Raw genomic sequence first — 72,089 nt, 5'->3', positions numbered from 1 at the left:
GATAGGCTCATGTTCTCTCCTTCTAATCTCAACAAATTTCCTATATAACTCAGCAGGCATGGTGGGAATGCCAAACTTTGCAATAAATGTATCTTTCATTGCATCCCATGTTCTGATTGACCATGTTGGTAGATGAATGAAACTTTGCAACAAGTATGCTTCTTCTCCTAATGAATAGGGAAAAAGTCTGCAAGCTACGTCTTTGTATTCAACTCGCCTGTTGCGAAAAAGGTCTTCAAACATTTTGATATGATCTTCTATTATACGATTGAAATCATTGGTGTTGAACTTAGGACAAAAATTCTTCGGATTCTTAGGCATATCATGATATACTGTAAATTCTAATGGTGATGGATTATCAATCATCCATGTAGCATTGTTGAGTGCATAAGCAGGAGAAGGAGGAGGAGGAGCATTGTGAGCCATCGTGCTTCCCAAAGGTTGGAAACTTGGTTGACAACTTGATGAACTGACCTGGCTTATTGGTTGAGAAATTGTCTAGATACTTGCTTGAATTGCTTCTTGTACTTGTTGTTGAAGAGATGAAACTTGTAATAAATCAGAAGTACCTTATAATCTTGATACGAGTTCTCTTGAAGTATCTTCTCTCTTAGCTCGCTTCGATCTTGAAGTGAACTGAAGTTCAGTCAGATTTTTTGTGCCTGGTGTAGACCTCAATATCGTTTCGTGCTTTTCGGGCGAGAAAGAACCAATACGATCCAGCGTGAAGATCATGCTTCTGAGGATTAATGCAGGTTCCTTTGGTTACAAAGTTCCCTGGCGACAGCTCTTTGACGTTCTTTAGCTCTGTCTGCTTCTTGTTCCAAAATAATTCTAACTCTAGTATACTCAGCTTCACTTCTCCTCAGGTTCCACGCCAGGTCATTCAATCCATAAATAATGTCTTCTTGAATGTTACCTATCTCCAAATTGGGTTGTACTACCTTGTTCGATCCTCTATGTGGCAACACCACAGTGATACATGTTCATCTCAAATTTTGCTGAATTTCTTTTGAGATAGGATTCTCTAGATAGTATTGTTCCTCTTAATGATCAAACTTTTGTATAGAAAAGTAGGTTGGCCCTCCTCCTAGCGCCAATTCTGTTGATGTGTCTTTTGTACACGACCAAACACGGAATAAAATACCCAAAGGTATCTTATCCTCTCTTGAATAAAGCCCCCCAAATGCTAAAGATATCGCAGAAGGATCAATTGGAGAAAATCCAAGGTTCTGTTATGTAGGTTCTCTACTCATGGATAAGCATCCGTGGTCATTGTGTTTGTTGTTTTACAAGGGGCCTTACGTACTTTCTGGGAAAGCTTGTTCTTGCAACTACTTTTCAATGAGGAAATTGAATTCTCCTAATACTAACAGATGTTTCAAAAAATGGCAAAAGATAAGGGCTTTAAGGAGGTGATACTAAACTAATCTTAGGAATGACTAAATGAGGACTGGTCTTGATAAAACTCTACCAATTTCAGTATTGCCAAAAGATTACAACTCTACTAGAATTGGTGCGATCTTCTAAGGGGATTCAATGATTTTTTAATCATCAATGGGATAGATACTATCACTAAGATACATATCAGTATCTCCAGTAATGATTGAACTCTTAAACAATCTTAATATCTCCAGTTGACCACACAAGGCGTGCTTACAATCAGTAAGAAGCTAGTGGTTTGGACTATGAGTTTTACCAAAGATCAAACACAACATTTTTCCTTTGATCTAATTATAAACTTAAGTACTATCTCTACTAAGAGTGATTCAAGAAGACAAACAACCATGAAGATAGCCACAAGGATTGCAATAAAACACCATAACTTCAATATTTCATTGATCTCATAGCAAAATAAAACAACAATTGTTCAACTTTCTTTCTTCACTGCTTCTTTCTCTGCTGCTAACAATCTTAATTTTTTATTTCTCTTTTCTCTGACACTCTCTAACTCTCTAAAATGAATTGAGTGAGGGCTTATATAGCACTCTAAAATACAATGAACAGCCTGGATCTAAAGAAGATCAAAGATTGAGATTTTGACACCTAAACCCTAATTAGGGTTTGTTACAAAAAAAACCCCATTAAGATAAATATTATCAATCCATAACCAATAAAAATTGGCACAAATAACGAGGAAACATAGCCCAATGGGAATAAAGTTGCCACATCATTTTACAACAACTTCTCATCTAGAATTTTGTTCCCTTTTCTATGTTCTTTTCTGGCATATTCAATGAATTTGAATGTAATCCCCTCGATCTCAGCAATGGGAATCTCATGCAGGTTCTTCATTCTTTCTTCCAAGTGAAGGACTTGATCAAAAGCTGCAAGAAGGGTCATTTCCCATCCAAGCTCTAGTTATTTTGTTTTCTCGATCAGGAACATAATAGCATACATCTGATCTTGCTGCTTTTTTGTGACCATGTTTTCCTCTTTTCAAAAAATAATCTTGATCCTGTCTTCCAATTCTTGGACATCCACATCTGTTTCGATCTCTATCCTTCTGTCAAGGATTGTACACAATACATCAAATACCTTATCCTGAATAGGGTGGATAGTGCCTTCAACTCGGTTGCATCTGTTATTAATGTCTTCGAAAAGAACTTCCTTCATTTGGAGCAAAGTTGACCATTGCAGAAGGTTATGGGTTCCTCCATCCATTATCCTGCTCTTGTGCTAAAACCTGTCTTGGCGTCTTTCTTATCACTTGCAAGACCGGGATGACAATGTCTCTAGTGTGAGTGAATGCATCCACAATTATCAATAGATTATGAATGGTCTCAAGGACTTGGATAGCCCTGTGGACTATCTTCATCATTCTCGTTACAAATTCAATGGCTACTTTGTAAGATTCATAAATCCATGAACTCGTGAGTTAGGCTAAGTTTTTCATCCTCTTTGCCTCATTTATTGATTCGGGAGGAAGTGCATGCAAAGGTGATATTGTTGGATCCTGTCACCTTAATGGTTGATTAAGGTGTCTAAAATAATTCCTCCAAGCACTAACCTCCCTTTCTAGCTTCTTATTTTTTTCTATTTCTTCCTTGAGCTTGTCATTAAGTGCTCTCACTAAATCAGTTGCTTCTTCCATGGCCTGCTCGGAGGTAAGTAGACCAAGATCAAATGTCTCTAGATCATATTCCTCTGTCATAATCTCATCCTCATATTTGTCCACTACTGATGTGGCTACTTGTATCTTTCTGGATCATGTATTCTAATTACCTTTGACATCTTTGCGGCCTTCTTATTTTCGATCTCTTCTTGGGAATTTCCTATGAGACTTTCCAAATCAAATACTTGTTCTTCCATGTCAACTACAACTACCCTCGTCAGTCTTTCTTTCAGCCAATCTGGAATGGAAGACTTTCTTTCCCTTACCTGTATTTCCTTAGGGAGAGGTCTATCATCTCTGAAAGGAGATGTTGCTTCATCATCATTCTTTTCTTCTTGTTTTTCATTAGCACCAACCTAGAGAGATTGACTTGATGAGTGCTGAGGTGTTCGTCCTTTACCTTGTTTATCATTCTGCACCATGGATTCCATAGACTCATCAATTTCATACACTATCTCTCTTTGATCTTCTCCTTGACTTATCTCTTTTTCATGTCTAGAAGACGTACTCGGTGGACGATCAGGATTTGCCTTTTGTTTCTTCTTGGAAGGTTCTCTCATCTTAGGTCCTCCTTTTCTCTTAGACCCTTTGGAATGAGAAGTGTTCTCACTCACACTTGCTTCCCCTTCTTTTATTCTTTTTTCTAAGGTGAATGTCATGGCTATATTCTGCTCCTTTAATTTTTTATGATGTACATCCACCCATCAGTGAGTTCAATTTAAAACAAGGTCCATCAATGCTCTTAGGTCAGCAACTTCTTGTTCATTCCAATCTATCTTCACTTCTTTATCTTCCTTCTCATAGGATGATTGGAGATATCTACCACTGTCCTAGGCTTGATCAGCTACTCTACAAACCTTACATTTCCGGATAAGATCCAAGGGTAATCTAGAATGCATCTTTCTTTTCACCTCTACATCATCTTGTACATTCATCCAGAAGTCCTCCACTTGAAACTCATGTTTGTACTTCTTCCCAACTATCTCTTCCATATGACCATGAGGATCGAAATTCTCTCTCGAGACAAAGGATGTGAATGAATACAGAGATAATTCCTTTTCTGCATCTTTTGTGGCTTGAGAATTAGGACACACTTCAATTAAATTTCCCAGTAAAATAGGTATGGGGATACCGTTTCCATGCTTATGTCTTGATGCTTTAGCATAAGCAGCCAACTGTCTAGTCACTTCTAGTAATATTATTTTGGTTGTAGGATACCTTGGCAACATATAGGGAGGTGAAGGACATCCATGGATCCTGATGTAGGTGAATTTTGGAAACTGAATGAACCATGCACCATGCTTCTTCATGATCTCTTGTGCCTCCGGAGACAGACGATGGTGAATCCCTCCTTGCAACGTCCTAGTGATATACATTGTGAAGGTGTCATTGACTAGCTTGTAGTCATTCCTTGGTGGATGATGCAGTTGAACATAAGAATCACATGCTCTTATTTCTCCGGGTCCTTTCCCAACAAATCATCTGTGTGGTAGCCCTGCATACTCAAAACTTCTTACTAAGGAATATATAACATATGAACTCACGTGGAATGACTTAGTAGGGACTAGCCTCCTCAACTACACGTCTAGGTTGTTGCCAATGATTTTAGCCCAATTAAGCATTCCTTTTCCTTGGATGATCACTTCAATAAAGAAGAACATCCACTTGTCGAAGAAGAAGGCCTGAGAGACACCTATAACCCGATTGAGCATGGTTATCAAGTCCCTAAATTCCTCTTGGAAATCAATTCTATGTGGCGTATTCGATATCTTGTTCAAGCGAGGCCTACTCTTGAGTAACCAATTCTTATTGATAAAGTTTAGACAGGTATCAAGATCTCTTCATAGATAGACCTATCTCCTTCCAAGCTCTTATAGATCATATCTCTTAGCTCCGGGGGATGAAAGGCTTCACTTATAGCTTCTTCTGAAAGATAGGCTAAGACAGTTCCATCCTCGACTATGATTGTTCTTGAATGTGAATCATAGTGTCGGGCACATTCAATCATCATCTCGTGACATTTGACTACGGGAGGGAAGCATGCGGCCTTGATGATGCCACTCTCAATTATCTTCTTGGCTATGGGTGATGGTTTGTCGATGTACGGTGCTTCTCGAAACTTCTTCACATTGAAGTTCCCTAAATTGGTGTCTCTGATATTGCTCCATTTGGACATGATCTTGGTCTCCAAATCATCGTTCTTTTGATCTTCTTTGATGAGAGCCTACCAAGTAGCAAATCCACTCGCCTTGGGGGTTGTCATTTGATACCTACAAAAAAGAGGCTTAAGTTAGGTTTAAGTATAGTACCCAAGATAGGAGATTTGGGACCTTTAAAGAAATGATTAGACTACAATTTGAAAATAAAATGATAAACCTTTAAAATTATGAATTTTCAGATTGATATCACCTATGAATCAAATCAGATTATTGAAGACTTAACCTCAAAAAGGATTTATGTAGAAATTTGAATAAGATCTTCAATACACTTTCAAAAATCTGATTGTACATACCTTATCCTTGATTTCTAGCTATCAATTTGAATATATGGATAAAAAAAGGAAGATTTGTGCTGGATGAAAGGTCTTTGATCTGCACTTCAGGTTCGTCCTTGATGATTTAGCCTTTAATCAGCCTTCCTCAATCAGAAATTCATCTATACCTGCTCCAATTCACTCCTCCAATTCTGCTCCTCAAATTCGCATAGGAAAAAAAATACAAATGAATGAATGATGCTTTCAAACCACCTTACCTTTATATGGCAATTTCATCACTTTACCAAAAGAGGCCAACCTCATTCTTTATAAAAAATAAATAAAGAAAATATCATCCTTCAGGTGGCCGACCTATCAAATAAGGTTTTAAAAAAAATAATTGGGTGGCCAAGGGTGAAATTTTAAAATTTAAGACTTAAAAGATCAATTTTAACACATTTTACAAGTGTCTAATTTAGGCGGATTTGCATTGTTTACCCAAATGATGCTTGATTAGCAACTCATAAATAGTGTATCTAGAATGTGGCTTTACTTGTGAATTTCTTGAGAGGGTATAGGCAAGCCTAGGAGATATTGATGCTTTTTAACGTTTGCCATTTTCTCCATTTTTCATTATTATTCCACCATCTTGATCCTTCTTATAATGTTTTTGCCATCATGAGTTTGCAACTTGCCTTTGCTTAGCTCAAACAAGGTGAAAAATAGGTATTTCAAAGGATTTCGCCTTGGACCCTTTGGAAGGGTCAGGAGCAAAATTCATCCCTTAGCTCAAAATCTTCACTTCTTGCACCCACAACCTACTCAAATGCATGTTTGCGGAAATCTTTAAGTCCAATCCACCTTGATCACTGTCTTGGCCTAGCACAAACTTGAAGGAAAAATGATATTTTGTGAATTTCGCTCTAGACCCTTTGGAAGGGTCAGGAGCGAAATTCAATTTTTAGACTTGATTCTTCATCTCCTTCACTTCAATTCATCTTGCAAGGTGAAAATACATTACTCCTTGTCTAATCATGTCATAGGGATCAAATATTTGGCTTCACTCAAGGAGAAAATAGTTGATTTGAAGAATTTCGCTCTGGACTCTTTGGAAGGGTCAGGAGCGAAATTCATTCCTTGCTCGTCTTCTCTTACTTAGCTCGATTCTTCTCACTTTGTTTCCCCTTGACTCCCTCATTTGGATCCATCTCTCACCCTGACAACATTTGCTTAATCCCCAAAAGGCCTGAAAGGGAAAATTCGCTCAAAATCATGGCCAGGGACATGACCTATCTAGGATTTCACCCTAGACTCAACCCTTTGATGCATTTCCTTCCATATCCTTGCCAATTCACTCAACAATTCCTAAAATCGCCTCATGGATCTTCCCTTTGTCACTGGCTCTGCCTAATTGACTCCGACTTGATGGAAGACAAGATTTTTACCTGAAAACCAACAACCCTGACCTACCCTAACTTGAGACTTTTATCTCTTTTGGACAATTTATCCATCATCAATCTCCTCAAAAGGTAAGATCCCTCTAAGATAACCCTAGGGTTCAAGGCAGACAATAAATGACTTCTCCAGGTCCAGGTTACATTTAGCTTTGAAAGAAACCCCGGATGAGCTCTTTGAGAGAAACCCTAATCTACCTAGCCTAGGCGACCACTAACTCACTCAAAACACCTAGCAAGCAGAGAAAAAACCTAGCTAAGGGAAAGCAAAACCCAAGAAAAAGAGGGGGTCCCCATCCTAATGGGGCGATGTGTGAAATGGTCACAACATGTTTCAATTGAGATAATAAAACCACTAACAAACCAAATTTACCTAATAGATCTAGCCACAATCCAAATAAGAAAAGGGCTTAAATTCTGATTATATTCATTGGTCGTTAATAGTTATCCTCTTTCTTAGTTTAATTTGGAAGGTAATTGTGAAATTAGGATAAAACCATGAATAATTGAAGCAGTATAAAACAAACTGCTATAGATATCCCATAGAGCCACAAACTGAGATATGGGAAAAAGAAGATGTTTAGAACTTGTTCCCAAAAGTTCAACTTGATTTTTCGGGAATAGGTAGCATAGATTCACCGTGGTCCTCCAAATTTTTCTTTGTCAAAAGTTGAACCCATTCATCATTGTCAACTTTGTAAGAATCCCTGAATACAACTCCTGAACTTGTTTCCTAGACATAGAAAGACAAGGAAAGATGTTGTGGACAAGGGTTTTCCTTAGGTCAAACCCCGATTTAGGAATTAAAGTTGAAATTGAAATAGGAATTAAAATGGAAATTACTACAAAATGCTTTCCTTTTGAGGGAAAGGCTAGATCTAAAGTAAAAATGCTTGTATTGAAATATACCTTGATGAAGTTTTATTTGATCCTCATGCAAGGGTTTTAGGGTTTCATATAGAATGTCTTCAAAGAGGGTTGATCATGGATGCCATCTTCAATGCATAAACTTGACTTCACTTCTGCTCCAATGCTTAATGAATGATTGATTGCTTGCTCACTTGAATTGAATTAGTATCTTTATTTCGCCTCTTGAAAAAGTTATCTTTTCAAATGAAAGGGTTAGACCTCCTTTTATACTTGACATCCCAAAAATTAATTGAATTTTCGGAGTAGGCCGACATGAGATCAAATTTCCCACTCATTTGAGATGACCATTGTGAGGACCAAAAATGGGTCCTAATTGAGAGGACTAGGGAGATGGGCACCCTGGTCCTAAGCTAGGACTAGGGTGACCAACACCCTAGTCCTATCAATCAGAACTCGGGCTTGGAGGAAAGGCAGAGAAGGAAGTGAAAATGCAGGATTGGGGATGGTGTGAGCAAAATTAGAATAGGCATCAAGCATTGAAAGTCGAAGCACCAAGGTGAGGTCTAGTTGAGGATGAAATTGTATGTAAATACAATTTACGATGCTACAGGAATATTTGAGGATGAGCCAATAGAGCTGAAATCGTCAAGTGATATTCAATCCTTGTAGCCTAAGATCATTCTCTTGTTCCAAAATATCCTTACAAGGGAGGTAAATTTTAGGAGAAATATCAATATCATTACTATGAGGGGGATTTTTGAAAGAAGTGTTGATAATCTCTTCTTGCACCAAAATGTCATCATAAGTAGGACAAATTTGGAAGAGAGACTAGCACTAGTCATTAATGCTTCATCCTTGAGGGATGGTTATTGAAATGGAAAGAAGGTAGTATCACTAGGAAAGATAGCCACCATATCATCCTCTAGCACCAAATGATCTGCATGTGGGACATACACTCTAGGAGAATGATCAATATATCTCTTCAAAGCTTCATCTCTGAGAGGGAGATCTTTGAAAGAAATGTTAATAATCTCTTCTTGAACTAGGATGTCCTCATAGGTAGGGCCAATTTTGGAAGAGGAACAAGCAATATTTATTAATACTTCATCTTTAGAAGGGAGAGCATTAATAAAGGTGTTGTTGAAATCATCCTCTTGCCTCATGGTAGGATCTTTAGGAGAGGGGTGAAGGGTCATAAGAAGCTCTAAGAAACTATCAAAATTTAAAGAGAAGTCAGCCAAAGGCTAACATTTTATCCTAGAATCAATGCCAAGAAATGGGGTTCGGGGCAACGCCCTGAATTATTTTTTTTGGCAACATGAAAAGATTTGAAAATGTCTTTTTTTTTACAATGTCTAATGCAATGAAAGAAAGAAAACTATGTTGCAAGGTGTGTGCCCTTGGTCTACTTGTGTTGTGCAGTGCAACACTTGGGTTTGCAACATGGGTTAATTGCCTCACATGGATTCATTAAGTCTCGGGGGTTGTATCAGGCATTAACAGGTTGATATTTTGGTGCAACAACAAATGGGTTTCCAACAAGTGGTATCAGAGCCTGGGTCATAGGTTCAAACTCCTCGCTTGCAAACAAGGGGAATTGTTGCAAAGTGTGCACCCTCGGTTTCCTTGTGTTGTGCAACACAACGCTTGGGTTTGCAACATGGCCTAACCACCTCTCGTGGATTCATTAAGTCTCGCAGTTGTATCAGGCATTAACAGGTGAATCTTTTGGTGCAACAACAACCGTATTTCCAACAAACTAAATGTCTAAGCAATGAAACAAGTACATGTGATTAACTAAGTGAAAGCATATGAACTAATCAATGCGATTAATAAGTTATATATTTTAGAAATGATTGCAAATATGAATGTTTAAGTGCATACAAATCATATCTGAAAATAAAAATCAAAAGTAAGCATAAGATATGTCGGGTTCACCAAAACATATATCTTATGAAAATGGAACAGAGTAACACTAGGACCAAGGTCCACTTTCATACTAATATTGTAATACGAAATCACCTAGAGGAGTGATCGTATTTAACTAGCTCTTGTGAAAGAGAGTGATACTTTTAGGGTTTCTATTTATTTGTTGCTATGGAAAGTGAATGAACTACGAAGACATGTTGAAGTGATGAAAAAATATGGATAAGGTATGAAGAAAGTAAACAACTAATTTGTTGTAAATGATTGGTAGACAATAAAAAATGTTGTAACAAACACAAAATCAAGCACACAATCTGATTATGCATTTGTGATTGAAATATGATGTTGATTAGGCAAGACCAAGGTGCCATCACACCTTAGTCTTCTGAGGTTGAGCTATTGTCGAAGAATCTGCAACCTGAAGCAATTTGGAAGTCACCTGTGAAATTTGATGAAAAACGTTGAGGACTAGGGTGCCCTAGCGCCTTGGTCCTAGGACAAAGGTACCCCAGCACCTTGGTCCCTGGAAACCAAGTCCAAATTCTGGGATTGGGTTTGTATTGGGATCCTGATGTTGTTTGAGGTCTTTTGGCTTCATCAGGTACCTATAGTTGCACACAAGAGGAAAGAAAGGGGGTTGTGGATATGGGTTTGCCTTAGGTCATACCCAGGTTTGGAATTAATCCTATAATTGAATTGAAATTGAACTTGAATCGAATTGGAAAGATTGCCTTTTGAGGGTAAGGCTAGATCTAAAATTGAAATTCTTGAATGTAGATGATTATACCTTCAGTAGGTGATGCAATGTTCCTATGATAAGTCCTCCATGTGTTGATGCAATAATATAATAAATCACATAAAATCCATCATGAAATCATAGATAAAACATAAATGGAAGATGGCTTGATGTAGCTTGTTGCTCCTTAAATCAGATTTGCTCTCGAGGAAGAAGAATTGCTCTTGAATTGGATGATAATGTTAGCATAAGATGTAATGTTCAAAATCAACTGAGAGAGATGCCTTATATAGGGATTTCATAATTAAAAACATCTTTAGGCCAACTTAGATTTGATATATTTTCAAACAGAGTGGTATTTGAATTAGATAAGACTGACAATTTATCCTCTCGAAATTTGGGGAAAAAAGTGCAGGACTAGAGTGGTAGGTTGCCTTGGTCCTGACAACATTTTTCCAACTTTTGAGGAATGCAAGATAAAAGGGTTCTAATGTCGATTCTAGCTCGATGGCTCAAACCATAATGTATAGATATGCAAAATTTATTTTGGAAGTTGAAATTGGGGTATGATTAAGGATAAATCAAGATAAAATGATAAGGGACACACCTAGAATTAAGGGCCCAAATAAGAGTGTGATAATGTAATAAAATGAAATAAGACCCGTAATATTGAAATAAATATTAATTCATTACAATAAAAGTCTCATAATGCATAGAGGAAAGGGAAATACTAAAATAGGTGCTAGGAGAGTGTGAAATTGGACACACTAATAAAGGTGTACAATATACGACACTACAATCCTCAACCAGAACAACGTCATCACCCATGCTACTATTATTCAAGAATAATCAATAAACCCAACAACAAAGGTAAACATAATACTCTACAATTTATTTTTACATTTTACATATTTCTTTCACTATCTTGTATAATACAATACTAGTTCGTTGACAACAATCATGATATATCATTTGTAGGTGCCATATCAAAGAGAAAGAAGTCATGAATATCTCTCATTTCATCCACTACTACTTATTATCTCAAACCAAGTTCATTGGGAACTTACTAATTCTATTGAAAATTGTTTATGGGACCAATTTCAAGCTTCATTTGTATATTTGCATCTTATTGTGTGCTCAAACTACCGTTTACAAAATTATATAGATAACCATACTCAAGTGACTCAATTACTAGATTAATTACTAGGTTTCAAATGCTATAAATGCTCAGACAATACTTCCATCTTTTACACAATCATATCACTGATTTTACTTTTATTATAAACTTACTTTATTCAAAACTACGCTATGATATTGTTATTATGCATCGATTATTTTTTAAGTATCCATATAAATTAGAATTCTCACAAATAACTTTTCCTTACAAACCACTTATATAAACAACTTTTTAATCCTAAAACTAGATTTATATACATTGAATGGTTCTTACTACTTCCATTAATTATAAGCATCAAGGCCTATTGATTTTCATATGCTTTATTCAGTGGACCAAAGATTCCTTTCTTTCTCATTTTATTGTGCTATTCAAGTCTTGACTTAGGTTTTACAATTTTAAGCTATAATTGTTTTGTTTCCATAAATAATTTTTTTGTGATTCATATGAAGCAAGATGATGTATTCATTTCTAGAATTGCAAATTTTAGAAATATGCTTTTGTGAATGTCAATACCTCTTGAAATAAGAAAATGCCTCCACTCCCGAATCATTAAATTTATTTCACAAATATATTCTTCAACTTGTAATGCACGTAGATAACAAGTGGCCCCGTGCCTTCAAAGTTCAAATGCTCTCTACAACCTATCATTGCATTCTTTTGTAAATTTGCAACCTGTCATTGCATTCTTTTGTAAATTTGCAACAAAGATAAATATAACCTAATCCTAAAAACCTTATGCATTGACATTTCAAAATGTGTTATGATTTGAAATTTTAATGTAGATTTTTGTTGCATAATTAATTCAACATTACTTTCGATAATAAATTTAAATGTATGTTCTTTGTTACACTCAATTTTCATACTTCTATCAACAATATTTAATTCAAATGTGATAACAATATTTAACTCAAATGTGAATCAATTAATAAGTTTATAAATTATATTGGAAGTATGACTTCTATCAATAATATTTAACTCAAATGTGATAACAATTTCTAATTCATGGTTAAAATCAAATATCGAATATGTACAAATGTAAACATGTAGACTAGGTACGTTCTTGTTGCACATTCTTTATCTAAGAGTTAAAAAGTTGTGATTAAACAATTCTAAATTCTATTGTGGTTAAACAACTTTTGTAATGATTTTTAAGTTGCTTGAGCTAATGCTAAACTTTTGAAAGCCAAACTACAAAATAATACTTAAAGCAAAATAAATTTTCTGCATAGACCAAAAGATATAGTAGTACTAATGCTTCTAATGTTGTTAATATAATTAATAACATGATATTATTAGGTTCAAGAGATATAGATTTACATCTAAATATGCTAGCATTGTAAGCATCGATTAACAGAGTTGTTTATCCAAACATGTCATGTGCACAACTAATGATGCCAATGATAACACAAGCTGCCACTCAATTTCTAGAAATTTACAATTTTCCTTCCAATTTTTTGTAACCATTCAAATTCAATATATTTGCTCCCTTCTTAATCCAACCACTTATTTATTTTAGTAACTTGATGCTATGCTCTAACTATATATTTCAAACTAGATAAAAGTAGAGATGAAGATAGAGGCAGAGAGGAAGAGGGAGAGAAATAGATATAGAGATATAGATAAAGAGATTGATAGATGGAGAGGAAGAGGTAGAGGGAGAGATAAAGGTAGGTGTTGGCATTGTGTTGTCATTGATGTCAATCGGTAATGGTGTCATTGATGTCAACTGGTATATCTGTCTTTGGAGTCAACCGGTATAGCTGTCATTGGAGTCAACCGACATGCAAGTTAGAGTCACCGGTATACAAGTTAGTGTTGAGGAGAAGGAACCAGTGCCCAGTGTACAAGTTGGTGTTGACCGGTGAATAGGCATTGGAGACAGTTGGCATTATGACAATGCCAACCGGTGAGTGTTGTGTTGGAAGTGTATGGTTACCAATCGGTAAGTCGATGACCAGTAAGACAACAGGTTGAACTAATGAAGAAGTGCAGACAACCAATATGCAATTGATGACATTCAGCAGGACTCCTATCAGATACAGATGTTGTCACAGGATGAAGAGAAGACTGACAGAGAGTATGCTCAACCAGAACATATGTCAGGTTGAAGTTGTGTCTGCTCAAATAGGGAAGTCATATTGGTGTAATATTAGAAGTAGACTGAACACAATGTAATGACAATTGGTTCCCACCAGTTATTGGCTAGCAGGAGACAAGGATCTACTCCCACCAGTAAGTTGTAATACTTAGCTTATCTCACATCATGCATGGAATGCATCGTAACCCTTATGGGATAAGACATAGAAGTTAAGGCAGACGGTTGAAGGTACACATCAGATGAACAAAGTGAAATATAATGATACCTCGAGTGTGTGAAACCAGAGATGTGATACCGGGATGCAGATGAAGATTGATGTTGCCATAGTTTGACACAATTGAAGTTTGTTGACATGGTGATTCTATGGGTATCATCGGTGTGCAGGCATGTGAGTAAGGTGTGGTATCAATATGCAAATAGAAATATTATCTACTGGTAAATAATCAAGGGACAACAGAAAGGAACATGATCACCGGTATGTAAGGAGGTAAGCAATCAACCGGTATGTATGACAACCAGGATGCATGAGGAGATTGATGTATAACAGTTGGAGATAGTTGAAGACTACAGACTATCGGTATGTACATAGAAGCAGTGTCAACCGGTAAACAGGGTACCGGTATGCAACTAAGTGCAGGTATGAAGGTTAACCGGGTAAAGCATCTATTATAAGGTAAGATAACTTGTAGTGTAAGGGATATACCGGTTGCATGCATGGTCGGTGACTGAGTCTAAACCGACACATTGTATTGAGTTGAGTTGGACATCGACTGAGATGCCACATGGTCTCCAAGTGGCAAATGAACAGTGCATCATCGAAGTTGTCGGTGAGGTAGTTGGTGATTGGTCGACATTAATGTCGATTGTGTAAATCACGGGTCAAGAGAAGAAGGATGTGGCTCGAGGCAGATTAGAAGGTTGATGTTTGTGTTGCAACGATCAATGTAGGATGTCCTGGGGTAGATCAGATTTGGAGTGGCAACCAAGAGATCATTTAATGTGACTAACAGAAGCAGGTCAATGATTAGTTTGTCGTGTTTGCTAAATATATCAAATGTGTATTGGAAGCAACGAGATTGGCGATGATGGGTGATCTGTTGCAGGTTGTCAATCTCAAAGAAGGGATTCGATCATATTTGATACAGATTAAGTCGACGAAGAAAATCCTACGGGCGTGAAGTTTGAGTTTCCCTTTTGGTGGGAAAGCCCGAGTATAAATCTGTAGGTTTAAGATCTAAGTGGTTGTTGCTATGAAGGTCGATGAAGGAGGTCAGATGCAAGTGAAGAGTGTAGACAAAATAGTCTGAGTGTTTAAGTGCTAAAACTTGAAGCAACTAAGAGTGTTGAAGGGAGAAACATGTAAGGGGGTTTAACAAAAGGTTAAACCAGTGTGGCCAAAGTAATTGGTAAGCTGCTAAAGATTGTAGCAATCAAGGGAACCGGCAGTGACAAGTTGCAGTGGGTTAGTGTGAGCAGAGAACCGGTAGAGACTAGAGAAAAGTGAATCGACAGAGAAAAGGCAGAGTTGACAGTCAAGTGAATTGGCAGTGGTTGAACCGGTAAGAAGGTAGCAACAATGAGCAAAGGTGAATAGAGTACCGGTGGTGAAAAGTAGCAGTGGGTTAGAGTGATCAGAGAATCGACAAAATAGAGTAGAGGAAGACCGGTTGAGAAGAGTTGAACCGATAGAGTGTTTTGATTGTGAGAGGTTACAAAAATCATTTGTAACCGAGCTATTACTATTGTGTTGATATATTTCATTGTAATCACTGAGTTGGAGCTCGGTGCAGGGGTTGGTGCTCCTTGGGTTGGTGCCCTAAAATTAGGGATTGGTGCCCTGAAATTAGGGGTTGGTGCTCCTTGGGTTGGTGCCCTAAATCAGCCTGGGTTGGTGCCCTAAACTTTGTAATACAATGTTTATTGTGAGGCTAGATTGGAGCAGTAGACTCTAGTCACATTTCTCACTGAGGTTTTTCCCATGTTGGGTTTTCCTCGTACATCCAGTGTTATGTTATGTGTATTTGTGTGTTCTTGCATTTTGGTCTTCTCCCTATCTCACCAATATAATCACTTTGTGTTAGATCTGCTAACCGGTTCACATAGTCAGGCTTAAAAGGGTTAAGTTTGGAAACCACTGATTCACCCCCCTCTCAGTGGCATCTTGTGTTCTACAATTGGTATCGGAGCCCTAGGTTTCTGGTTAGATAAGCTTTCTCCAGATTGGATAGATTCTAGTTTTGAGAACATAATGGTTAATTTTCAGTCAATCACCACTCCGGTGTTTAATGGGTCAAACTACTTTATATGGAGTTGTAGAATAAGTCTACCTGTCCTCTTTAGGCTTTGATGTCTGGATGTTAGTTGTTAATGGTCTCTCTAGTCCGATCAGTCCTCCCACCAGTCCTAAAGCAGAAAGAAGATACAAGTGTAATGATGAAGCAATGAAGGCTATACTCAGTGGGCTCTCAGATGATGTTTCTTCACAGGTAGACATGTGCAAAATGACAAAGAGCTTGTGGGATAGATTGGAGAAGCTCTATGGAAATGAACCTAACACTGCAGAACTGGTTTGTGAGAGAAAGAATAGAACAAACACATGTATAGATAATGAAGATAGATCAGCCAACCGTTGCAGCAATGATGAAGAAGATACCCATCTCTTCATGGCTCAAGAGATAGAAAGAGAGATGCACACATCTAAAAGGGATAACACAGATCAATCCCACTGGTAAGATGTGTTTGGCAGTGATGAAGTGGTGAAGAAGAAGTTGAGGCTCTTGTAAGTGCACTTGAGGAGCTTAGCATAGTAAGAAAAGAATACAAGTTGTTCAAGAATGTTGCTATTGTGGAACAAAACTGGTTGATCAAATGTCTTGAAGAATCTAAGGAATGTATCTTAGAGTTGAAAACTCAACTAGAAGATGCCAAGAAGATCAATGAAGAAACAAAATCAGAGGTAGAGGCCAAGGATAAAGAATATAAGAAGCTAGAAGGTGAAATGGAGAATCTTAAGAAATACCTTGAGAAGTACCAAGATGAGCTCAAGGTGAGGATCCGGTTTGATAGCAACTCTGATGCCTTGGACAAAATGTTGAAGAAACAAAAACACTTCAAGGATACCAGAGGATTAGGTCTTGATGCTAGTGAGTGTTCCATAAGCAAGGATGTCTCCAACAAAGACATTCAGTTTGTCTCCTCAAGTGGAAATGACAAAGGATAGACCTTCATAGTCAGAAATGCTCCAAGGAAGAAGGTTGACCTAACTACAATCGGTGAAGACATGAGAATGAAGACCGGTGCTGCAAGAAGGAATAATGATGATCCTAAAGAGAAAGGAAAGCTAAGAGAAGAAGGCTTCATCGGAAATGGGAACATAAGAAGACAACCTAGAAGACCTTCTATCAGTGGAAGACAAAGAGATGTTGTTGTTCCCAAGAACAATCCCTAGAGAAGTAGAAATGGAGAAATCAAGCCAGTAAGATCACCTCATGCTTGACAAAATAAATTTGTAAGTTGTAAGCCCTCCTTCTTCGGTTACTATTTTTCATGCAAGGATTATGGTCACGGGGAAAATTAATGCAAAATAAGGTCTAGGAATAGATAAAATGTTTTTCCTAGAAATGACAATTTAGTTTATCAAAGATGTAATGGTTTTGGTCATAGAAGTCATGAATGTAGAAAGAAGAACTTGCAGTCATATGGCAGTTGGTATAACAGTCATGCTCAATATGGAAATGGTTGTAGAGCATATGAGAATCAAAGACTGACATGGAACAAAAGGAGAGGTCTCCCTACAAGATCAAGAAATCCACTGGTTCTGGTAGCAGGCTACAACAACATGATCAAGAGAAGAAGATCAAACTGGTTTGATAGAAGGTCCTCCAATAATTTGGCTGGCATGAACATAGTCTGCTATTACAATAACGTTTGTGGAGCAAGAACCAATCAACAAAAGGACATCAATACTGCAAATGAGAAAAGGAGTGAGACCAAGCAGGTATGGAGGAAGAAGCAAGAGAGTAGAACCATGGACTGACACTATGCACCTAATGCACAGGTGATATCTCCTAAGGCTTAAAGGAGATGTAGGACTTAGGGGGAGATACATATTGATCATATCATTCACCCCCAAATTTTGGAAAAGACATAAGTAAGGACAGGCTCCTACCGGTACAAGGAAGAAGATGAGATGACAGTGTGTGTAGTTGTTGCCTTGGCTACACGTCTACACATGAGAGATGAATCACTGTTGCATGTGTCAGTGGATGGTTCAAACTACATTTGGGATCAAAGGCACTTGACACAAGAAGACATAGGCTGATGAACAAAGTGTTCCGATAGAGATGTTAGACCGGTATGGTAAACCGATATGTATAGTATGTTACCTATATGGATATTGACTGGTATTGCAGATTGTGTGAGTCAATGTGTTCTGGGATCAGTGCAGTGACTCCTGTGGCATGGATTGAGGTAATTATGTCTCAGGTGATATTGGAGAATACCTAAATGAAATTTTGTTAGTCCAATAGCCTATCTTATATACATGCATCATTTTGGGGCAACCGGTTTGATAGTTGACATGATGGTGATGCAGTTTGGAATTGTGGTCATACAAGATAATGTCATAAGTTGTGATGGATATCATAGAAGTGGAAGACCATCAACATACCACATATACTCAACTCAACCGGTACAAGGTGCAGGTTGGAGCACTAGTTTAGGACCTATCGGGCAATGAAGACCTGAGATTTGTGGTTCAGGGGGAGTTCACAACCATATCTTCTGATTGGTATCAGATATACTGAACACGGGGGGAGATCAAGTGTCTATGGTTGTGTCGGTATGTTTGAGACTTTTTGATGTGCTCATTGGTCCTTGTTTGTGAGGTCTTTCAATGTCTATTCAATCTACACTTAATTAAAATCACAATTGGACCACCGGGAGAGTTGCCTACAACAAGGGAGAGTTACTTGCAACAAGGGAGAGTTACCTGCACAGGGGGAGAATATTCATGTGATATCGGATTGGTATCAGTGTCAGCATCAATGACTGGTATATATAATTAGTATTAGACTGGTATAGACACTTGGTAGAAGAGCAGTTGGTGTCTAAGCCCTCTATCTCAAGTATTGTTTATTGAGAGGATGCAGAGTGAAATGACCAAAAGGGGAGAAGCAACCGGTAGAAATCTCTGTCAGTACCCTTTGCCATTGTTGTCAAAGGGGGAGAGAAAATTTGTAGTATACCAGATACTACATGTGTTGACATCAATGCCAAAGGGGGATATTGTTGGCATTGTGTTGTCATTGATGTCAATAGGTAATGGTGTCATTGATGTCAACTGGTATAGCTATCATTGGAGTCAATCAACATGCAAGTTAGAGTCACTAGTATACAAGTTAGTGTTGAGGAGAAGGAACAGTACCCAGTGTATAAGTTGGTGTTGACCGGTGAATAGGCATTAGAGACACTTGGCATTATGGCAATGCCAACCAGTGAGTGTTGTGTTGGCAGTGTATGGTTGGCAACCGGTAAGCTGGTGACCAATAAGACAACAAGGTTGAACTAATGAAGACGTGCAAACAACTGGTATGTAGTTGATGACATTCAGCATGACTCCTACCAGATACAGATGTTGTCACAGGATGAAGAGAAGACTGATAGAGAGTATGCTCAACTGGAACATATGCCAAGTTGAAGTTGTGTCTACTCAAATAGGGAAGTCATATTGGTGTAATACCAGAAGCAGACTGAGCACAATGTAATGACAAATGGTTCCCACCAGTTATTGGTCAATAGGAGACAAGGATCTACTCCCACCAGTAAGTTGTAATACTTAGCTTATCTCACATCATGCATGGAATGCATCATAACCCTTCTGGGATAAGACATGGAAGTTAAGGCAGGTGGCTGAAGGTACACACCGGATGAACAAAGTAAAATATAATGATGCCTCAGGTGTGTGAAACCAGAGATGTGATACCGGGATGCAGATGGAGATTGATGTTGCCATAGTTGGACGCAACTAAAGTTTGTTGACATGGTGATTCCATGGGTGTCACTGGTGTGTAGGCAGGTGAGTAAGGTATGGTACCTATATGCAAACATAAATATTATCTACTGGTAAACAAGCAAGGGACAATAGAAAGGAACGTGATCACCGGTATGCAAGGAGGTATGCAGTCAACTAGTATGTATGGCAGTCAGGATGCACGGGGAGATTGATGTATAATAGTTGGAGACAGTTGAAGACTACAGACTACCAGTATGCAGGTAGAAGCAGTGTCAACCGGTAAACAGGGCTACCTGTTGGTGTAAATAATTACTCATCATGGATATTATTACACTTACTTAAGTTTACTTAGGTACATGCATTTAATATTAGTTTGGGTATGAGACACTTGGGTGTTTGTGCCACATTGGGATAGTGTGTGTAGGAGAATTTCCATCTTTTATGGTGTTGATTTTATCTTGTTGTTACATTCCAACTCTTGTGGAATATTTTTTTGTTTCTCCTACCTACCCACACCTATTTCCTACCTGCCCTTGTTTCTTATTGAGCCACATGTCATGTTTATGTGCTCACATATCCATATAGCCTTGCCTATATAAGCAGGCTCATCTACATTGTTTGTACGGGAAATCATTGAACAATCTTGTAATGATCCAGTTGATCATATTTTGCATCTTGATAGAATACAATTTATTCCTATCATATATTTTGTCTCTCTATTTTGTGCTTTCCATTGCCTCTAGATCTTCTCAAAATCTCACACTATCGGTATGCAACTAAGTGCAGGTATGAAGGTTAATCAGGTAAAGCATCTCCGGTAGGGTAAGATAACCGGTAGTGTAAGGGATATACCAGTTGCATGCATGGTCGGTGACTGAGTCTAAACCGACACATTGGACTGAGCTGAGTTGGACGTCGATTGAGATGCCATGTGGTCTCCAAGTGGCAAAAGAGCAGTGCATCATCAAAGTTGTTGGTGAGGTAGTTGGTGATTGGTTGACATTAATGTCGATTGCGTAAATCACAGGTCGAGAGCAGAAGGATGGAGCTCGAGGTAGATCAGAAGGTTGACGTTTGTGTTGCAACGATCAATGCAGGATGTCCTGGTACAGATCGGATTTGGAGTGGCAACTGAGACATCATTTAATGTGACTAATAGAAGCAGGTTGATGATCAATTTGCTATGTTTGCTAAATATAATAAACGTGTTATTGGAAGCAACGAGATTGGCGGTGATGGGTGATCTATTGCAGGTTATCAATCTCGAAGAAGGGATCTGATCATATTTGATACAGATTGAGTCAACGAAGAAAATCCTAGGGGCATGAAGTTTGAGTTTTCGTTTTGGCGAGAAAACCCGAGTATAAAAATGCAGGTTTAAGATCTAAGTGGGTGTTGCTGTGAATGCCAATGAAGGAGGTCAGATGCTAGATGTCGGAGGCAAGTGAAGAGTGCAGACAAAACAATCTAAGTGTTTAAGTGCTAAACCTTGAAGTGACTGAGAGTGTTGATGGAAGAAACCAATAAGAGGGTTTAACAAAAGGTTAAAACGATGTGGCTAAAGTAACTGGTAAGCTGCTAAAGATTATAGTAGTCAAGTGAACCGGTAGTGACAAGTTGCAGTGGGTTAGTGTGAGCAGAGAACCGGTAGAGATAAGAGAAAAGTGAACCGACAGAGAAGAGGCAGAGTTAACAATCAAGTGAAGCAGCAGTGGTTGAACCGGTAAGAAGGCAACAATAGTGAGCAAAGGTGAACAAAGTATCGGTGGTGAAAAGTAGCAGTGGGTCAGAATGATCAGAGAATCGACAAAGAATAGAGTAGAGGAAGATCGGTTGAGAAGAGTTGAACCGGTAGAGTGATTTGATTGTGAGAGGTTACAAAAATCATTTGTAACCGAGCTATTACTATTGTGTTGATATATTTCATTGTAATCACTAAGTTGGAGCTTGGTGCAGGGGTTGGTGCTCCTTGGGTTGGTGCCCTAAAATCAGGGGTTGGTGCTCCTTGGGTTGGTGCCCTAAATCAGGGGTTGGTGCCCTAAACTTTGTAATACAGTGTTTATTGTGAGGCTAGATTAGGGCAGTAGACTCCAGCTGCATTTCTCATCGAGGTTTTTCCCATGTTGGGTTTTCCTCGTACATCCAGTGTTACGTGATGTGTATTTGTGTGTGCTTGCATTTTGTTCTTCTCCCTATCTCACTGGTATAATCACTTTGTGTTAGATCTGCTAACCGGTTCACATAGTCAAGTAAAAAAGGGTTAAGTTTGGAATCTCTATATATATGCCTCTATCTTCGTCTCTACTTTTATCTAGTTTGAAATATATAGTTAGAGCATAGCGTCGAGTTCCTATTGATGGTGAGATGTTTCAAACTAGTGTTAAGATTAAAATAAAGAAGCAGTTGGATTAAGAAGGGAGCAAATATATTGAATTTGAATGGTTACAATTTGTTTTAAGGAAAATTGTAAATTTCTAGAAATCGAGTGGCAACCCACGTAATCATTGGCATCATTAGTTGTGCACCTGACATGTTTGGATAAACAACTCTGCTCTAACTATATATTTCAAACTAGATAAAAGTAGAGATGAAGATAGAGGCGGAGAGGAAGAGGGAGAGAAAAAAATAGAGAGATAGGTGTGTGTGTGTGTGTGTGTGTGTGTGTGTGTGTGTGTGTGTGTGTGTGTGTGTGTGTGTGTGTGTGTGTGTGTGTGTGTGTGTGTGTGTGTGTGTGTGTGTGTGTGTGTGTGTGTGTGTGTGTGTGCTATCTATTTTTATAATAGCAATAGTGTCTGGAGGAAAGGTCATTTGGTAAACACATTTTTATACGAACTAGATTTTTTTAATAAGTAAAATTTATATTTTATATCATGTATATGAAAGGCACTGGTTAGATATGACGAGTTCTGTAATATGTGTGAGAAGTTTTTTTTTTGTAAGAAAAATTTAATTGTATATTTTATAAAAATATTTTATAGATATGGATAGGTGTACATAGTTATGAAATCAATGATAGATAAATGATGCAGGTGTTGATTGGAATATTTTGTCATTGTTGAAAGATTAGTTATTTTAGTTCGTTGAATGTTTCAAACTCTAAATTGATAAAGAGAATGATCTAGATGGATTCTAAGCTCCATGCGTTTGATCTTAATTATCATGAACTAAACATCTAATGCACAAAATTGAACTATGTTGTGTGGAAATGGTGTTAAGATTGTTGATTTATGTGTATTTGAACATACTTATTTTCTATTGACTTTTTGAAGTTGTGAAATGGATATGCGAACATTTGATCTTCTTTCAATCAGAGGATATTTGTTTGTTTGAATATTTACAAATTGAAACTAAGTTTGGAGCACTTTTGGTCAATATTAGTCCACCAACATTAAAAATATATCATAGTAAATATAAATATATAATTAAAGTGCAAGAGAAAGTCAACATTGCCCCACAAATTTAAAATTATATTAAAGTGCAAGAGAAAGCCAACATTGCTCCACAAATTTAAAAATATACATAAAAAATTGATATTTAAATGTGAAGTTATATTCTTTTATAAATTTGAGAAAAATCTTATATTATTATTAAATTTATTAATTTTTGAAGATTGATTTTTGAGATATTTTTTATATAAAATTATTTTTATTTAAAACTCCATCATTTTTTTAAATATCATATAATAATATTAGTATGTAAAAGGTTGACACATTATGATGTTAGTTTTCTAAAATAATTATTGTCTCGAACCTTTGACATAGAATTCTAAACTCGACATCTCACTAATTCATATGAATGCACAAAAAATAAAACATAAGAAATTTCTTTCCCTATATAAAATATGGAAAAGTATAATAACCCTAAAATTACTTCATGATTATTTATATTTAACTATACTAAATAAAAGGGGGTTAACCCCGCAGTGCAACGGTAGTTGCAATTTGCGTTGATGTGGCAGGTAATGTGTTCGATTCCTTGCAAGTCATCCTTCGTTCGGGTGTGTGCGTGATTGTTGGTGGTCGATGTTGGCGTTGGTTCCTGCGTCGGTGTTTATCGGTGTTTATACCAAATGCTTGGTGGTTCTTCGGCAGGCGTCGACTGTTTAGACATGGTGGCACTCTGTTTGGACATGGTGTTCATGCACAGGGGTGTTAATACCCTAACTTTCTTCGACTACCCTACTCGTTAGCGAAGACCATGGTGGAGCAAAGAAACACGTGGAGTGATAAGGAGTGTTGGTGTGGAGAGATGAGGAGTGGGAGTTATAAGGAGTTGGAATGAAGTGTTAAGGTGCGAGAGATATAAGGAGATGGAATGGAGTCATAAGGTGATGATAGGTCTAATGCATAGAGGTGTTTATACCTCATATATGAATTCGAGGATGAGGCCCCCTGGTTTGTGGCCTCACTTGGTGATTGGACCAGGCTAAAAATCCATGTCACCGATAAAAAAACTATACTAGATAAAATAAAAAACATTGAAATAATTACATAATGAAAAATGAGTAAATAATTTATTGAAATGTAAAATGTTTTATTGCTATTTGAAAAGTATATAGATATTAATTAAAATAATATCTAAAATTTTAGATATTTTATATACATTTGATATATTTCATTAATAAAATAATCAGTTATTTATTAATGTAATATTTATTGTACTTAAAAAATTAAATAATAAAAAAAAATAATAAAAAAAACAAAAACAAAACAAAAACATATAGAATAATATACAATTTATTATATTTAATTTGTGAAATTTCACTACATTATTATCATGGCCTTTAAAAACTTCATATTGCTAAATAAATAAAATATTATGTTATTTATTAATATAATATTTATCATATTGTTAGAAAAAGAAAAGAAAAAAAAAGAATAAAATAAATATAAAATAATATATAATTCTATACAAAATCCCAACAAAAAGCATATATAGGTTACCTATTTTTTGTGTATCTAAATATAAATATTAACCATAACAAGATAAAGCTAACTCATTATAATAGGCCACAAACCCGCCAAAACAAGACGCAAACCCGCTAGAACAAGATGCAAATCCGCTAGAACAAGATAGGCAAGACTGAAAAATGCTTGGACGACATAACGACACCAAAAACGCAAACTCGTTGTTACAGGGTGCAAACTTGTCGGAACAACACAACAGACAGTATAAAAAGCGAACCCATTAGAACAAGACTTAAAAATAGCCAGAGCAAACTGTAGGATTTGAGAAATACAAATCCACAGAACCCAAAAGAAACCTGCATGCAAGAAACCTGTCACAGAGAAAGAGAGAGAACGAATACAAGGGTTTTGGCTCTGACAAAGAGAAAAGATGTATTATCAGAGAAAAATAAATCAAGAATATGAATAATACAAGAGATCAATCCTTATAAAGGAGATCAACACCAAAAGGAAAACCTAACCCTAAGGTGTGAGCATTTAATAATTAAATATTAATTATTAAATGACTAATATGTGCATAAAGGGAAATCTTAAGAGGAGAGCAAAGTTAATTAATTACTTTACTCTAACACCCCCCCTTAAGATGAGCTACAATGCAGCTACAAACAATGCAGAAAAAAGCAAAGGAACTACAATGCAAAAGAGGGTCCCGGCAACAAGGCCTGATGAGGTACCCGAATACAAGAAAATCTCTATAAAGCGGAGTAAAGGAGAAAACCCAGTGGGAAAAAACTCCTCTCCAAAAAGAGATAAAGAATCATGCTGAAAAGAAAACATGAAGGAAGGAAGGCCTCACTGAGACCCCCCAAGGACAACTTCCTTCACCCCAAGCATTGAGCGCAACTGAAGATAGCGCGGAGATGCCAAGGGTTTAGTGAAGATGTCTGCAACCTGCTCCTCTGTAGGAATATACTCCAAGATGAGAGAACCATCCTGAATCAACTATCTGATGAAGTGCATGTGGATTTCAATATGCTTTGTCTGCTGATGCTCCACTGGGTTGCGAGAAATGTGAATGGCACTCTGGTTGTCACACCAAAGAATAGTGGGACAATCTGGAGGAAACCCAAACTCTGTCATCGATTGCCGAAGCCATAAAACCTCCTGACTAGCTAACACTGCTGCACGGTACTCAGCCTCTGTAGATGATAATGCAATAGCAGATTGCTTCTTGCAAGACCATGTGATAGGACCAGAACCAAGGCAAAAAACGAAGCCAGAAGTAGACTTCCGATCATTGACATCACTAGCCCAATCGGAGTCAGTGAAGCCAATGATATGAGGGGATCCTGAAGAGTAGTGAATGCCATAATGTGTGGTGCCCCGAATATATCTCAAAATACGTTTGGCTGCTTGCCAATGGCTCTCATGAGGATCATGGGAGAACTGAGAGACAAGGCCAACCGCAAAGGAAAGATCAGGACGAGAATGTGTCAGGTACAACAGACTGCCAACCAACTGCTTGTATAAAGTGGGGTCTACTGAAGGAGTAGAGCAAGTGGAAGACAAAACAACACCTGACTGAAATGGAGTGGGGGCAGACTTGCAATCAAGCATGCCAAATCGCTGAAGCATATCAAGAGCATACTTCTCCTGAAAAATGGAAATCCCATCCGAAGACTGAATAACCTGTAGACCCAGAAAGAAGTGCAAGAGACCAAGATCGGTCATCTCAAACTGCTCCATCAAAGCTTTCTGAACACTCTGAATCATGGAGGATGAGCTACCTGTAATGATGAGATCATCTACATATAGCACTAGAATCAAAAGATCACCCTCCTGACGCTGAATATAGACTGTGTGATCAGAATGACAGCGTGTGAAGTGCGAGGAAAGCAAGAAGGAGTCCATCTTCTCATACCAAGCCCTGGGGGCTTGTTTGAGACCATATAATGAACGTCGAAGTCTGCAAACCAAAGAAGTGTCCTGCACAAAACCCTGAGGCTGCTCCATATAGATCTCCTCATGTAGGTCTCCATGCAAGAAGGCACTCTTCACATCCATCTGAAACACTGTCCATCCCTGTGAAGCTGCAAGTGAAAGTACCAGGCGTATAGAATTCATCTTGGCGACAGGAGCAAAGGTCTCAGAGTAGTCAATACCCTCTACCTGAGAAAACCCCTTCGCAACAAGACGGGCCTTATACTTATCAATAGAACCATCTGCAGCATACTTGGTACGATACACCCACTTGCACCGAACCAACTTTCTTCCCTTAGGAAGAGGACAAAGATCCCAAGTATGATTCTTCATCAAAGAAGAATACTCCTCATCCATGGCCCTATCCCACTCTGGGTGTCCTGTCGCCTCTGAAAACTTTTGAGGATCATCTGAAAGGGTATGACTCAAAAGACTAGAACCAGATGTCTGAGCACGAGTGCGACGAGTATCTGAAGGATCACCTGCCAAAGAACCAGCTGCATCAACAGTATCACGGGCCCACTTCGGCAAAGACGGAGCAACTGGTGGTGGTGGAGATGGTGGATCATGATCTACATCATCCTCAAGAGATAAGTAATCCTCAAGAGATGAAGAGGAAGGAGTAGGCAATGAGGGAGAAGCTGGTGATGGAGAATCCATCTGAGGACAGCACTCATCAAACTGGACATCCCGCCGAAACAAGACCTCTCTAGAATCAGGATCAAACAACCTGTATGCCTTAACATCCTCACAGTAGCCAACAAATATGAGTGGTCGGCTCTTCCTCTCCATGGCTATCCGCTGAGCATCAGGAATAAATGCCCAAGCCTCACTACCAAAAACTCGGAATGTAGAAACATCAGGCTTGACATGGGTCCAAGCCTCCTCAGGAGTCATATGTCGTAATGCCTTATGGGGCATCCAGTTCTGAATATAATTGGCACAATTGACTGCCTCAACCCAAAATGAAGAACTCATAGCTCGAGACTGTATCATACAATTTGCCATCTCCCGTAAGGTTCTGTTCTTTCTCTCAGCAACACCATTCTGTTGAGGGGTATAAGGAACTGTAAACTGATGCTGTAAACCATGCTCAGTGCAAAAATCTCTGAAAGCCTGATTTACATACTCCCCCCCATTATCTGTGCGTATCCTCCTGATAGAAAGTCCAGATTGCTTCTCCACAAATGTCTTAAACTTCCTGAAAGAGTCAAAGACATCAGACTTGTACTTAAGAAAGTACACCCATGTACGTCTGGAGAAGTCATCAATAAAAGTGAGTACATAACGGGCCCCTGAAAAAGAAGGAGTCGGAAAGGACATAAGATCACTGTGTACCAACTCTAGGGCTGCCCTAGCACGAGAGGCTCGACCCTTAGGAAAAGGATCTCGATGATGTTTGCCAAGGACACAACCAGGACATACACCATCTGTACAAGAAATCTGTGGAAGCCCAATCACAAGTGCTTGTGTACTCATCTGCTGTAGATATCTGTAATTGACATGACCAAAACGCTCATGCCAAAGCCTGCTCACTGAATCTGCATGTGCTATAAGAGAGGAACCAACAGTGTCTGAACTCTCAAAGCCATCAAAACTATATAAGTGAGATGCAGAATCCACACTCCCAGTAGCCACAACCAAGTTAGGATCATGAAGATCTCGAATAACCACATCATGTGGAGAGAACTCAACTGTCTTACCAGAGCCAGAGTGGCAAATCTGATAAACAGATAGAAGGTTTGTCGAAATGTCAGGAACCAAAAGCACATCCTGAAGACAACCACCATCCAATGAAACAGTACCAGAACCCTGAACGGAAAGCTGTGCTGAGTCACCAACTGCAATATGTCGAGTGCCTGTAGGAGCAAGAGTGGTGACCAAATCCTGTGTGTGTGTCATATGGTGAGAGGCACCAGAATCTAGAATCCAAGTGGACGTTGAGGACAATGCTCGTGCAGAAAGAGCATGACCTTTCCCTGTGGGCTGTGAAGGAGGCTGTGGTGCACTGATATTATGCTGCTGCATGGCTTCCTCCAAAGCCTCTAAACGTTTCCAACACCTGGAAACGGGATGTCCTTCCTTGCCACAAAAACTGCAAGGATCACCTGATTTCTTCTTAGTCTTGGAGGAAGACTCACCAGACTTTGAAGATTTGCCCTGTTTAGAATTGAATTGTGGTTTTGAATCAAACTTAGGTGGTGGCTTGGAGGGATTCTCACTAGCCTCTGAATCTTTCTTAGGCTTCGGTTTCTGCTTCTGTTTTCCTTTGGAGGACTGGGCTACCAATGCTTGGTTCTGTGAACCTGAAAGTGAATCCAACTGCTTAAGCTTAGCTTGCTCACGAGTCAGACGATCACAAAAGACCTCAAAAGAAGGCATGACATGTCGAGCACCCAAGGCATCTATGGTGGAATAGAAGGTCGAAGAGAAGATCTGAAATGGACCCCGAAGCTTGGAGAGAATCAGGAAAATGCACTCCGTATCAGTCTTAGTCTTACCACAACCCTGCAAGATAGATCTTTGCTGTTTGAACTTCATCAGAAAGTCCTCAATAGAAGGAAATGAATCAGGTACCAAGGAAGTTAACTCTGCCTCAAGCTGCAAAGCTCTGAACTCGTTGACAGTACCAAAAAGTCCCTCAAACTTGGTCCAAATGGCTCGAGGAGTGATACAACCCTCAAGATGAAACTGGAGACTGTCGGAAATGTGTAAAGCCATCAATCCCATAGCCTGATCCATATTGTTCCTGTGCTGCATAATCTCAAAAGGACGTGTCAACTGAGGCTGAACCTCATCCAAACAGGACCATAACCCTTTTGACTGGAGAAGAGTCATCATGCGACCCTTCCAAGTGTGGTAATTATGCGGTGTGAGAGATTCAATAGGTCTGTCTGCCATCCTGTAAACTGTGCCTCAACTGCTCTGAATTTTTAATTATTATTAAGTGGTCTTTCAGAACTAGACAGAAGATGCAGAAGGGGGTTTGATTTTTTTTTTGTATTGGTGTTTGTAAATTCTAGTTTTCTGATGTAAATAACAGAAAGCAAGAGAAAACACCCCCCACAATGCAAAAAACTAATCCCCAGTACAAACTGAAAGCCAGAAAATGATAGAAAGTAATAACGGGTTGAGACAAAATTTGGAGCACCTGAAGATTTTTCTGATGAAATAGACTGTAGATTTGAAAAGAGCACAGAACCACCTTTCCGACGCCTATTCGCTTTCGAAAAACGGAGTCCGTATGCAAAAGATATGGCTCCTGGAGTGCAAAAAACTTGTTCTGACTTCGACTGGCAAAAAACACTACAAAATGAAAAAATCAGAAAAAAGATCTCCATCTTTTAGATCGGGCTCGGAACCAGCTTTCCAACGCCTATTTTCATTCGAAAATCCGAGCTAAAATGCCCGAGTTATACCCGATTTAGTAAAACTGCTCCAAAAAAGCTCAAATAGGCCCTTTAAGCCCTCAAGGGCTTAAAAAAATAAGCCCCTGGTCCTCTGGGCGACCAGGGGCTAGCGTTGGGGCTGGTGGCACAGGGGGCGGCGCAGGGGCGGCGGCGGCGCGCGGGGTGGTCGCAGGCGGCGAGCGGGTTGGGGCCGGGCGGCGCTCGGGCGGGGGCTGTGCCGGCGGCGCAGCGGTGGAGACCGGGCCGCGGCCGGTGGTGACCGCCTGCGGCGGTGGCCGCCGGGCTGCGCGTCCCTCCAAAAAAGGCTGCGCGCTTTTTAAACAAAAAAACTGCGTTTTTAAATTATTTTTTTTTGATTTTTTTTGAAAACCCGCCTCGGTTTTCGTGCCCTAGGGCCGTACGGCCTTGGGGCCAAAAAAAATTTGCCTCCTGGTGCAACTGTGTCCAAATCGGACGAATTTTATATGGAAATAGGGGTTTTTGGGCGCTACGAGCTCAACGGTGAGGTCCGTTTGGGCTCAAAGTGCACCGAAAAAAAATACCCCCTATTCCAAAATAAAAAATAGAAGACAAACACAGATCTGATGCAACCAAAACCTGGATCTCAAAATCTTTCAAAATTCTGAACAAGCTGCAGCAGATCCAGCTCTGATACCATGTAGGATTTGAGAAATACAAATCCACAGAACCCAAAAGAAACCTGCATGCAAGAAACCTGTCACAGAGAAAGAGAGAGAATGAATACAAGAGTTTTGGCTCTGACAAAGAGAAAAGATGTATTATCAGAGAAAAATAAATCAAGAATATGAATAATACAAGAGATCAATCCTTATAAAGGAGATCAACACCAAAAGGAAAACCTAACCCTAAGGTGTGAGCATTTAATAATTAAATATTAATTATTAAATGACTAATATGTGCATAAAGGGAAATCTTAAGAGGAGAGCAAAGTTAATTAATTACTTTACTCTAACACAAACTTGCTGGAATAAAGAGCAAATCCTCTGGTTGAGAAAATGACAGTGACTGCGCTAAGTATGTCAATTCTGGCTCAAAGTTGACAACATTCTCGTTAATACAAGATTGCAAACCCGCTGTAATAGACCACAAACCCACTAGAACTGACTTCAAACCCGCTAGACTGATCTTTCGATAAAAGACTTGACACCAAATATAGCAAGCATGAAGATTTGACCATAAAACAGATAAAATTAGTTAAGTACAACCCTATGGATAGTCAAATGACAGTATGTGTTAAATCTCCTTGCCCAAAATACCATATCCAACTAGATAGAAAGAAGCCTGACAACACTGGCTCCACCCTCGACACACACTTCTCGGGCATGCCAAGCTTCAAATTCCTGGGTAATCACTTCCGAGTGAATTTTCTATCTCGAATTGGGGGGTACACGAGGACTTTCTTCGATACGCGCGTATCACAACACCTGAGTTAACACGTAGAAGGACTTTTGGATGCTAAAGAATAATTGGCTCATAGTGGGGGAACTTTCGAGGTGAATCAGGTAGTAATACATGCAGTGGCTAGCTCATTTAAGAGATATCCCAGCCTGTAGAACACAAAAATTTACGCATCTACAACAGAAGCACCAGGGAATTTTGACTTGCGTCAAGACCACAAAGGTATTTGCATAATGATATTGAGGGAAACCATCGGTATAACACAATGTTACCAGTTGATTTATAGCTTTCGCTAAAATCAAATATTTATATAGAAGACCGAAAGAAAGTACCGCTTGGGTCGTTCTCCCCTCACCTGACCTTATAGGCTACTCGGGGGGATATGCCCTCCTACTTAGAAAGTAAAATCGAGCGTTGCTAACACTTTTCTCTTTCACCTATGACCACGAGAGCTAAAGGGAGAGGATAGTGTGTGTTAGTAGTAGGACCACTCTACAGATGCACAAGCGTGCAAGACACGAAAAACATGGGATTCATTCCTTTACTTGAATTGAAGTGTGCCTAATTACTCAAAAGACACAACATGTCCATTCCCTTAATTGAAATGAAGTGTGCCTAATTATGCAATAAGACACAAAATAAAGAAGGAAATAAAATAAATGAAATGAGCAAATTTGTTCCAACGAAACCCCACTTTCTTTAGCAGTCCTATAAGCAAAATGTTAGTGTTTAAATGCTTAGGGGTCTTCTTATAGTTCTAAATGTTGCACAAACGTTAGTAAAACTACCCAACAACACACAAATTAGTTGATTAGTACTAAAATAGCATTTTGGAAAATCATGTAAATGATAATTAGCGATCTCGCTACTGTATGGCACAAACTTGTTGTTTTAAGCGAACCCGCTGTTTCAAAGCGCAAACCCGTTGTTTCAAGGCGCAAACCTGCTGTTTCAAGGCGCAAACCCGCTGGTTGTCTAAAACATGTTCCTGCTGTCTGTCTAAAATGCTAACACACAAGTTATCTTATTAGTGCCAAAATAACATTAAGAAAAATCATGCAAATGATAATAAGCGATCCCGCTATTGTGTGGCGTAAACCCGCTGTTTTAAGCGAACCCGTTGTTTCATAAACAAAAGCCAATTATCATTTATAAAAAACCCAAAACTTAATGAAAATTTTACCTTCCATACAAAACTGATGATGGCGATCCCGCTGTCGTATGAAAATAATATTAGCGTACCCACAGTTTTGATGTAGGAGCATTGGTCTAGTTCTTACCAGTTGAACAATTTTCAGTGGAGTTGCTTGAGAGTGTGGAATTTCTTCTGGTTTCAGTGTTTAGTGTTGTGGTTTTGGGTTTAATCCCTTGTGTTCGTGATCTTTGTCCTGTTCGAGTTTCATAGCATTTGGCTTTGTTTTCGGTGAGATGTGGATTACGGTATTGGTCTGGTTGATAGGTTCTTACCGGTTAGTCTGGCAGTGTGTTGAGTGAAGATGATTTCGGGTTGCGGTTGATCTCCGTGACTTGCGGATCATTGGAGATGTTGTTTTGGGCCTTGGCCGATATTTTCGGAGGTTCGCACTTCGTTTTATGTTTTTGAGTTTGTTCTTGGTGATTTAAGCTGACAGGTTACTGTTGCAGGTTTCATGAACCGGTTGGTCTTTGGGTCGACTTGACTGAGTTGTAATTATTTATGGATGATATAAAAGGAAGCTTGTGAATCATTTGAGAAGACAAAAGTTAGAAGATAGAAGACAGAGTTATGAGATCGAACGAAGATGTAGATTCGACAAGATTATGTTCCGGTTGGATTGAAGCCGGAAGGCTGAAGTTCGGATTAGGGTAGAACCGATCGACTGTTCCCAGAAGCCTATATGATATGTGGATGATTTGCGGATCTTGTAATTGTGTTCTAAGCATTATTTGTATCCTGGACTGCGTTCCAACATGTGGCATGTGAAATCCTTCAAACTGTAATAAGATTTATTCGAGTTATTTACCGGTTATGTGTTTTGTGTTGTTACCAGTTGTTCTTGCTGTTGTTCTGGCATCTTGTTATCAGTTACCAGTATGTTGTGCATGATTTATGTGTTAAGCTGCAAGGTTGGGCTATCCTTCATTGGATCTCCCTGCCTTGATTGCATCAGGTTTTAGGGCGCAAACCCGCTGTTTCAAGGCACAAACTCGCTGTTTTAGGGTGCAAACCCGATGTTTCGTGAAATCACAGGATTGAGAAAATAGACTTTCGCCTAGGCGAAAATCAACTTGTAGATCTACTTTTTTGCTTGCAAGTACTCAAAATCTGCAATAAACACACTCAGACAAAAATAAATGTTAGAATGACCCGTGAAGTGGGTCCTACCGGGCGTGCCAGAAATGTGTGAGGGGAAAATGTGCGTGCTAAACTAAACGATTGAATAACAAAGAAAACAACCAAAAGAGCCATTAAACTCAACACTCTGAGATAAGAATGTTAAAATCAAAATGAAGAACACAAATGACAAGCAATGCAAACCAATATCCTCGCTTTGATTCAATTATTCTAGGATTTGATGTGTGCTCATGATGTCAACAAATGTTCAATTATGCTCCATGATTGTTGATGAAAATGATAATGGATGTGATAATGCAAATATGGGAGTGAGTAATGATTCCGACACAGTGACGGTATGCCTGTATAAAGGTGGATGTTTTGCATATGAAATGGAGGGTTTATATAGAAGATGAGATGAAGGAGAGGGGGTGTGAAGAGGAGACACTCGTCCTCAAAAGGGACAAGTGGCTCAACTAGAGGGAAAGAGGTGAAGGACACATGTCCATTTTGGGCAAAGCCACCCAAAATAGGATATTTTCCCCCAAATTAGGGAAGTTGGTTAGGATGTGCACGTATGGAGGTTTGGAGGAATATAATAGAGGAGGTTAGGATAAATAGGGTTGGTTGGGAGGTTTGGAGGATGACTAGGTTGGGGGAGGTTAGGAGCCATGTGCTCAAATGGGATTTGAGTCTAATTAATTAATTCATGGGGGTTTTGGATAAAGGACATTTAATTAATTAAAGATAATTAATCAAATGGTATGGCAAAAAGGGGATTATTTAACTAGGTTAATTAATTAGGAGGAAATGGATTGGGGGTTAATTAATTAATTAGAAGGATTGGATCGAGGATTAATTAACTAGAAGAAAAGGAAATGGGGATTAATTAATTGGAAGAATAAGGATTTAAATTTGATTAAATTAATTAACCAAATTTAGGTGTCTACAATGTGTGATGCAAAAAATTACACACAATCTAATCCAGAAACAATTGATTATTAAGATATAATAGTTATCTTTTTTTTGAAAATGATTATTCAATGAAATAATATTGTACATTGAATTCAATGTATAAAAAAGTTTTTTTTTTATTGTTTTTCATATGAACTAATATAAATTAAAAAAATGACATTTTTATAGTTATGTAAAATATAAATTAAATATAGATTATATAATTTAAAAAAAAATAAAATTAATACTTTAGAATAATTAGTTGAATTAATGGCAATAATCTTGCCTGGAGAGGAACTAATAAAATTAAATACACGCAATAGTATAAGAATTCATAAATATGGTAGTTTATATTATTTCCAAAAATATAAGTCAATATTTGAACTCTTAAATCTAATACTTCGATTTAATTACCTCCTTCAATTTAATAACCCTTGGAAGCTTGGAATTTGATGGCGACCTAGTGTTTATATTATACCATTTTTATGGAGGCTATAGCTCTGTCTCAAGAACCCTAAACCCTTGAAATACTTTAACGCTGCCCGGAAGTCAATAACGCAGCTCACAGATCCCTCCATACCACAAAAATGGTGAAACGCAGTAAAAGTACGCAAATCTATTTCTGATGCATTTGATTCAATGTAAAATCATATCGAGCTTTGAACTTCATTTTTCTTTTTGATTTTTGTTTGATTTTTGGGTTTCATGATATTCAGAGAGCAAGAGCAAACGTGTGCCATTACGGAAGAAATACAAAATACTGAAGAAAGTGAGAGAGCATCACAAGAAGAAGGCCAAGGAAGCCAAAAAGCTGGGGAAAACGAGAAGGACGAAAGTTGAAAAGGATCCAGGCATACCCAATGATTGGCCATTCAAGGAACAGGAGCTGCACGCTCTTGAAGCCAGACGAGCCCGCGCCCTTGAAGAAATGGAGCACAAAAAAGAGCTCAAGAAAGAGCGGGTATTAATATTGTTATTATTATTATTTTCTAATGATTTTTTAATTTCTTCCTTTCCGATATTTTGTTGGTTATGGTATCTTGTCCATTTTCATCGCTGTGAGATGTCTCCCTGCTTTCGAAACCATCCGAGACCATTTCATTTGTTCCAGTATGTTACAGATTTTAATGAGCTTTTGCGATTTAGAATTTTCGGTTAGGGGCAATTGGTGCAGTTTAGTCTCTGGAAAAACTAGGTGTCTAATTTAAATTCTACCTTGTTGCGAAACAAAGTGCTTTGCTTTGAAAAGGGTACTTAACTAATTAACTGATTTTCTCGATGGGGAAGGTGAGAAAATTAGGGTTTAAGGCACAGTTACAAGGTTGAAAAGGTTCCAATGATTGATGCGTCTTTCTTGACTGTGTTTGCCTCAGTGGACAATCTTCCTACATCCACGGCTTTTCACTGTAGACATAAGTTGAGAAGTGGCTTACACTCCCTTGCTCTCTACTTGATGAAAGTTGTTGGTTGCTCAATTATCTAGAACTTGAATTTGTTTACCTTGGATTTGTATGTTTTTCTTATACTGTAACTTCAGCATATGCAATAGGATGATGGATCCATATACTTCAAACAATCTTATGACAGCTTGCAAAAACCTCATTATTACAACTACAACAACAACAACAAAGGCCCACCATGGCCACAATTAAGGCAATTATTTTTGGATTTCTGCCTTGAATAGCTTCTTGATATCCTGAAAATGCAAATGCATCAACAATTTTTCATACTTGGATTCCACAACAATTGTCTCTTCCATTTATCATATGGCCTTGACTTTTCATGATTTAGGACTTGACTGCCGTCATACTCAAACAGGCTGCTATCTTTCCCTGTCATCATTGTCACATACAACTATGAACTTGACCTTAAAAATGAGTATGGCTGGGACCTTTATCCAACTGTCCTCTTGTTTATTTAACCTCTGTTAATTGTACACTTGACTTTGCAATGCTTTCCTATACCTATCACAGTCTTTTGTCTTCATGACTGTTTTAGTTTGCATTACACTTTTGTAAACATTTCTCCATATGCTCGATAATGTCTTTGCAGGTTTCTGAATTCGTTTCACCACTGTCAACTTAGGTTTGTAGAGCACTTTCAACACTCTCTTGACTATTTAGAACATCCTTATGACTGTCCTGTAAATCTCGTTATGTGTGTAACAATGTTTGCAGTTCTAATATTAATGAGAGATTGTTTGGGCCATAGCAGTGTTCCACGGAAACGCATTCCCCCCCCCTAGGCCCAAGTCCCCCTATCCCCGAAGCCCGTCCCCACGTCCCCCCATCTCCCCATCCCCAACGGTCATGGAACACTGGGCCATAGTGTGTAGAGGTACATGTATAGCGGGTGTAGGTTCCCAAGATGAGGAAGAACTCACTAAATTATCCCACATCAAGATACTAGTCAAGGGTAAGAAGATTGATGCATTGTTTGATTCAAGAAAACCTAATGTTCCAAAGTTGTAAGGTGAGTTTGGGTTGAAAATTATTGGCCATCCTTATATGGCTGAAACGAAGAGTGATCATCTGAGTCACAAGTCAATGTAAATTGACATATGTATTTAATCCAAAGTTTAAGGATGAAGTTCTTGTTGATGTGATATTTCTAGATGTTTGTTGTGTCTTTCGTGTAAGCCCTAACTCCATGTGAGAGATAAAACCTACTTTCAAAGGAAAAATCAGTATATGAGCTAGAATGATAAAGACTTCACTCTGAACTTCATGTTGGAAGGTTTATCTGTTATGATAAAATATGCAGACAGCCAAATGGCTGGGTTGTAAGTTCTTAAAAGTAGAAGGCGACTCGTAGGTTTTTATAAACGGTTGTATTAAAGGTCAAGTTATATTGGAAGTTAAATTACATTCTAGAAGAAGTGCAGTTGTTAAAAGACTGAGTTTCAGTTTGCCTTAAGGAAAGCAATAAATCTGCAGATAGATTAGCAAATGAATCGAAAGAACAGTTCTCTTTTATTGCCATAGTTAATTTTGTCAAAATGGTAGATAGAAGATTTGCTTCTACATAATTTTAATCAACGTTTACCACATCAATTTGTCCACCAACTTAATTATATTAATTCAAGGTATAAAGGCAAGCTTATTATGTGAAGACATGACAGAGTACTTCAGGGATTGCAGCAAAGATGTTCAAGATGAGAAGATCCTTACATATCACAAGCGAGCTAGTGTGCCAATAGGTTTAAAATCTCACGATTAGAGTTTCTTAAGCTAGGAGGCTCATTGATGTAACTGGAAAGTTTTCTCTTTGTTGCTATGTGGAAAAGACTTTGCATGGGCTGCATTGTCAAAGTGTTGTAGAGGCTAATGAGGTTAAGTTGCAGCTAAAGGTAGTCATTGAGCAAGGTGTGATTGGATCAATTACTTTGCCTTGAGGTTCTCCTATTGTAGATGTGCCAAAGAAGATGGGACTTGGTGAGTGTGTGTTGATAATAGGTTATTGAACAAAATTATTCTAAAAGAATAGGTACCTGCTGCTTTGAATTGAGATGACTTATTGGGTCAACTATAACATGCTGAGTATTTTACAAAGCTGGATTTAAACTTATGGTATCACCAAATTCAAATTAAAGAAGAAGATGAATGAAAATCAATGTTTATGACTAAGCAAGGATTGTTTGAGTGGCTTGTTTTACCATTTGGATTGTGCAATGTTCCTGACTAACATAATGAAGTTGATGAAAAGTTAGTCAGGCTACCTATCGATTATAGTGTGATGATATCTTGGTTTTTAGTAGAATGTATGAAGAAGATGCTTTACATCTTAGGAAGTCCTTAAAGTGTAAAATAGGAACACATTCCTTTTTTGATCCTTAGGCTGGCAGGATCAAGGCTCTGATACCAATTGTAATGTCCCTTCTTGGGATATTCCTGATTTTTGCCCTAAAACAACAATTCCAACTTAAGATGAGAACTGCAATATATTTGTAAATATAATTTAATCAAAACTAAAGACATTTGATTATAATATTCAACTTAAAATTCTAAGAATAATTCAGAAGATAGAATTTATCTTGATTTTCTGTAATAAATCTCCTTTGGACTGTCTTGTCCAAGATCAATAAAAACCATATCAATAAATCATAGCATCATTAATATTAGGATCAATACATCATAGCATATTCCTAATAGCAAAATTATATTGTGAATTTCTTGAAAATACTTGCAAATAGCAATATTAAGGTGGGCCATCCTCCTTGATCAAGCCCAAGAGCATAGAAGGTGGGCCATTCATTCCACCTCTTGTCCCACGAGCATGGAAGGCTGGCCGTCCAGTCTATCTTGGGGTCGCATACTTGATAAGAGCACGAGAGGGGGTCCATCCTCTCATCTCATGGACTTGGAAGGGGGGCCATCCTTCCTATTTGCAAGACACTTTCTGAAATTCAAGACTGATTGCTCAAGGAGTTTTCTAGAGTATCGCTGATTGCTTGATATGTCTTTATCATCATTTCTTGAAGGATTGATGAGTGGATACTTAAATAAATTGATGTTCGGATGATTGATGCTTTAATGATTGATATTTGAATGATTTGATTGTAAAATGGTTGATGTTTGGATGATGGATGTTGGAATGATTGATATTAGACTTATTGAATTGATGGAAGAATTAATTGTTGGTTTGTTTGCTTGATTCTTTTATTCCCAATTAATGATTTCCTTTGATTTGATGATTTGATATGTCGGCGAATGATGATTGAACAAATGTTGAATTCATGGAGTGATGAGTGATGATTGAGTGACTGATTTGATGCATTGGCGAGTGATATTGATAAGTGATCCTTGAATGCTTGGAATGATTTCTCTTTTATACTTTATTGGTGACAGGGTCACCACCTTTGATAAGAATTGAGTCACCGCCCTTCAATGCTGTGTTTGAGATTAAAAAATTATTTTCCAAATTGATCTCCCTTGCATGTCCTCCTCAAATGAAACTTTCTCTCCATTATATCTTCCAATGTGAGGGAGAAGTCACACCTCTTCATCATGTCTATCCTTTGCAAGAGTCACAACCTTTCACAATTACAAACCTTTGAAAGATTACAACCCTCCGTAATTTCTGCACTTTGAAAGAGTCACAACCTTTCACAATTACCACCCTTTGAAAGAGTCACAACCTTCATCATTTTGTTCCTTCAAAAGAATCGCAACCTTTCACAATTTCCACCCTTTGAAAGAGTACAACCTTTCATAATTTCTACCCTTTGAAAGAGTCACATTCTTTCACAGTTACCAACCCTTTGAAAGAGTACAACTCTTCATCAATTATGCCCTTTGAAAGAGTCACAACCTTTCACAATTTCTACCCTTTGAAAGATTACAACCCTTCATAATTTTTGTGTTGGCATTTGGCATAACTGATATAGATACATGTGATGCAATTGAAGATGGATGATTGCACCGGTAAAGGATAGAAGTCTATTTGTGATGAAGAGATTGAGATTCTATGAATAGATGACATGATCAGTTATTTGTGTTGTCATTGCTGGCAATTGATGTCAACTGATGTTCCTGATGTCTTGTTTTGTCATCTAAGTGATTTGGTTTACCGAAAGACAGGGTTTATCGGCAATGAGCTAAAGTTTGTGAAATAGGACTTTAACCGATAAAGCAGAGTTGTTTTGATTGGATCGGTTGATCGGCGATGATTGGTGATTTGCGGTTTGGATGGTAAACTTGTATCATGGAAAGGTGTATTTGATCGGAATCGGAACTTGTGGAGATTACCGGAAGGTGTGTTTCAAATTTCTGATGAAGTTTTGCTAAGGTTTTAGTAGGGTTTAAAGACCGGTGAAGAAATCATCAAACCGGTAATGATTTCTGTTATGATGGTGATCGATGACGAGTCTACATGAAGTTGGTAACACGACACAACCTGCCTGAAAGATTTAATTGTTGTTTTGGCGCAATTCAAGGAAGATTTTCTTGGGAATCAACAAAACGCTTAGTAGAGTGTTTTGAGGGTTTGACTTTGGTGCAAATCGGTTGCATTGTAATTTGTTGTAATGATCTGTATAACGATCTATAATGATCTCTTATGATTTGAATAGTAAATTCATGATGTAATTAGGTTTTGTGGCCGACCTAGTTGAGATGGCTATTTAGGTCGACACAATTGATGTTTATGGTGTCGGTGGTCTTAGAGAATGCGTTAAGCCGTCCAAGTGAAGTGTGAGATCTGCCTGAGAGTTGTAGAGTGTTGTGCATAACTGGATCTGATCAAGCAAGCAGAGAAGTTCAAGTAACAGATCATTTTCTTACTATTGTTCCCTAACAGTTGCAACAAGTTAAATCCCTTAACCGGGTGGGTCCTAACAGGCCTTATACATTTAGGTCCCCTAACAGGGCAGCTCTCAAAAGAGTGTTAAATCCTCTCACGAGGTTGATCCTAACAGATCATCAAGCTCCTAATCGAGCTGCAAGGCAAATCCCTTAACCGGGTGACTCCTAACAGGGTCTGCTCCTAATCGGGCGTATTGTAAGCTCCTAACAGGGCGTACTTCGAAAGAGTACAAATACTTGTGGGTACCAACTCCCGCTGTGGTTTTTCCCTATTTGGATTCCACTTCAAAAACTTATGGTGTTCATGTGTGGAATATTTTTCATGTGATGTTCTTGTTTATATTTCATTTCATGCATTATTTCTGAGACACCTGTTATGATGTTTTATCAGAAGTTTATCTGAGGTTACCGGTACTGATAAGAAGTTGTTTGAGAAAGTTTTTGATCTTCTTGATAAGGTTAATGAGTTGGTAAATGATCAAGTTTATATGATTTCTTTGGTGGTGAAAGTATTGATGGTTGTGGTAAATGATTTGATTAATGTGTTAAGCAAATCTGATAAAGGGGTTATTAGATCTGATTAAAGAAGTTGAGGCATTTGTTAAATGGTTTTAGATCTGATGTAAGTTTGTTTTTGAGTTAAAAGTTTCATTTGGTCTTAATACCGATTCATCCCCCCCTCTCAGTATTAACCGGATCCTCATAGGATTAACAATTGGTATCAGAGCTTTGGTCCCCTGTGTGCAGAAAGCCTAACCGCTTGAGGAAAGATTCTGAGGAATTCGAGATGATGAAGAAAGAGGGTCCCAAGTTCAACAAGGATAACTACAAGATTTGGAAAGACATAATGAAGATCTACATCAAAGATCTTGGAGCACAATATTGGAAGCAAGTTGAAACAACATATGTTGCTCCTACCACTACTCCCTTGACACCGAATGAACTCAGAGAGCAGCAAGATAACATGCAAGCCCTACTAGAAGCTATTGTAAGTACTTTATCTGATTCATAATATATTGATGTTCAAGGATTGGAAACTGTAGGTGAGGTTTGGGAAAAGTTAGAAACAATCTATGGAGGAGATGAGCATGTTCAAAGAGCCAAAGAGGAAAGCTTGAGAAGAAAGTTCGATGACATGAGAATGCTTGAAGGAGAGAATATTGGACAGTATGGTCAGAGAATCAAAGAAGTTGTTGGCGGCATAAAGAGTGTTGGAGGCAAAATAGAAGATGATACAATAGTAAGTAAAATGCTCAGAACTCTTCAACCTCAGTATGCTATAAGAGTATCGACAATCCAAGAACTTAGATCAATTTCAAAGGATAAGGTAATTGTTGATTCATTGATTGGTAAGCTTACAACTTTCGAGTTAAAATAGTTTTGACAATAGTGTGACAAAATCTATTGAATCTACCTTTAAAGCTTTTGTTATCGGTTCATCTGCTAGAAAAGGAAAAGATATATGTCAAAATCATGAGTGCAGGACAAGTCATGGAAGTAATCGGGGAAACGAGGACAATGAAGATCAAGTGATGGAACTTGAGGCTTTGCTAGCAAAAGAGATTTCCAAGAGGCACTGGTAAGTATAAAGGAAAGCTGCCTTTGAAGTGTTTCTCTTGTAATAAAATTGGTCATATTGCTGCTAACTGCCCTAACACCGATAAGAAAGAAAAGTTTAGAAGATTCAAAGGAAAGGGCAAGAAACATTGTAATGTTGCAGTAGATGAAGGTGTGACCGATGAGGAGTCAGAAGAAGAAGATGACAATGAAGAAATTGTGGTTGTAGCCGTGAAGGAGGAACTGTCAGATGAAAAGGCACTAGTATCTCATTTGGAGAATAGTGATGAATGGATTATAGACAATGGCTGCTCACACCACATGACTGAAGACAAAAGTAAGTTCATAACCCTTAATGAATTTGATGGAGGTGTTGTTAGATTTGGAAATAACTCTCCCTGCATGGTGAAAGGTAAAGGTTCTATCTCTCTAAATGGAAAGAGTAATGCTGATGATGTATTTTGGGTTGATGGTCTTAAGCATAATCTTTTAAGTGTTGGTCAGCTCAATGATAAAGGTTATTTGCTTGAGTTTAAGAGTCGAGTCTGCAAAATTCTTGGAGTTAATGGTGAACTGATTGCTACCGGGAAGCAAACTAGAGGTAACTTATTCCATTTGAATAGTAATATTAATAATTGTCTGGTTGCAAGAATGGAAGACAGTTGGTTATGGCATAAAAGATGTCATGTTAATTTTGATAATTTGGTTAAGATAAGCAAGTCAAGTGTTGTAAGAGAATTACCCCAACTTGTCAAACCGGATAGTGTGATATGCAAAGATTGTCAAATCGGTAAAATGACCTCTATTTCTTTCAAGATCAAGGATTGTATTTCTGAGAATGTTTTAGATTTGGTACATATTGATCTCTGTGGCCCTATGAGAACAAAGAGTTATTACGGTGATAGTTTTTTCATAATCTTCACTGATGTCTATTCTAAAATGATGTGGGTAACATTTTTGAGAGAGAAATCAAAAGCATTTAATAAATTTAAATCATTTAAAGCTCTGGTTGAGAAGGAAACCGGTAAGAACTTGAAGTGTTTAAGATCAGACCGAGGAGGTGAATTCACATCTGATGAATTTGTTAAGTATTGTGATGAACAGGGTATAAAGAGACAGATGTTAGCTCCGAGGACACCACAACAAAATGGCATAGTAGAAAGGATGAACAAAACAATAGTTGAAGCTGCAAGAACCATGTTAATGCAGGGTGATGTATCCAAAATGTTTTGGATAGATGCGGTCAGTACTGCTGTATACATTTTAAACCGGGTACTGGTAAAAAGAGGTAACAATAAGACATCCTATGAGCTATGGTATAGAAAAACTCCTTGTGTAAGTTATTTTAATTTTTTTTGGAAGTCAATGTTTTATTAAGAGAGATAACTACACAGAGAAATTTGATGCAAAATCTGACGATGGAATTTTTCTTGGTTACTCTTCTAAGAGTAAAGCATACAAATGTTACAATAAGAGAACTAAGAAAATTATTGAAAGTGCTAATGTAAAAGTTGATGATTTATCTGATAAGTCTGAAGGCACAAGCAGATCAGAACCTGAAAATGATGATAATGAGGAAAAGTTTGTGGTCATTGAATCGGAAGCAAAGAATAATGAAAAACCGGCAAATGCAAAACTAGGTGCTCAACCGGTAAGCGATGACAGTAAGGAAGAAAATGAAGAACCTGATGAAGAAGATGCAGAACCGACACAGGCAATACCTAGATATGTCAGATTGAATCATTCACAAGAGCAAATAATTGGTGATAAGAATGCAGGTGTGCAAACAAGGAGAAAGATCAGAGAGAACTCATGTTTGATATCTACAATAGAACCCAAGACATTAAAGGAGGCACTAAAAGATGATGATTGGGTTAATGCAATGAATGAAGAATTAGATCAAATTGAGAAGAATCAAACATGGTCACTTGTTCCTAGACCGGAGGATAAGAATGTAATTGGAACAAAATGGGTCTTCAAGAAATAATTGGATGAAGAAGGAAGAATTGTAAGAAACAAGGCAAGGTTAGTCTGCAAAGGGTATGCTCAAGAGGAAGGTGAGGATTATGGTGAAACATTTGCACCTGTTGCTAGATTAGGAGGAGTAAGAATGCTACTGACATTTGCTGCATATAAGGGATTCAAAGTCTACCAAATGGATGTCAAGTCAGCCTTTCTAATTGGGATTCTAGAAGAAGAAGTATACATTGAACAACCGGATGGATTTTCCTCGATCGATGATAAAGACATGGTGTGTAAATTGCACAAAGCACTACATGGTCTAAAGCAGGCACCAAGGGCATGGTATGAGAGATTACATGCACATTTGATCAAAATTGGATTCCAACGTACCAGTGAGGACAGTAACATTTATTTGAAGACTGATGGAGACAAGATGCTGATAGCAGAAGTATTTGTTGATGACATAATTTTTGGTGGAAGTGATGATATGTGTATGGACTTTGCTGATATAATGAAAAAGGAATTTGAAATGTCTCTAATAGGTAAAATTAAGTTCTTTATTGGCTTACAGGTTCAACAACTGGATGGTGGTATCTTTATTTGTCAAACCAAGTATATCAAAGAGGTGTTGAAGACTTTCGGCATGGAAGACTGCAAATCAGTAGGAACATCGATGGTGACTGGCTGCAAGTTGTCAAAGGAAGATGATTCCCCTGATGTTAGTGAAAAAAGTACAGATCTATGATTGGCAAGCTACACTATGTTGTCCATAGTAGGCCGGACATTGCTCATGCTGTAGGATTAGTGGCCAGATTTCAAAAAGAGCCTAAAGAGAGTCACATGGTGGCTGTGAAGAGAATTTTTTGGTATCTCAAAGGCATAGTAGACTATGGTTTATGGTATCCGTATAAAGGAGATTTTACTTTGGATGTTTTTACTGATGCTGATTGGGTAGGTAATGTGGATGATCGGAAAAGCACAACCGGTGGAGTTTTTCTACTTGGAGGAAGATTAGTGGCATGGACGAGCAAGAAACAAACTTGTGTTTCTCAATCTACAATTAAAGTTGAGTATGTAGTTGCATCCATGAATTGCACATAGGCAATATGGATGAGACATGTGCTAGAAGGATTCAAGACAGATATGTCAGAACCGGTGACTATTTATTGTGATAATACAAGTGCAATCAACATTTCTAAGAATCCTATACTTCATGCTAAAACCAAGCACATTGAATTGAAGTATCAATTCCTAAGGGAAAGAGTTCAAGAAAAGGAGGTGAAGATGGAATATGTGAAGAGTAAAGATCAATTAGCTGATATCTTTACTAAGCCCTTACCGAAGGCTACCTTTGAGTTTCTTAGAGGTAAACTAGGGGTTAGACCCCTACATCGGAAGAACTAGAATGATGGAGATCCATCAATCCTGTGGATTTCATGTTTATTTTTCACTAAGGATTGATGAAGGTACAGGCTACTCCTTTGGGGGAGTGAGTCTGATGTAAAGTTCTGATTTAATGCTTTGTTATAATTTTTCTGATTTGAGTAGCAGAGATGATGGAAGAGGCAACAACAAAATTGAAGACAAGTGATGCATTTACATCTTTGGTATTGTTGTCAAAGGAGGAGAAGAAAAGAATAGAAATTAGATGTGAGAGAAGTTGAAGATCAGAAGATCAGATCAGATCAGAGAAGCATTGGTTAAGGGGGAGATGACAAAAGGAGGAGAACCGACAGAGATGTGATACCAACAAGCAAGTTGCAGATGATGATGTTACTCTGATTGTATATTTGATTAGTGTTGCCATCAATGCCAAAGGGGGAGATTGTTGGCATTTGACATAACTGATACAGATACAGGTGATGTAGTTGAAGATGGATGACTGCATCCGTGAAGGATAGAAATCTATTTGTGATGAAGAGATTGAGATTCTATGAATAGATGACATGATCAATTATTTGTGTTGTCATTGCTGGTAACTGATGTCAACTGATGTTCCTGATGTCTTGTTTTGTCATCTAAGTGATTTGGTTTACTGAAAGACAGGGTTTGCCGACAGTGAGCTAAATTCTGTGAAATAGGACTTTAACCGGTAAAGCAGGTTGTTTTGATTGGATCGGTCGATCGGCGATGATTGGTGATTTGCGGTTTGGATGGTAAACTTGTATCATGGAAAAGTGTATATGACCGGAACCAGAACTTGTGGAGATTACTGGAAGGCGTGTTTCAAATTTCTGATGAAGTTTTGCTAAGGTTTTAGTAGGGTGTAAAGACCGGTGAAGAAATCATCAAATTGGTAATGATTTCTATTATGACGGTGATCGACGACGAGTCTACATGAAGTTGGTAACACGACACAACCTGCGTGAAAGATTTAATTGTTGTTTTGGCGCGATTCAAGGAAGATTTTCTTGGGAATCAACAAAACGCTTAGTAGAGCATTTTGAGGGTTTGACTTTGGTGCAGATCGGATTTTCGTGATGGGTTACAATTAACCAACAGTTGATATTGCATTGTAATTTGTTGTAATGATTTGTATAATGATCTATGATGATCTCTTATGATTTGAATTGTAAATTCATGATGTAATTAGGTTTTGTGGCCGACCTAGTTGAGATGGCTATTTAGGTTGACACAATTGATGTTTATGGTGTTGGTGGCCTTAGAGAATGTGTTAAGCTGTCCAAGTGAAGTGTGAGATCTGCTTCAGAGTTGCAGAGTGTTGTGCATAACTGGATCTGATCAAGCAAGCAGAGAAGTGCAAGTAATAGATCATTTTCTTACTGTTGTTCCCTAACAGTTGCAGCAACTTAAATCCCTTAACCGGGTAGGTCCTAACTTGCCTTAAACATTTAAGTCCCCTAATAGGGCAGCTCTCAAAAGAGTGTTAAATCCTCTCATGAGGTTGATCCTAACAGATCATCAAGCTCCTAACTGGGCTGCAAGGCAAATCCCCTAACCGGGTGACTCCTAACAGGGTCTGCTCCTAACCGGGCGTATTGTAAGCTCCTAACAGGGATAAACTCCTCACAGGGCGTACTTCGAAAGAGTACAAATACTTGTGGGTACCAACTCCCACCGTGGTTTTTCTCTATTTGGTTTTCACGTCAAAAACTTATGGTGTTCATGTGTGGAATGTTTTTCATGTGATGTTCTTGTTTACATTTCATTTCATGCATTATTTTTGAGACACCGGTTATGATGTTTTATCAGAAGTTTATGAGAGGTTACCGTTACTGATAAGAAGTTGTTTGAGAAAGTTTTTGATCTTATTGATAAGGTTAATGAGTTGGTAAATGATCAAGTTTATATGATTGCTTTGGTGGTGAAAGTATTGATAGTTGTGGTAAATGATTTGATTAATGTGTTAAGCAAATCTGATAAAGGGGTTATTAGATCTGATATAAGTTTGTTTTTGAGTTAAAGTTTCATTTGGTTTTAATACTGATTCACCCCCCCCTCTCAGTATAACCGGATCCTCATAGGATTAACATTCTGCCCTTTGAAGAGTCCCTTCCTTATTTTCTTCCCATTCCTTTCTTCTTCCATTGATCCTTCCTAGATTCACATGCTCCATTCTTTCTTCCTTTGTCCATATCTCCTTTCAAACGAAATCTTCTCCCTTTTATATCTCCTGTTTGAGGGAGTCTCAACTCTTCATTCCATGCCTTTTGACCATTCAGTAAACTTAATAAATCTTTTAATCATATTTTATTATATTTTTTATTTTATTATCATTATTTATTATTCAATCCTATTTCAAAAAGGGTACATAACAAGGGTCGAGGCACAACCCTGGGGGACAGAACATGGTTATTTCAGAACTATGCATTTACATTTTAATATGAGGACAACACCCTTGGTAGTGAATTCTACAGCAGAAAGCACACATACGTTGTATCTGTATTTTCATCAAAGCTTAAATGGCATTACACTCTGTTATTGGTTTGCTCAGGAAAACCTCAGGATCTGGGTCTGGTTCGTTTTTGATCTGGTCTGCTGTGGCTGCAGACAGGGCTTGCGATTTTTGGTCCAGATTTGCTTGGGTCCTTCCCACTAATATCCAATGTGATTAGAAGTCAGTCTACTAGAGAACATAGGTGCATATTTCATAGGAACAGGGCACTCTCTTCTTCCGGTTTTTTTATGATAGCCAATGGGTATCTGTAGCCTAGTGAGACCAGGAGCTGGGCTTAGCAGTTGCATTGTTGGCTCTTAGTTCAAACAGGGCACACCGCTAACCCCTGGGGCAGTATGAGTACATCTCACCCCCACACTGCAGTTAAAGTGGGATTGGAACCTGTGACCTAGTGTTGACCATTGCAACGGTACGCTATTGTGGCACAATCCCTGGGGCAGAACATGCCTGTTTGACAAGTATTCGTTCTTGTTTTAATATGAGGGAACTTTGGTTGTACTTATGTCCTTGGTGGTGCTTTCTACAATAAAAAGCATACAATACCTTATGTTTGTAATGTCATCTAATTTATTACATCCTTTTATTGGTTTGCTCAGGAAAACTCTTGGAATCAGGTGCAGTTGGTTCCTGGTCTGTTGTGGGTGCAGGCAGGGTGCTTAATTTTTGGCCCAGGTTCGCCTGGTTACATAAGACCCCAAAATGGCACTCCCTGCCTGAACCCTCTGTGCATCACATTAAAAATAACTGATTTTGTTTCTTTCCTCACATTTTATGAAAGAATCAACAGATTTGGATTGCTATGTACCTGGGTGAATTCCGGGCCAAAAATTGCATGCCCTTCCCAACCCACCTCACTGCATTTAAAAAAAAATCTGAATTTTGTTTTTGCCATTACATTTCAATGATTTCATGAAAGAAAAAGAATGTTGGATTTTTGTGAGGGTTTGAATCTTAAGAATTTTTTTGTCAATGATGGTGATAATGAGTTTCGCAATTGTGTAAAGGTCAGTGTTCTGTTTGAGGATGAACTAGAAACCCATTTGGTGACTGCTTGCTGCTTGCTGCATACCGCTTATGTTAGTTTGCCATCACTGTTTGTTAGTGTGTGGCTCTCCAACTGAGCATATGGTTGCTTCTTGTTGGAGTTTTCCCTGAGAGATAGATGCCCAGCACCATAATTATGTTTTTTCTTTCAATCTTTGTTCTGGTGGAATATAAAATTTTATAAGAAAAGCAGATCTTATAATAATTTGTGAAGGCTAAAAGTTGATAAGGATGTATTCTTTATTATTGAATTGCGAAGGGTTTATTCTCTATTAATAAATTGATGGAATGGATTTATTTATTCATTAGGGAAAGGCCTTTTACGGTTTAAATATAGACAATATATTAGGAATTTTGATTGAATGAATTCCAAGTAACTCAATCCAAATTCCTGATATATATATTAGCCCAGCAGCCAAGGCCACACACTCACTTTGAGGACATGCTAGAAGTGGACGACTATAATAACTGCTTGGCTACAACCTGAGCTTCTCCATACTTGGCACAGCTTGTAAAACGAGTTTAAAATCAGCAACCATTGCCCTTGTCTTTCAATGGCTTAACGATCCAGTCTATTCTTGGGGGCCACATGTATACACACACGCGCGCACTTTGACCACTGCCTTTGCCTTTCTGCAGCTCAACCATCCGGTCTATTCCTGGGGGTCACATGTAATATATATTTATGATTTTTTTTAATTTTTTGTATGGATGAACCCAAAACAAACTGAACCCCACTTTTGTTTGCCATATCTGCATACTTGAACCTGCAAATGTGTAGCTTACGAATTACATAAAAAAGAAGAGATTAATTGCAGCAAACAAACTAAAAAATCCAAATACAGGTTCACAAAAGGAAAATTAGCGTACAGATGACAAATTGCCAGTGGTATGTACATTTGAGGATAAAAATTGGACACTTTTTCTTATCCCTTTTATGCCCTTATAAATGACCATAAAGAAAATAGATTTTCTTATTGAATAACAAATATTAATACATCATCTTTTGCTCCACAGATAGAGAAAATCTACTTTCATTTCTGTCATAGCTATTGGATATATAGTAAGTATGATTTTGTTCATGGGATATCCACTTCCATATTGGCATTCATTTTTTTCCTAAGCTTAGAATTGGATGTCTTCAAAGTTCAATATCATATCACTTTAGAGTTAGATGGTGCACAAATGTTACTTGAGTAGTAGGGGAGACAGAGTAAAGCTAAGTAGTTTTCATTGCAGTCTCTGTAAATTAAATCAAAATGGGTAGATGCCTAGATGGTGCCCAATTTAATAAAATTTGTTCTATTACCTCAGACGACTTGGTTTCATGTTCTCTTTGTGCATTTTATTATCTATTTCTTCTGAATTTTAAGATTTGGTTTTACCGAGGGAGGTTTAAGACCTTGGTTAAATGAAGGTCCATTTTAGTAGTCAAACTCCATCCATTTGAGCAATTAGGGACCTATCCTTTTGTCTGGTGATACCCTGTCTTAACCAGTCAATTTAACCCAACGGACTTCTCATTATGTATAATTTTCTTTAAAACATTTCCATTAGTAGCTTTTTAAAAATAAATATTGAGATGGAAGTTCTACAAAATTATAGCCCCCTAGATGAAAAAATTCAACGATATAATGCAATTTATATGAGCTGTCAAAATATCTTTTTAAAACAAATCAAACTCACAAAAACTAAATTGAGCCTAACATAGAACTCAGAGACTGAACTAAGTGAAGTAAACTTGGAATTATCTCCTACTTGATAAAATCATTTAATTGTGTTATGTTCTACAACTAGGAGGTAAATTATGATTAAATGTCAAGAATTATTTATTTCATTTCTTAATCACATTCATACCTCCCAATGGATATAAATTGTCATATTTGAAGGTTTATCAGGTTTTCTCATTTTTAATTTTATTCTGGAGTACTGATTAATGTAATTTTTGTTAGGAATGCTAACATGTTTTATGTTCCAGGTTCATTTTTAATTTTAAATTTATATGGATTTTTCTACTTTGCTCAAATTTGAACTTTAAGCATCGAAATGCTATTTTTCTTAAGTACATTTAACCTGTATTGAAATTTATTCTATAAATTTGAAAGTTTGGTTGGATTTTCTAGTAGAGAGATAGGATTTTATATTGTTTTGTGCGAGGAAAGGCATGAAACATGTTTTACACTATTTGCACATAATTGTGCAAGGCCTGGGATTTGGAATGCTTGAATCTATGAAAAACATTAATGCATGTCATTGTGACCATTTTTGTGATTGTTATCGAGGAAAACTAACACTAAAATTTATTTGCAGGCTCAAAAAAGAAAACTTGGTTTGCTAGAGGAAGATAGGGATCTCAAGGAACTTGCTAATTCTGTATCAGACAGACAAAATGAATTTGCAAAGAAAAAGTTAATCTCAAGAGACTCGGAATCAGGCAGAATTCATGGTAATTTATATTGCCTATTTATTAGCAATTAAGATATAATGTTAGATGTACACTCTTTTACTATTTTTTTGAATGCAGATAACTCAGAGAGATCATTCTATAAAGAATTGGTTAAAGTGATAGAAGCATCAGATGTTATTGTGGAGGTTCTAGATGCTAGAGATCCTCTTGGGTCCCGATGCATAGATATGGAGCAGATGGTATTGAAAACTGGGGCTGAAAAGCGTCTTATTTTGCTTCTTAACAAAATAGGTTAGTTTTTAAAAACTTTCATCTAGTAAATGCTGTGCACACTCCCTTTGGAGTTGTTGGAACATAGACATAAAACTAATTTAGTTGACATCATTATAAATGTTGAAATGTCAGGTTTTTTATTCTTATAAATATGATAAAGTTGATGCTTTAGGATATTTAGTTTGCCTATTGATTTAAGGAGACAGTATTTCTTATTGAAATTTCAAATTAGTTATCTGTTTCTTTTTATGATTTTGTCTTTATTAGAAAAAAAGTTCTTTCACTGTAAGTAAATACTTTTATTGTACTTAGCTTGCATACTATAGAGACAGAGATATCACAAAGAATGATGAAGACTAGTTCATCTGCTCCCTTTAGCATCCTCCCCAAGCTACTGTTTTTTCACCATAAGGTGGCAAACATCAAAACTAACCAGAATTCCCTTCTTTTAAAATAGCTCATTTAATAAGCTTTGTGTTGTATATTTTATTTTGGTCCATTGATTTGTTTTTGCTGGCAAACAAGACAAAAAAACATTACTGATTATTAGAATATGTGTAGAATACAGAACCTTTTGACTTACAAAAAAGTACTAAGGGATTTAAACAAGTCCCTTAAACAGTTTTACTTCCAAATACCGCCAAAGCCTTGACATTAAAAACATAGACTTCAACAACATTAACAATTAAAGAACCAATAAGATTTAACTTATAAATCTATGATACTACCCTTTTGGGAAGCAAGAACTATATATTGAGTGAAGAAGAAGAAGACAATTTTAACGTCCACAAGGCTAAGGATAGCCTATGGAACAGCTTGTCCACTCAAACTGACTTCTTCAAATTAATTTGTTTCCTATGCAAGTTGATGATGAGTGCCCCCAACTTCTCAATATACTCCTCGTTGAATAAATTATACCACGAGCTAGCCGTTAAGATATTTATAAACTTATCCCTGCTGTCCTTTAAGGCATCACACTCTTAAAAGATAAAATGCTTTTCAGTTTCCACTTTCCCGGAGGTGCAAAAAGTGCGCGCTCTTTCTTCCCAAGCCTCTTTTGGCCTTTTTCAACACTTGGTCTCACGATGGAGTTGATAAGAATTAGTTTTAAGCTGAGCAATAAGATTTTTAGCTCTCCATGAGATATTAGCCCCTATGTAAACTTTTTGAGGATGATCACATGTGCGATTGAACTCACTGATATAATATTGTTTCTTTCTTCCTAACCTGATACCCAAATTCTCTTGTAAAATTTATCCATAATGAAAGCCTTTATCTCTTTGTTATTTGTGGGGCACATATTCAAATAATGTTCCATTTACTCATCCTTTTGATGTTTTGCTGCATCCAAGTCTTCCTTTTTTTGCACTATATGTCATTGAAGACAACCTTAGGCCATCTACCTTTTTCCATTTGCTTGGTTATTTTTAAATAGCTAATGGGATGCACCATAGCAATTGCTTCAATAGGGGCAGCTCCTGTTTCACTTAACATGATATCATAGGGAATTGTACTTTTAATTTTGAACTTGCTTGTGATCAAACGTTTTTGAAATTTCTCAATTTGCTTCCATTGTGAGACTGAGGTACTGCTGGCCCATAATTCACACCCATAGAGAACAACCAGCAACACTAAAAGCGTGAAAAGAGTTTGGATCGTTTTCCAGTCCCATAGCTCTGCCTTTCTACATCTAGTTTGAAGAGCATATAAAATGCTTTCCAACTTCTTCCTGCAGCCTTCCTAACTTAGATTTTTGTTGAAGTCAATTTTGAGATATTTGTAATCCGTAACTTCTTTAAGAATGCTGCCTTTAAAGTAAAACTTATGCTGATTTTGTTTTCTTCTATTAGAGAAAACCATGACTTTTGTCTTGCTGATATTAACTACCATTCCCACCATGCTGCAAACCCTCAAGGGCAAATAAATGCTCTTGTAAACCAAGGGCAGTTTTAGCAATCAAAATGAGATCATCCACATATAGAAGCAGCCTTTATCACAAACTCATCAGCTGATTACCCTCGCCATTTTGCACATTTAACCACTTTTCAAGCTTGTCAATATATAAGCCAAACAAGGTAGGAGATTAAGTGCACCCTTGTTTGACCTCCATATCACTCCTAATAAAGCTTATGGACAGTTGCTCTATAAGATGTATAGGAATCCTAAGTTTTTCCATTCTGTGCCAAAGCTTATCCCTAAAGACTGTGTCAAAAGCCTTTTTGAAATCAACAAAGCAACAAAAGACTTCTTCCTTTTTCTCCCAAACTTTTTCAATGATGTGTCTCAAAGTAATATGTCATGTCCCCACCATGACAGCCATACTCACACCATTTCTAATAGGAGAGAATTGTCTTGTTTCAAGATTTCCCAATCTTCTGAAATTGAGATCAAATCGTCTTATGAAATAAGACTTCACAATTTTCTGCAATCTAGATAAAAGGAATTAATATTATCAGGCAGCAATGATTTTTGTAATAGCAATGGTTTTATCACATCAAAGAATAGCAGTCTAGAGTCAGCATTGACTTGTGTATATACATCGATCCTTGTACGAAGACAACAATTCAACGATAAGATTACTGCTGACCACACAGACAGTGATCATGTTTACTGGCAATGATCTCTTAATTTAGCTATTTCAATATTCATAAGGCTGCAATCGGCATCCTCTATTTGTAATTAAGGCAGCCACGTCATTAATTAGCAACATCAAATTTATAAATAATAAAGGTAGCCATGTCATTAGTTAGCAAACACAAGTTTGTCTAGCGGGGAAAGGATATGATAAGGGGGCACTAGTCTTGGGAAGGCTGTGTCCAAAGGGACATAACCTTCCATCACAAATGAATGATATAAAAGGAGAATACTGATTTACTGGCAGATAATCGAACTATAAATATCTGCAAGCAATAAGCAAGCAATAAGCAAGCAAGTGAATCAAATAGGAAGAAAGACAGAAGCAGACTTATAGATCAAGGGGATCCAAGCAAACTACCAATCAGGTGTATCAAAGGACAGAACATCGAAGAGGAGCAGATCAGATACAGATCACCCAATTCAGGCATATAAAAAGGCTTAATATTATAGCTGTGTTTTGGGTCTCAACCAGAATTTGTGATTTAGGGCAAAAACTAGGGCATTTAATAAAAGGAGACATTACATAATACCATGATCAACTGTGGAATGCTTAGGTCTGAAATCAGCTTTTCTTTTGCACATTTATGATTTTTTTCTGCTCACTTGCTTATTCTATTTTCTATCATGCTGCCAGATAATTTTGCAAACAAAGGATTAATCATTATCGTCCTATAATTGGAGGGGTTATTGACATCACCGCTCTTGAAAAGAGGTATAGCTAGATTAGCTGTCCAATCTTTAGGGATCCCTTGTTGGATGATGTTGTTTATAAGTGAGAGTCTTAACATCCTTGGAGGGCAGGAAGTCAAGACACATAGTCAGAAAGCAACCTGAAAAACAGATCCGGACAGAGAATTTGAATACTGTCATGACAAACACGTGTGCTAGATCAGTTCATGGCATCATACTTAACAAAATAACTAGGATACTAGAAGCTACTGCAGAATTCCAAGAACCAAATCCATTCCAGTACAAGGGGAACATTTTCCAATGAATTTTACTGACAGCCAGCCCAGTCTATCCTGGCATACATGATTGTTTTGCTTCCATTACAAAGGTTCTGAATGATCATGCTCAGCTAAACGAAGGTGCTTCCAGTCTGTTTAAGACTGATTTTTGTCTATTCTAACAGGAGTGGACTATGCAGGTGCTGAAACAGTGAGTACCCACCATCTTGTGAAGAACTAAGGGGAGACTCGTCTTATCTGAGACCAGTCTTCAACATTACCAGGTTCTTTTGAATGACAACCAACAATTTGCAGTATATTTCATGAGGAGCACTGTGTCTTTCAGATTCATCGTCATCAAAGCTAATGATCTAAATTATTGCTGGGTAAGGTGTTGGACACCTTGCATAACTAGTATTTAATGGTGGTGGTGAAGAGTGGTCATCTTGGAATGGGCAGAATGCTTGGGAGATTTTGGACCACTTTTGGAATGTTGTATGACATAGACTTTGCACATCATGTTGGGGTTGCAACGGGACAAAAAAAGATATCTCCAAGATGGAATATGAAGAGTCACAACTTGGATGCCATTCTGTAGGTTGACCTTTTTGGCCTTGGGAGATCAAAAGTCACCACGGGCAGGGAAAGGGTCACAAAGGCACATGAAGGGTCTCACATGGTGCCTTGGGTGATGTGGACCAATGGGTTTGGGTTTACGGATAAGTTATTTGTTTAGGTATGGGTTGGGGTTTGGCCCTTTGGGTATGTAGTATAATATATAGTTTTTTGCTTGGGTGCAGGTTTTGATTCATATATACCATAATTGGGAAAAGGGTACCTCATTCTTTGCAAAAAAAGATAATACTTATAAATTCATAATTTATTGATTCATGTCAAAAGTCAATACAAAATGAAAATTACTCTGTACCGCATTCATGGGTTTGGGTCTGGGTACAGGTTTGGGTTCAGGTTCGGCATTGGGTTCAAACCTGGCACCCAAGCCAAATCCTGAGCCTTGGGCCGGAACCTAGGTGAACCCGGGTATTTCCAATGTCGTGGGCATCCAAAAAAGGGTCCCACAAGTTTTTAAAAAAAAAACATTTAAGAATTGAAAATACCCCACCCCTAATTTTGCTCTACCTTTCTTTCTTTTTGTCATTTTACCTCATTTTTTCAACACAAAACTTGCATTCTCACCATTTTTTTTTTCTCCTAGCTGGTTTTGAAGGTTGCTGATTTAGATGCTACAGTTGCACAGCTTTCCCAAGTCTCCATAGATGAGGCAACTCTTGCACTTGACGTAGACGTAGCTGGTGGGAGTGGCAATCTAGTGGATTGTGGTTCAAATGAAGTTGAACCAAATGTTGACCTAGATGCTTCAGATGCTTCAGATGAAGATGAATATAGATATGGATATTAAATATGGATTGTAATTTGAATTTTCAATGTGTAATGACGTTTGGAGACTTGAATATTAAATTTATTTATTTATTAGCAATTATGAGTTTATGAGTATCACTCTTCTTATAGTTATACAGTTACAGTTATGTTTTATAATTTTGATGTTTGCTGTACACATACCCGTACCCAGGGGAATTTTTTTTTTCTGTACTCGTGTACCCAAACCCGTATCCCTTACCTGAATCGGCAACATAGGAAAATTACAATCAATAGCATAAATCTTTGTATTCCATTTTATCAAGGGCATTGTCATAAAAGTCAACATTTGGCTCATTTGAACCACAATTAGCTGTAGTGCCACTCCTACTGGCCATGTCATATGTTGAACTAAAGATACTATGGCAAGCTGTGTAATAGAACTGTCCAACTCCACACACTGAGGCTTAGATCCCAATTCCTTGTTTGCCCCTTTGTTATAACTGGGTGTCTTGTATGACAAGAGATGCGAGTTGGAATGCACATCGATCAATTCCTCAGCTTTTATTGCAGCCAACCAGTTGTGCTTAAGTGAGTGGATAAAGGAGTATGTATTCCAATTCTACAAATAAACATTAAATCTTAATTAGCTATTTATTTAAAATTGCAAATAAACATTAATAAATTAAATCTCAATCACCTATATATGTAAATTTGACTAATATTAATTTATGTCTTAATCGGCTGTTTATGTAAATTTGCAAATAAAAATTTCAAAATAATTTAATAAATAAATGTAAAAACTTAAAAAACCGCTGTTATAAATTTAAAGTTAATACTTAAACTGTACTTAACTTTTAAATGTTCTTTTATTTTAAGTAGCAGATAGATGCCTTGGTAGTTCATATTCCTTCTCTTAGTTTGTACTTTGTACTCTTGCTTGAAATTTGTATTTTAGATGAAATGGATTGAACAATACCATATTTTCCTTTGTCCCTTTCTCTGTAGCATTGTGGCATTACAGTGCGTGAGTAATTTTACAAGGATAATCCATAATGTGGCCTCTTCAGTGAACCGAATGATATTGTTTGAGATTTTTTCCTTTCCATCATCTATGTTTTTTTATTTATTTAATGCAGATATTTGGTTAATCCACTGTCAGCTTTATTCTTTTCCTACAATTGCTACCTTCAGAACTTTTATAATCGACAAAATGACGTTTCGGGAAACTTATACATGTTATCGTTCTACCATAAAATCTAAATCAGCTTAGAAAATTATCTAAAATTATACTATTTATTAGTTTTTCTGATGTATCTTTTATAAATGATCTGCAGATCTTGTTCCTAGGGAGATTGCAGAGAAATGGCTCAAATATTTTAGAGAAGAGCTGCCAACTGTAGCTTTCAAGTGCAACACCCAAGAGCAGAAGTCAAATTTAGGATGGAAGTCATCTTCAAAGGCTCTCAAGCATCCTCCACGAGTTCAAACTAGTGACTGTCTTGGGGCCGACATACTTATCAAGTTGTTGAAAAATTACTCTAGGAGTTATGAGGTGCATCTTCATCATTCAATGTTCTCTTTAAACTGAAGAATAGTTTATGTTAAAAATAGTATAATAACATCATGCCAGCTGCCCCTTTAAGGTGAGCAAAAAAGGGCTTTTAAACTGATAACAGGACAACCATCAACTCAACACCAAGATAGCAGTATGATATGAGTCATACAAGCATAAGCCAAACTGCTCTTGCCAAATTTCTGATATAAATTTCTCTTAAAACACCAAGGTTCATGAGGATAACAGCACTTAGAAGGCACAATACCAGAGTCTCTTGGAATTGGTTGGTTTCTCGAGTACAGAAGACTGGCACTGGATGGGGATGCCATTATTTAAAAAATATGGAGGGGTACTCAGGAATGACAAAATATTATATATCTAAAAAACATAATAAATGTAAATTTAAGAACTTAAGCAAAAGTGCTATCTACATGGCACATAGTTTATTAGAAATCTTAAAGCCTCCTTGCTGTTGTGTCTTCTTACTAGTACGTCATTTGGTGTTGATAGGAAAACTTTGTGTGTCAAAAGACTTGTAAATTTTCACACAAAAATTAAAAAATTACAGGTCTATTAGTGTTTTTCTTTTAGTTCCTTTTGTCAACTAGTTATGAGCACTAGAGAAGAAAATCAGTGTAATTTATAATTTCGTATGATATATCTAAGAAACTTGTATTGGAATTTTGCAAAATTCTGAGGGACACTTGGAGGAAATGTATGGAGATGTTAGCAAATGTTGAAGTCTAGACATTTTGAGACTTCCTCATGTGTCTCTGAATTGGGGATGTGTTTCTGATATGGGAGATGATTCAGTGTCAGGGTTCAAGCTTCTAGATAAATATGTTTAATGAAAATGTACACACATTCACATTCATAATTCAAACCAAGTCCTCCAGCAGAATGACCCATGGGAACCATTATAGAAGCTACATATAGAACAAAATAATTGTCTAAATCAACACAAAGCATTGAATAAAACTCTGTCAGTGTGCCATAGTTGTGATTAATAAAGCCACTTCAAATTATTAAAGCAAAGGTAGTCATAATTTGCTTATACTAGTTGCACATCACAAAAAGAGCACCATAAATTGCTAATGAACCACCTTAGCAGTGGTCTTTCTTCACGTGCCTAAACTGCTGTTTAAAAGTTGTCTTTTTGATAAAACAGTTATCATTGAACTTTTAAGTTGAGGCTATGATATTGGATGGACCTTATGAAAAATGTCAAATCAATTAGTGAAATAGTTACATACTCTGATAGAATAAAATTACTGGGATGAAGTAAAATACTTAGAAAGAAATTCGAGACTGCCAAAAGGCATTGTTGTAAAAATGGTTTTGTAGGAGCCGATAAATGAAACTTTTAATTTGGATGGAATGATTTTTTTTTTCTATTCCAAGATGTTGCATGAAGAGTGTAATGATGGAGGATAAGCTTAATACCGTAGGTTCCATTTGAAAAAACTGGTGAGCTTCTACCAGATTATCAGATTTTAAGTTGAGAATGTGAAAGAATCATTGGTCATTTTGAATGCGTGTTTCCAACCAGTCTTCCTTTTTTCTTCTTCTATTGATTCAGAAGAGCTGCTGCAAGAACCAGATTTGAAATAATGCCACACTTCTTCAGCTTCTGTTCTATGTATTTCATGGGAGAACAAGTTTAGTTGCTTGGATTTGGTATCCACTCTGCAATTTAAAAATTTCTCTGCTCTCATAAGAAATTTCAATTTAGATTTTACATCCATTAGTTGCTACACTAAAATTATTAGCTGCTTTCGACATAATTCAGCTCCGCAATTTGCATATTCAAAAATCTTTCAACTTAATTCTAATCTTACAGGCATCTGGCTTTGTGGATTTGAGTAAATGCCACAGAATTGATAAATTAAAATTTTCATTCTAGAAGGAGGACAGGGTTTGTTTCTGTGAAGCCATTCATTTTCGCCTTTTGCTTTATCTTTGCAAATGACTTTGTGATACACATTTCTACAGCCCCAAATTCAAATCATCTTAAATCGAGTAGGTGACAAAGCAAGATGAACAAATTTGATACTATAAGTGTGTCACATAGTTGTCATTATTGTCCCTGTAGATCATTAATTCATCTTCACTCAATTATCCACCTTGATTTTCTAATAGGTTTGTAATGACTTTGATCACTTCTGACACATTTAAATATCAGTGATAAGAGATCTTGACAATCTGTAATATCAAGAGAATGCTGCTTCTGGATTCAATTGTGTTCAACATTTTTGCATCAATATTGACCACAATTGAATCCAGAAGCATCATTCTCTTGACATTTAAGTATTTTAATTTACTGTCTTTACTTGTTTTATGTGTTGTATTTGTTTTGTTGATAGTATTTTATTAAAAGAGATTATGTTGTTAGGACTAGCCTTTCCATTCATATGATTGAAACACTTATACTTGCCATTCTGGTAAATGACCTCATTTTTGGTTGATGTAGACTCTAGAGTCTAGATCCTTGAGAAAATCATGTACTTTGTTTTGCCAAGCTATGTGGTTAGTTGTAGTGCCCTCTTCTCACTATAGTTTGTTGCCCCTATTCTGCAGTGGATGATTTTACTATTTTTTCAAATTCTTCGTTGAAAAGACATGTGTCTTGTCTCATCACCATGTCTATTAATTTCCTGTGTTGTTTTAAGAAGATATTAATTGATTTATTGTGGGTTGCTGGGATTTTTCTAAACTCTGCAAAACAGTTTTACGCCTAACTCTCTCCCTTCATTTGTAACTGGACTGTGGGAAGCATGGTAACAGAAGACTTTCTATTCAAGTTTTATGTGTCTGTTGCAATATCATGCCCAGAGTTTTGAATCATTTGTACACATGGGCTTGTTTTTAAAAGCCAAGTATTTCTCTATTAAATTTTCCTGAAATCTTCTTTTGTGTGGTGTGTGGTTTGTTCACTCATTGAACACAATATGTAGTAACAAAACCTGGTAAAAACCTGGGGATAACCATTTGAAATGCTGGCCCAGTTTTTTTGGAAACTGGGTTTTATCATGGAAAACCCTCTGTCTAATGAATAACAGGGAAAACCTATGCGTTATTAAGAAACTGGGAAGAACTAGTGGATTATTGAATAACCTGTTTCCTGGTTTTAAAAAGATCAGCTACTCCTTCCTTATATATCCTAGGTTTTTCATTTACTCTTCATTTTTATCCACTGTTTATTTAATAACTGGGAAAATTTATGCATTCTTAAGAACATGTGAAGAACTTGCAGTTTATTGAAAAACCTACAAGTTTTTCCTGGTTATTAAAAAATCCACTACTCTTTCCTTATATATGCTAGGGTTTTCATTTTCTTCATTTTTATCCAGTGTTTATTGAATAACTGGGAAAACCTATGCATTATTGAGAACCTGCGAAGAACTTGCAGTTTATTGAATAACCTGCAAGTTTTTCCTGGTTCTTAACGTCCATACAAAAAAAATGTAAAAATCATACATATATGCAGCCTAAAAAGTAGAAACAAAAATTAAATTTAGAATCCCAAATATCATCCATATGCTAAACAAAACTTGGAACTATCATATATGATATAAATATAACAAATTTACTGTGTCTAATCTAATTTCCATTTGTCAAAATTTGAATCAGTTATGATAGATATATTGAATTCATTGTTCATTGGTTCAACAATAAAATAACACAGTTAATAATCAGCATCATATGGGTCACTAGGAAGATAAAGATCAAGATCATCATTGACATTAGATGATGTAGCTAGAGTAGTGGAACCACATGCAGCCTCACTGCCACTTGCACTAGCAGCAAATTGGCTATTGGACTCCCCAGAAAGTAAAGATTGTGTGGCAGCTGAAAAATCCAAATCAGTTCGCTCTAGATCTACATCCCAAAACTTTGTGCTCCCATCCTTGTACTCTTTTTGTTTATGAGTAAGAAGGTGCAAGTTTGAATGCACATAAACTAGCTCTTCTGCCTTACTTGCTGCCAATCGGTTGCGTTTCACTGAGTGGATAAAGGAGTATGTGCTCCAATTTCACTCAGATGAAGAGGAACTAGCAACCTAGTGAATAATTGACACAAAGTTAGAGGGTGACAATAGTAAAAAATATAAATTTAGAGAGCAATAAAAATTAAGAAACTCACTTGCGATAAAAGTTTGATTGCAAGAGTTTGAAGGTTTGGTGATGTATGGCCATTAAGGTACCACCAAGCATGAGCATCCTTCTTATACTTGTCACGGAGAGCGGAAACACTTTGACCATTGGAGGCTACAAAATCAGCAAACTCACTTGACATTAAATCCTCCATTTCAGAATGGGGGAAGAGTTTAGTAAGTGCTGTCGTACACCCTTCACTAACTTCTGAATCTCTATATGGTGGTACCTTTGATGGCTTAGCAAGCATTTCCTCACTATAAAATTTGGGAGTCAATGCAAATGCAAGAAGATGTAGTGGGGTGGTCATTTTGTACCACTTAACACAAATAGATTGAACCTCTTTGAAGAAAGTTTCTTTGGGATCTTGCTCTTTTGCATTGATGATGACTTTCATTTCCTCAATCGTTGAGTCAATGCCATCATATACCTCTCCCAAACATGGGTTATCCGTGTCAATATAACGGATCATACTCATGATGGGCTTAGTGAAACTCAAAAGATATTCCACTCGATCCGACCAAGTGTTATCTAGGATCATGTGTTTTACATTTGTTGCCCTTTCAGTATTGTATTGCCTCCATAGGGACCAACTTTGACTAATTACCATGCTAGCAAGTGGCTCCCGCACCTTCACAAGACACCTCAAGATGATTGTGTTGGATGCAATTCGAGTCTCAACAACCTATTCAAAAATTAAAAATAAAAATTAGAATACAAAGAAGACATGATCAAATTTTAAAAATAAATCTAGTGAAATGTAGATTTTAGAAATTGAGTGTTTCAATTACCTTTAGCAATTCCAACTGTGAAAATGATCTGAAAATGGCCTGTGACATGCTGTGGTTTGTGATGAATATTTGGATCTCTTCAGCCTCAGCATAAATTTGTTTGATCCAATGTATTTTCCTGCCCATCTTTTGTAGCATGAGGTTGAGAGAGTGGACAGCACAAGGTGTCCAATATATGTGTTCAAACCGTGTCTCAATCAACATACCTGCAGCTCTACAATTCTTTGCATTGTTCGTTATTACTTGGACAACATTTTGAGGTCCCACATCTTGAATACATTGTATAAGGATGTTAGCAATAAATTGTGCATCCTTCACCTGTCCCTCACAATCCACAACTTTCAGAAACATTGCCCCTTTAGGGCACACTGCAATTACATTAATTAGTGGTCGAATTTTGGTATCCTTCCATCCATCAGAAATGATGGACACCCCTGTTTGTTTCCATGAATTTCTAATGGGAGCCAATGCATTTTGTAAGATTTTTACCTCCTTTGCTAGTAAGGTGCTACACACCTTCTCATAACCTGGCCCTATGTACCCTTGTGGAGCCTCATTTACCTTTCTCAACATATCCTGCCAATAGGGTGATCGTACCACATTAATTGACAAACCGTTTGCATATAGACATCTTCCAACGGATTGATCTGCAATCTCTCTAGCATCATTTTTAAATGCTCTCTCTAATGGTCCCTTGCTTCTCTTCACAATAACAGGGTCTTCTTTATCAATTATGCCCAAGAATGGGTGGCTTTGTACCATGATATCAGGAAAATTACTATGAGATGGAGAAGTAGGGGGCCTCTTTGATCCACTTCCTCTTCCTTTCAACAAAGGATTGTTTGAGCCATTACCAACTCTTGCATCTGCTTCCTCTTGCTCTCTAATATATCCTGCTATTTGTTGAGGTGGCAACCCATTTCCATCCTTTCCTGGACATGGTTTGATTCCTTGTTGGGGAATGGTACAAAAATGGGCTTTGACACGGCTATAGGAGCTAGTTTCTTTCACACTACAAAAGTTGCATATCCAATTAAATGTTCCACCACCTCTTTTTGGTCTATTATTTTGACATGTTTCCATAAAGGTGAATTTGGGTCGGTTTTGAAAGTTCGTTGAGGAACAAAGCTAGCACTCATTGCCATTATGCTATCTACAACAAGTTAAAATTTTTTATTAAAATTTAAATATTTAACAATAAATTTAATTTTATATAAATAATAAATGTTAAATATTAAAATTTAATTTAAAGTAAACTGTAAAAGTGAAACTGCTAATAATTTTTTAAAGTAACCTAAAACCGTATTAATATATTTACAAACTTCTAAAATACACAATAATTAAAATATTCATATTTAAAATAAAAATAATGATAATACAATTTAAAATTAAATATCATATTGATATTTAATATTAATTTGTATTATTATTATTTTAAATTATGAATGTTTTAACTATTTTAGTATTTTGTAATTTAAAAGTTTGTAAAAATATAAATATCATTATCATATATATTTTAAATCAAAGATAATGAATAATTTTCATTTCACATAAAATTAAATTTAAATATCTAACATTTATTATTTAAATAAATTTAAATATAAATCATTAATTAAAAGCTTTACGTTTCATTAAACAAACTGAAAAAAAAAATCTAAAAGTAAAAGTAAAACTACATAAAAATTTGAAACAAAATAAAAATCCACATACCCGTGCAGTTGCCGTCTCCTAGCTCCCGTCGTGACCTACTGCTTCGCTACCCACCGTCGCCTGCTGCTAGGTCATCGCCTGCTGCGTCATCGCCTGCTGCTGGGTCAGTCGAGGGTTTTTCTTCCTGCACGGTTTTTCTTCTCGTGTCACGTTGCGTGGAAGACAAACGAACTTTTTTGTTTTAGGGTTTAAGCCTTTTGAAAACTGTGAAAGTCAACAAAAAAAACCTTTTGAAAACCACGCATGACGTGATTTGTAGGAAAAACGCCCGAAATACGCCACGTCAACATCAAATACGTCTGGATCTGGGGGTCAAAAAGCAGATACGTTTCAGCCACGAAATGGAGGAACCCTGTTTGATTCCACAGGGATTCCAGTCTGAATCCGAATCTGAGGTGAATCGTACCTGGATTGAGGGAAAACCTAGCTGTACCGGTAACCTAGGTTTTTCATTTACTCTTCATTTTTATCCACTGTTTATTGAATAACTGGGAAAACCTATGTATTATTAAAAACCTGTGAAGAACTTGTGGTTTATAACTTGACTAACCTGCAAGTTTTTCCTTGTTTTTAAAAAATCCACTACCCCATCATTATATATGCTAGGCTTTTTATTTACTTTTCATTTTTATCCTCTGTTTATTGAATGACTGGGAAAACATATGCATTATTAATTTATTAAGAACTTGTGAAGAACTTGTGGTTTATCACTTTATTCACTAACCTGCAAGTTTTTCCTGGTTTTTAAAATATCCACTACTCCTTTGTTATATGTGCTAGGTTTTTTATTTACTCTTCATTTTTATTATTTCCTTTTCTAGGACTGAACTTTTTCAGAGCACAGGTGAACAAACCATCATTGTATGTAATCAAAGAGACAGTTTTTGATAACCTACAAGTTTTTCTAGGTTTTTTCAAAAAACTACTACTTATTTGTATAATCAGGTTTTCTCATTTAATACTTCATTTTTACATGTTTTCACACTAGAATCAAACTTTTTCAGAGGACAGGTGATCAAGTTAGATAATTAAGAGGTGTGGCAACCTATATTTTTTAGTTCTGAAGGAAGAAATGCACAGTTTTGTTTTTTAATAGATGCTTATATATTTTCTTGGTGAAAATTTTCTTTTTCAGGTTTCCAAGGAGTATTTCCAAAATGCTTATGTTTATCTTGTCTACCTTGCAGCTGAAAAAATCTATTACTGTTGGTGTTGTGGGGCTACCTAATGTTGGTAAAAGTAGTCTTATCAACAGCATAAAGAGATCACATGTTGTCAATGTTGGAGCTACTCCAGGCATAACGAGATCAATGCAAGAAATTCAATTAGACAAGCATATTAAATTGTTAGATTGTCCTGGAGTTGTGATAGCCAAGTCTGGTGACAACAATGCAACAATTGCTCTTCGCAACTGTAAAAGAATTGAAAAATTGGAGGATCCTGTAACTCCAGGTATTTTGAGTTTTTTAACTTGATTGTTTGGCCATCTCTCAAAATTGGCATGTTTATGTATTTAGAAATAGATACTTAATTTTATAATTTTGTTTTGCATATTAAACAAATACTGTTCTTGCCTTGGGTCTACATGTGTTTTGTATGTGAAGGAACACTGTAAATGCATTGACTATTTGCTGTCTTGCGTTGCATAGCTGTCAGCACACTTACAGATTCCTCTTCTAGCTTGTAATGGGTGGTGCTAGCTGCCTTAATTAATAACCTTATGGTAGAAACTAACATTTGTTAAAGATGTGGATAGAAATGGTTTGTGAGTGACTTGATTTTATGATCAGGATAACTAATGTTCATATTTGGCTTTTCAGAGTTCTAATAGTAGTAAGTTAGTACGACATGGCTTTGGCCATGATGAGTGTTCAAAGAGTCATCTTTCTGCATTATACATCACTCAACTGTTAATATGGCATACTTTTTCATCCTTTTTACTACAATACTTTTTAACCCTTTTCTATTTAAAAGGAGGATATTTAATATCTATTTTTTAGCAGAACTTAGAAACCCGTGGAACTTTATGTAGAAAGGCAAGATCACATTTAGGATGAGTTTATGGTTCAAACTTAAAGGCTGAGAAATTTCTGAATGTATTTCTGAAGAACACATTCATCTTTTGCTTCGACTCTCTTTTTATTGTTACTATGCATGCGTTGTCCTTTTTTAGAAGGACCAGAGTTTTAATTTGTTTATGGATAACTAATTGTCTGAAAATCTTTAGTGAAGGAGATTTTGAGGCTGTGTCTAGCAGAGACATTGATGTCGTTATACAAGCTGCCTAGCTTTAGTTCTGTTGATGATTTCTTGCAAAAAATTGCATCAATTCGTGGAAAGCTAAAGAAAGGTGGTGTACCAGATGTGACGGCAGCTGCTAGGATTGTTCTACATGACTGGAATGAAGGTATTTGAGTTCATGGCTTTGTTAATTGTTACATTTTGATTTGACCTTTTTCTGTATTTATTTTTCTTTTAATCTTACTTGCAGCTAAGCTATGAATTTTCTAATTGCAATGTTAAATTTAATGACAATTGTTCAGGAAAGATACCCTATTATACATTACCACCAACACGAAATGAGGGTGAACATCTGGAGTCTGCTATAGTATCAAGTTTGGGAAACGAGTTTGATTTGGATGAGTTTTATAAACAGGAGTCGGATATGATAAGCAATCTCCATCCTATGATTGATGGTGATCATGTTGAAATAGCTGCTAATTCTCCTCTCCATATGGATGTCCAACTTTCACAGGTTAAAGGCTTTTTAGCTTTAATTAAAAAAGAACTTTTCATTATACCTGTTTATTGTTTTAGTTGGAATATTCTTTATTGGTGGTCTTTTACTGTCCAAAATGTATCTCAAACCTTATATTTTCATCTTCTTGACAGAGTGAGGAAGATGACATTGAAGAAGCCGATAGTCCACATCAGGAAACACACGATGCAATGGGAATGGAAACAAGTGAAATTGTTGTGACTAAAGTAAAGAAAACTTTGAATCAAATTGATAAGCTTTATGAGGCAGAAGGTATATTGAATCCACATGCTGCAAGAGCTGCAAAAAAGAGAAGAAAAAAATCTGGTAAAGTGCCTGTGAATGTATCTACTGAAGTTGACGATGATGATTACAACTTTGCTGTCGACTATAATCAGAAGTATGCTGCTTTTGAGAGAGAAGCTCAACTGGATGAGGATGGTGCTGATGAAAACAGAGATTATGGGAATGATCTTGAAGAAGCACCAATGACAGGTGTTGAATTGGAAGCTGAAGAGTAAGAAAGAAAATGGCGTAGGAATTATACTAGTGCAGTTCATCTATATAAGTTTTGTTAAATATTTTAAAATTCAATTTTACTGGAAGGAAAGTAGATTTTTTAACTTTGGCTGGAGAGGTTCAATTACCACGGCTAATGCTAGGATGGCCTAATGTATCTATTTTTTCAGAGTACAATATTTGTTTACTGTAGTAGACATATTATAGACTTGCCAAAGTGGTCGACGGTGGGGATGAGAAGTAGGCTGCTATTTACAAAATATTGTATTATTACAGCCTGTGCTGGAATATTTGTACTGAAATTTGTATCGAAAGTAAAGCTGCTTATCGTCCTGGTAGTTTGTTTCAGACATGAATAGAATTGTGGACGTTTTCCATGTGATGTATCAAGAAATGAAAACTGTCATATATTCAAATGCAAGCATAATAAAAGACACCTACTCGAGACAGATGTTGAGAAACTTAAGAAAACATAGAAATACATTGAGACTAAAGAATCTTCTCCATTCCATAATCGGTGAATAGAACTTACCTCGTCAAACGAAAGTTGTTGCTCATGGCTATATAGCACTGAAAGAAACCAATTATACTTTTATGTTCATAGCTGTGAGATTATATGAATTAGATACATTTCATGAATGGATAATTTCCACTCTATCTGTGTAGATAATTTCTTTGCTAAATAAAATGTGGAAAAATGTGTTATTATGTACGGTCTCAGTAATGCAAAGCCCTTCTGAAAAATAAAATCCCAGTGCCCATGGCTGCAAGGAAAACATCAAACTTCCTCTTGAGAGGTGACAACAAAAAAAAAAATTGAAAGTTTTTTTCTTATTGGGTAAATTTTCATTTTTGAGTAAAGCAGTTTATAATTAAGTAAGTTTCTAAACTTGCTGGTAATTTAGAATCAAATCATATATTGTTGAATTGTAGGCATAGCTTATTTTGTATAGTGAGGTTCTGTTGTGAGGAATAAGTGTGATGGATATCATATCATTTGAATTAAAGCTAAAAGTTCAAACAATTGCCACGGTTTAAGCTGTTCGAACATATTAGCAAATTCCTCGGCAACGTCAAAACTTGTATGTAGAACAATGAGATCACTTATTTCTGTTAAAATTGTCGATTCAACAAATTTACAATAAACTATAGCACAGTTCTAAAATAGTTGTTATATTTAAAAGAACATTAAACAAACTGCAGTGTGATCATTTGGAAAGATAAAAATAGCAAGTTGAAGTAGAAACTTGTTTGTGACATTTTTGTGTGCTTTTAAAGCCAATTTTTACAGTTGTTTCAACTAGGATAATTGAACATGCATATTGAGTGATATATTGATGTAATGGTGAAAGTTGCATCTTTTAGACTTCGGTCTGTGAGATTTTGCCTAGATCAAGAGTTCGATGAAATGTACAAAATAAAAACACAATATAGGACAAGAATAAATTGTATTCTCATCGATAGAAAATGATCAATAGTTCAAATTACATACAATGTAGATGAGCCTGCTTATATAGGCAAGACTAGAGATATGTGAGCACACAAACATGACATGTAGTTCAATAAGAAACAAGGGTAGGTAGGAAATAGGTGTGGGTAGGTAGGAGAAACAATATAATAGTCCACATGAGGTGGATCACCCACTGAATGTGGAGTGTAACAACAATATCAACACCATAAATGGTGGAAATTCTCCTACACACACTATCTCAATGTGGCATAAACATCCAAGTCTCATACCCAAACTACAATGAAATGCATTTCTTAAGTAAACTTAACTAAAATGTAATAATATTCAAGATTAATAATTATTTATACCAACACCCCCCCTTAAGTGCAATTTAGGGGAATGCACTCTAAGTCTACAATGCAACTAAGCAATGCGGGCCATGTTAGGTACCCATGTACAAAAGCGAATGCATGAAAACCAATGCAAGGAAATCTCTCACAATGCGGGGAAAGAGAGAAAAACCCAATGGAAAAAACCCTCCCCCAAAAGAGAGATGAAAACTAGATACAAAGAACTCTCATAGAAGTATGTGAAGGACAAAACCCCATGTGAGGAAAAAGTCCCCCCCATATGAGAGAAGAAGAAGAGAGATTAGGAAGCCCCCCCTCAATCTAGAATCTGCACCAATGATAGAAGCTCGGAGATGAATGAAGAAATTGCTCCATGAACATCGAACAACATTCCTCCCCGTAGGAAGAAACAAAACCAAAGGTGTATCCATGAAGTCTCCCCAATCATGAAGGGAAGATGTATGAAAAAAACTCATGATGAAAGGAATCTCTGAAAACTGCTCAAGTGTCTCCATGTTGATGCTGAAAGATACCCCCTCCAAAGGTGGTAAATTGTGCCACACTGCTGAAAAAGGCACTCCAAGATCTAGTGGAGATGGATGTAGAACAATATCCAAAGACTCACATGTCTCCTCAAAACATAAAGAGACCTCCTCCAACTGTTGTACATAAGTATCCACAATCATGTCAACCTCGAAAGAATGATCATGTAGAGAATGAACAAGAGGGTCAGAGTGTTCCCTCGCAACAATCGAAGAAGGATCATCTTCATCAAAGAGAAGATGAATGTCATCAATGATGTCTCTCAAATCTGCAATGTAGGCTTCCACAAACAAACCTGCAATGTCTGTCACGTAATCATCCCATGAATCTGAAGCTGGAAGACAATGAATATCCTGCTGCACTGAATCACATGAAGGCAAAACTGTCGCACTATTCGCATCATCAGGTGCAATAGGTGATGTGATATCAATATGAGGAGATGGAATATAAGGCTCAAGAACGGGGCCACATGTGAGAATCCCCATGTTCAAGTGCCCAAAGTTCTCAAAATTTGAACCATCACAAGAAGTGTGATCAACATGTGTAGAATCATCAAATGTGAAATCATCATCATCAACAAAATCTGAAAAGGAGTATAACTGAGATGCATGATCAACTACCCCAGTCGCAATGATAGCTCTAGTCTCCAAGTCTCTAATGAAAACTGACTCAGGTGTGAACTCCACAACTCTCTTAGTTGCACCATGTGTGATTTGATAGATGGAAAGGAGATTGTTTGTCAAGTGGGGTACACACAACACATCATTGAAGGAGTTATCCCCAATGTCAATAGATTCTTTCCCAATCACATCCATGTATGTATGATTGTCCATCAAAATCTGTAGCATGGTGCAAGACTCAAATGTAGAGAACATAGACTGTGAAGATGCCATATGATGAGAAGCCCTTGAATCTAGAAGCCATCTCTCTGAATCATGACTGATAGTAGCACATAGAGCTTTTCCTTTTCTTGTCCCAAAAGAGT

General features: G+C 37.1%; 1 protein-coding gene across 1 annotated transcript; it reads left to right on the top strand.

The window, feature by feature from the left end:
* Positions 1–35,277: 35,277 nt before the first annotated feature.
* Positions 35,278–69,109, top strand: LOC131067367 (guanine nucleotide-binding protein-like NSN1). Its single transcript, XM_058002335.2, has 9 exons — positions 35,278–35,452; positions 35,563–35,807; positions 51,941–52,076; positions 52,155–52,328; positions 58,609–58,826; positions 66,672–66,936; positions 67,712–67,891; positions 68,028–68,239; positions 68,377–69,109. Exons 1-9 carry the CDS (start codon positions 35,434–35,436, stop codon positions 68,761–68,763), a joined length of 1,836 nt encoding a protein of 611 aa, XP_057858318.2. The 5' UTR covers positions 35,278–35,433; the 3' UTR covers positions 68,764–69,109.
* Positions 69,110–72,089: the final 2,980 nt, after the last annotated feature.

Source organism: Cryptomeria japonica, chromosome 6 (genome assembly GCF_030272615.1).
Source record: "Cryptomeria japonica chromosome 6, Sugi_1.0, whole genome shotgun sequence".
Taxonomy (NCBI): Eukaryota; Viridiplantae; Streptophyta; class Pinopsida; order Cupressales; family Cupressaceae; genus Cryptomeria; species Cryptomeria japonica.
The sequence above is the reverse complement of the archived record's forward strand: the minus strand, read 5'-3'. Positions and strand labels throughout refer to the sequence as shown.

Excerpts from the sequence above, each read along its gene's own strand:
- LOC131067367 (XM_058002335.2), top strand. Across the intron at positions 52,077-52,154 it reads GGAATCAGGCAGAATTCATG|ATAACTCAGAGAGATCATTC; the intron begins GTAATTTATATT and ends TTTTGAATGCAG. Across the intron at positions 58,827-66,671 it reads ATTACTCTAGGAGTTATGAG|CTGAAAAAATCTATTACTGT; the intron begins GTGCATCTTCAT and ends TCTACCTTGCAG.